At 37.0% G+C, this 72,089-nt stretch overlaps 1 protein-coding gene across 2 annotated transcripts; it reads left to right on the plus strand.

The window, feature by feature from the left end:
- Window positions 1-70,687: 70,687 nt before the first annotated feature.
- Window positions 70,688-71,962, plus strand: LOC131036400 (uncharacterized). Of its 2 annotated transcripts, none has more exons than XM_057968284.2 (2): window positions 70,688-70,938; window positions 71,041-71,962. In XM_057968284.2, the coding sequence occupies exons 1-2, from the start codon at window positions 70,847-70,849 to the stop codon at window positions 71,813-71,815; spliced, it is 867 nt and encodes a 288-aa protein (XP_057824267.1). In that variant the 5' UTR covers window positions 70,688-70,846; the 3' UTR covers window positions 71,816-71,962. The 2 variants fall into 2 exon arrangements, with proteins under 2 accessions (XP_057824267.1, XP_057824268.1); XM_057968285.2 differs by having other exon boundaries at window positions 71,080-71,962.
- The last annotated feature ends 127 nt before the right edge of the window (window positions 71,963-72,089 follow it).

The following is a 72,089-nucleotide window of genomic DNA, read 5'->3' on the forward strand; positions in this document are numbered from 1 at the left end:
GGGTTATATGAATGTAAAGAAACTGTTGATCGAGAAGATCATTTCAAGGGAGAGTTTGAATTGAATCTTGACAAATTTAAATAAATTGTACTAATTTCTTCTAATTGGTATAGCATTTAGTGATTGCATTGAAGTTTAATTTTTATTTTGCTTCCAATTTTATTAGTTTGGAAAGAAAGAGAAATTTGTTCAACATTAAGAGATTACAATTAGAGCATTATCCCTATGAAAATTACTGCTCTAAATGATAGATTTTCATTCTTAAGAAAAAAATAATAGAAAAGTAAGTCTATGCTCTAATTTTTATCTAATCATTAAAGACATTTTTTATCTCAAAAAAATTATAGAAAATTTTAAGAAGATTGACATTAGCTTATTAATTTCAGTCACTCACATCACTATCAACCCTTTCTTCCTCATCAACCATCACTTTTTTGGTCACATATTGTACATCAATTTACACCTGCCTAATTGTTGTTTACATGGATGTGCTGTCGCTGTAGGAACACTTCTCAATAAAAATAAGAATATAATTATATTTTGTTTTTTAATTTATTTAATAAATGAAAATAACATCTTCTCACATGCATTCAACTGGCTGCCTTCACCCTTAAATGCCTTTTGGTCGGGGTCGTTCCCACTCCCCTTGAAATGAACATCTAACGGGTGGTAGTAAGGGGAAATGATGTCGGAAACTAACACGTGTGCGACAAATATGACTTCCATTTTTTTTCCAAGTTAATTCTCAGTCGTCGATCTGGCAAGTTACCTTTGCCCCTCTCACTGTAGGGAATGCCTTACACGTAATTAATTTGATTGGTATAATAAATTCCGTTCCTTGCTATTGGTAACTATTAATAACATCTCTGTACTACAATGTGGTTGAAAGAAGTCTACTTCTATATTCCCTCTGTAATTGAAATGACATTTTATCCTATGGTTGGCTACATTAAGGGTATGTGGCTGCTTAGCTTATTTTAGGCTATGGTTGGCTACATTTAGGGTATGTTCCTATGTGGCTGCTTAGCTTATTTTAGGCCATGGTTGGCTACATTTAGGGTATGTTCCCATGTGGCTGCTTAGCTTATTTTTGCTAGCAGCAGCTGCTCAACTTTTTAAAGAAATATATGTGAAGCTAGTGGCCCCATGAGTATTTATTTTTCTGCTTTTTTTTTTAAGGGAAATCTTAAAATTGGTATTAATAATATTAGTAATAATTTGTGCACAATAAAAAATAGAAATAAAATGTTAGAAAAAAAGAGGGAAACAAATTTGTGGAGCCATGTGGCATTTTTAGCAATATGCAGTTGCTGCTTATTTTAAGCCTCCCATTTTCCCATAGCTTATTTTCGATTCCTAAATAATAGCTACTCCACTTAAATAGCAAAAGATTCTAAATTATCCTTTTCCAACAATTTTAAATTAAGCAGAAAATGGAGTTAAGCAGCCGCATGGGAGCATGAAGTTAGAGTTCTGCATCATACTAAATATCTGGAGGTAGTCGCGAGTAGTCAGGTGAGTTTTATTTATTATTTCCATGTCCTCCATTTCATCATTAGATAGATTACACCATGCCAATTTTTACCAGAGGAAGGATATGTAGCTCTGTACTATCTAGCATTCTAAGATTGAGTTTTGGCCATGTGAAAATGTCTGTTCACTACTTAGTTTTGCATTGTATAGAAGAGATCTAAAATAATGGCTGTTGATAGTCATCCATATTATAAAAAAATATCTATTTGATTATATGAATTTGATATGGTTAATGGGTTCATTTTATTTTTCATTTGAAAGAATTCCTGTTCTTGAAGGAGAGGTCACAAGTTCAATTCTACAGTGGGTAAGGTATGTAAGATATGTAGGTCTCATTTATAATATAGTTAGATGCCACTGGAAAGGAATAGGTCATAGGTTCAAAGCTTGAATGAGGTAAGGTATGTAGGCCTCAGTTATAGCATAGTTAAATTAGTTAGGTGCCTCTTCAAGAAATACAGAGCAATCCTTATTACTATAAGCCATCTGTAGGCCCATATATAGTATGTCAAGTTTCCCGAACTATACATTTTTTTCTTTCTTTCTTTGATAAAATGTATATCATAATATTTCCATGTCCGAAACATTAGATTGAAAATTCTGATTGGCCGAAGTTTGCAATTTGTAAGTGTTTCTCTCCATTTTGTTGGACTATAAGTAATGCCATTTCAAGAAAATAGAATTGTTTTTCTTAAGAGGGTCATTTGGGTGGATTGATGTCTAACACGGGATTTTTTACTCTAGAATCCTTTTGAAAATCTGAACAAATTTTTGCTTCTTATACAGTTTTCTTTTGTTGTTGGTGCACAATTTTCTCTAAGTTTTAGATTTATGAAGCGTGTTCTAAGATTGAACCACTTAAAATGTGGTGGTTATATCCGAATTACATTGATATATTTGTCCATTTACCACATTCTAGTTTCTTGACTGAATGGTTTGACCTGAGGGATATCTTTAAGAACCCCTCCCGGGCAACTGTGCAAAATCCTGGTGAATCAGACATTATTTTCGGGGAGAAATTTTCATATCAATGGCAAAATTTTTTTTTTAAATGAGGAAAAAATTATTTTGTATTGGCGATTTTTTTTCTAGGGTACAAAAATGCCATAAATTTCTGGTGAATAATACCTTGTTCTATGGGGAAAATATTTATTGTGGGAGGCGAATAATTTTTGTTAAAAGGAACAAATATATAATTGTATGAGCTAAAAATTTTACTTCGAAGGAAAAATTATTTAAATGTATTGGCGATTTTTATCAACCACTTGAAAATTATTTAAATGTATTGGCGATTTTTTTCCACCGCTTGAAAATTATTTAATTTGTTTTGGCGAATATTTTGTTATTTATGGTACAATATATAATTAATTGGCGATTTCATGAATTCATTGCCATTAATAGAGTGCCAGGCACATCACATCACATCACATCAGTACATCACATCACATAATACATTGAGTCCGGACTCTGCACGATGTATCAATAAGCGCGACCTCTTTGACACGTGAAGGGTGACACATACCTAAAATCTATCAATGATTTTAAACCGTTCGATGATCATAGATCAATGGCTGAAGTTTTATTTCGGCCCAATTTTCTGAAGAGAACATAGCTCACCAGAAAGTGCCCAGAATGGAATTGGATTCAATAGACACGTATCAAATGTCATGAATCACGATCGATAATTTCATTCATTTAATATATATCTATTCACTTATGACAATCCACTCTATCCCCATGACTTCCAATGTGATACTTGCCAATTTGGTATTGGTTCATAGCTGTTTCCATTTTCGCACAATAGTGCATTTATGGGAAAGATTTGCAGAGATACGAAAGATTTAAATTTTTTTATAGCAGTTAATACGGTTAAGGAAGTAATTATTACAATCAAGAGCTTCAACAATTTATATACGATCTCTGCTTCTTTCATCTTCAATTAGCATTTGCCATTTGGTAGATAAATCGTTGGAGCTCACAGTATTTTAGGTTTATAGGCTCAGGTTGTTTAATTTGTTAATCTATTTTCTCAAGATGGAGACTCCCATCCGCTTGAGAAGCATTTCTACAGAGGACCAGAGGGCCTTTCTAGGCTCTGTTAAAGACCTAACCCTCCAATCAATCTGCAAGGAGGTTGGGTCATTCACCAATGAGGCTGTGCGGATGGTGCTGGGCAGAGAATTTCTATGAAATGAAAATAGGTACCATGTTAACACGAACATTACATCCCGCTTCTTAGCGTCTCTTCTGGACCTGGGAGGAGACAAGGTGGATATGCTGATGCTGTTGAGGAAGGTTTTTAAGGAAGACTTCCTTGGAGACGACATTATTCTTGTTGTCCTTGTAGAAGTAGGGGTGGGGATCCCTTGGGTGAGTGAATTATCCAAGCTTCTCCTCCCTGACCAAACAGTGCTAGTGGCTAGGCAACCATTTCTCCTAAACCTAAATGCGGAGCAGTTGATGCATCACAAGAAATGGGTGCGAATTGGTAGGGACTTGCTCTGGAAATGGTTACTCCTGGATGACTTTCCAAACTACATGTGGATTGAAGAATTCTCTCAGCTTATGCTGTCTGAAGAATTCTACATGGAAGGAGGGCCAGATTCTTAGGGCAAAATTGTAAACAATTCCACTACCTGTGCCCTAGCCCCGTCCCCTTGTAGTTTTTTTTTCCTATATCCTCAAACCCTAACAGGCTCAGTGCTAGTGGCTCACTCATTTTGGCTTTAAGTTTTTGGGGGACTCAAGTCTCAGACGAAAAAATTGTAAATTTCAAAAGCATAAATATTAATGATGATTTTTCAAATTCCAGTTTGTTTCAGTTTGCCTCTTACAGTCTTATGGATATAAAAATGCTTTCTATAATTCTATTTCATTTTTATTAATTAATTTCTTTCAAATGCTTTTTGTATATGAGCTACGTTATTTCAATTATTTGTTAAACAATAAAAATAAATTTAATACTGTGATCTTTTTTATGTAATGCTATAAAAAAAAAATTCAGTTCGTTCCATTAATTATTTGTACATTGATTATGGTTGATTATAATTTTATAAATATATATTATATAGTCATTCAAAATACAAAATTTCAAAAGTTTCAAGATACATAAGTTTATCGGTAAAGGTTTTTTCATTCTATTAATTCAAAAGTTTCAAGATACAAAATTTGCAGTCATTCATGCATAAACACAGATAGAGAGAAAACCATACTGCCCACAACTTATAGAAAGTAGACAAAAAAACCAGTTCATTGCCGATAGGCCGCTCACTCAATCTCACTATCCCCCTAGGTCACCTCTTCCCAGTCCCTTCCCTCCTCGGAGGTGGATGCTTTGGCTTTCCCTTTTACCGCTTCAGCTTTCATTTTTGGAATGTAGTTTAGGCACCTGAAGTCGGGGTCGCCCTCCAAGCTTGCCAGTAGCTGTATGGCCCTTCCTTCTTTAGCCCTATCTCTCAATTCCCTACCAACCTCCATCCTTGCCACCACATGCAAAGCTTTCAAGACTTCATCCACCCTTGTTAATTTCACAAAGAGTTTCATCGCTTCCCACCACACTTGGGCTCGTTCATGGCACTGGTATTTGATTTCATCCTCTGGGCCACGAATAAAAGGAAGTAATTCCTCCTGGTCATCCCCTTCCTTAATTTGAATGCCAACTCTCGACACCACCCACTCCAAGATTGAATCTAGGTTAATCAAAAAATCCCCATCAATCAATTTGACCAATGTGAGTTTTACTTTTTCCACCTCCGGTTCGAATTCATAGGCCCACGCCAGAATCAGAGAGTAAACCTCCATGTTAGTTTGATACCGATGACTGATATGTGCCACCTCCTCCGCAAGAATCAGTCAAGCTGCCACCCACCACTTCTCCTCCTTAAACCTGAAAAGTCCTTGCATTCGTTTATCAAATACTTTGCCCAAAAAGGGCACCAACTTCTTGTTTGTTCGAAGTGTGAAATTGGCCTCCATGGTCACCGACAATTTCAAAAGCACTTCTTGCAAAAAATGTCTTACAGAAGCTACGATTCTATGAACTACAGATTTGTTCTACTTCAAAGCAAAAACTGGTACACAGATCAAAAGGTAATACATTCTGCCTCCGTCTTATAGGCCGGGTAATGAATGTGCACGATAAGGCATTAATGCCATGAGATCAAGAAAAAGATTTCTTCCCATCCTCCCCTTCCTTCGTTCGTGCGACATGCCGCAGATAACTCCTTCTGCAACAATTAATCGCTACCTTGGCATTTGTACTTTCCAAATTTGCTCGCCTTAACAGGTTGAGGACTGCACATTTTTTATAATTAATACACTAAATTTATGTTGAACTTTTATATACATTTTAAAACTATTTTTTAAAATTATATATCGTAAACATATTTTCAAAGAATTTTGTTAAACTTTAAATTAATATTTTAGATTTAATATTGAATGTTTTCTTTTTTATATTAAAATTTTATCTTCCAAATTGTATATCACAATTTATATTTTTATTTAGTTATTTGTTTTATTCTAGAAACTAAGTTTCATGTTTTATACTATTTTTGAATTTCAAATTTCTACAAATAATATTAACATTATATTTAATAGTTATCCCAAACAATTGCACATCTTTAATTAGAAATAATATTAACATTATATTTAATAGTTATCTCAAACTATTGCACATCTTTAAAATTTAAATGTCTCTTATTATGAGACTGATGACATCTGACAACGCTCAAGTTCTCAACAGGTATCATCGTCTGTCGAATGAGCAAAGATCAACGGCCTAGGGTGGATTTTGTCCCAAATGCGGGTAGTGAACACATTTGTGAGAACTTCACCCGGAATTGAACATTTTAAATTAAATTAAATATAATTAAGTCTGTAGTCTATAGACTATAAATCTCTTTTTTGGGCAGAATTTTAAAATGATTAAATAGACTTTAAAAACAGACCTGAAAAGTGACACGAGTATGGTGACGTGCCAAAAAAATGGCAGAAGACGTGGGACCCACTTCATCTGAAAATAGGTACCATCGAAGTGATTTCCTATTGTTGTGTATCAACTGAGTCTCGGTCAGAGCATTTGTATTCAATTCCTGTTCCCTATAATATTTCTTGTATTAATTCCAGTACACTTTTAGAAAACATCCTAAAGTGTATAACTCAGCATCAACTCCCAAAAGATATTAATTAGAGTCATCCGATTGATGCTTTCACCGAACTCGGTCAGTGAGTAGAAGATAGGGGTAGGACCCCTGCTTTCACCGAACTCGGTCAGTGAGTAGAAGATAGGGGTAGGACCCCTAATTTGCTTCTGAGATATTCAAAAGTGTCCTTTGGTAGTGGCTTGGTGAAGATATCTGCTATTTGCTCCTTTGTGCTAACATATTCCAACACCACTTTCTTCTCTTGAGCTTCTTCTCTAAGATAATGATATTTGATAGATATGTGCTTTGTCTTAGAGTGCATAACAGGATTCTTTGAAATATTAATGGCACTAGTATTGTCATAGAATATAGTTACTGGCTCGGTAACTTTCTCATTTATACCTTCCAACAGTTGTTTGATCCATGCAATGTTGGTACAATTCAATGCTGCAACAACGTATTCAGCTTCTGCTGTTGACTGTGAAACACATCCTTGTTTCTTGCTAAGCCAACTCACTAGTCTTTCTCCTAAAAAGAAAGCTCCTCCACTTGTGCTTTTTCTATCATCAATGTTGCCTGCCCAATCAGCATCAGTATAAACTTTTAAATCAAAATCATTTCCTTTCTGATATACTAAGCCATAATCCTTTGTGCCTTTCAAGTATCTAAAAATTCTTTTGATTGCTGTCATGTGTGTTTCCTTAGGATCTGCAGAGAATCTTGCAACTATACCTACTGCATGTGCTATGTCTGGTCTGCTGTGAACAACATATTGTAGTTTTCCAATCATGGATCGGTAGAGTGTCTCATCAACAAATGAAGATTCATCATTCTTAGATAATTTACAGTTGGTAGTCATAGGAGTACTTACTGGTTTTGAATCATCCATTCCAAATTTCTTCAAGATTTCCTTTATGTACTTGGATTGAGTAATGAAAATCTCATTTTTCATTTGCAGTATCTATAAACCTATAAAATACTTTATCTCACCGATTAATGACATCTCAAATTATTTGTTCATTTCATTTCCAAAGTTCTTGCATAAAGAGTCATTTCCACAAAATATAATATCATCAACAAATATGGCTGAGATCCGTATTCCATTTTCATCTTTCTTCATGTACATGTTGCTGTTCTCACTTGTCCTTATAAAACCAATCTTAATCAAATAAGAGTGCAATCTTTCATACCATGCTCTTGGTGCTTGTTTCAAACCATATAAAGCTTTGTTCAATTTACATACCTGAATTTTATTATTGTCTTCAACAAATCCTCCAGGTTGTTCAATGAAAACTTCTTCTAATATTCCATTCAGAAATGCAGATTTGACATCCATTTGATATACCTTGAAGTTCTTGAAAGCAGCATAGGCCAACAATGTTCTTACTCCTTCAAGTCTAGCAATAGGTGCAAAAGTTTCACCATAATCAATTCCTTCTTCTTGAGCATAACCTTTGCAAACTAATCTTGCTTTGTTTTGAATGACTTCTCCTTTTTCATTTAGCTTGTTTCTGAAAATCCACTTTGTACCGATTACATTTTTGTCCTTCGGTCTTGGGATTAGTGTCCATGTGTCATTTTTCTTGATTTGATAAATCTCTTCTGTCATAGCATTTACCCAATCTTCACTGTTAAATGCCTCTTTCACTATTCTCGGTTCAAATTCAGATATCAAACATGTGTTCTGTCTTAGTTTGTTCCTTGTCATCACTAGATCATCTTTATCTCCTATAATCTGACTTGGTGCATGATGCCTTCTGACATACTTGGCTAATATAGGCTTGGTAGGCTCTGTATGATCTTCTTCGTCACTCGGTAACTGGATATTCTCTTCATTTTCTTCAACAGTCTTCTCGGTAGGACTTCTCGGTTGAACATAGACAAATTCATCATAGTCTTCTGGTTCGTTGGAATTTCCTTCATCATTTCTTTCTACAAATTCAACAATTCTCACATTTGCACTTTCTACTATTTTGTTAGATGATTTGATCAGACATTTAAATGCTTTGCTTCTGGAAGAATAACCTAGAAATGTTCCTTCTTCACTTTTCTAATCAAACTTGCCATTTCTATCATCTTTATGAACATAGCATCTACTTTCAAAGATTTTAAAATAACTAACATTAGGTTTCTTATCATACCAGATTTTATATGGTGTCTTCAAAGTACCTTTCTTCAATTGAACTCGGTTCAAGATGTAAACAACTGTGCTTATTGCTTCTCTCCAAAGTGTTTTTGGCACCTTCTTTTCAATCATTAGTGTTCTAGCACAATCCACAATAGATCTATTTCTTCTTTCAGCTATTCCATTTTGCTGTGGAGTTCTCGGTGTAGAGACCTGTCTTTTAATACCATGATCATTGTAGAATAAGTTGAATTCATTAGATGTGAACTCTCCTCCTCTATCTGATCTAAGGCATTTCAGTTGTCTTCCTATTTCATTTTCAACTCTTGCCTTGTACCATTTAAACATTTGAAAAGCTTCTGATTTTTCCTTTAAAAACATTACTGACATCATCCTTGAATAGTCATCCACAAATAATATGAAATACTTATCACCATAATAACTTTGAACTTTCATAGGACCGCAAAGATCAGTGTGCACTAGATCTAAAATTCCCTTAGAAGTGTAATACTTACTTGTAAAGCTTGATCTTGTCATCTTACCCATCTGGCATCCTCGACACATAGAATTCTCAGGTTTTTCAAGACTCGGTAGACCTCTTACTTTGTGCTTCTTACTTATTTTGATCAGATTATCAAAATTTACATGACTAAACCTTTTATGCCATAACCAGGTATCATCAATCTTTGCATGCAAACACTTATTCCGAGTTGAGTCAAGGTGAAATGTATTACCTTTTGTTTGTGTCTCAGTAGCAACTAACTTTCAATTCTTGTCATGAACTTTGACAATTCCTTTCTGAAATTCTAGTTGCTAACCTATGTTGTTTAGCTGTGCTACACTCAACAAATTGTATTTCAAACCTTCAACCCAATAAACATCATTGCATCTTGCATTATCAAGAAGTGTTATAGATCCTTTACCTCTTACCGGACATGGTGCATCATTACCAAATCTAACATAACCTCCATCATAATCTTCTAACATAACAAACTTGTGTTTGTCTCTTGTCATATGATGTGAGCATCGACTATCTATAATCCAAGAATCATTAGTGTTTATGTGAGATATTAGGGCATTTTCTTCATACCTTTCTTCATTTGAGCCATCCTTGATAGCCACATAAACTACTTCCTCTGTATCAGTCTCATCTGATTTATCATCATTAGATTCCTCATCAGCTATTAAGCATGTCTTTCTATCTCTTCTTCTGAAGTCTCGGTGTCCTCTGTAATGGTTATCTTTCTGTCTGTCATCTCGGTAATCTCTCTTTTCAGTAAAATCTTTGTCAGGACAGCTAGAACCCATATGTCCTATCTTATCACAATTGAAACATTTCAAAGGTAGTTTTCCTTTATACTTACCTTTGCCTCTCGGTAACCTTTTGGCTAATAGTGATTCAAACTCTTCTTGCTTTCTGATTTCTTCATATAGTTTGTGTACTTCTTCCATGTTCTTCCGAAATCTTTCACTTGCTCCACTGTGATCTCCTTCAGAGTACTTATACTTTCTTTCATTGTAATCATTAGATTCATCAAGATGAAAAGAACTAAATGCAGATTCAACTTTATTTACTGAAGATCCACTGTTATCAAAATTACTTAACTCAAATGCATGTAGCTTACCAATAGTAGCATCCAAAGAAATTGGCATATTAGGTACAGACCTCAATTCATTGATTGCAGAGACTCGGATTGCATAAGTTGGTAGAAGGGTTCTCAACAACTTACTTGTTATATTCTTTTCTTCAATAGTTCCACCTGCTCCTTTGATTTGATTAACAATCTCCTTTAGTCTTGTACTGTACTGAGTTATGTTCTTACCTTCATTCATCCTCATAGATTCAAGTTGTCCTCTCAGACTATCTACTTTTTCTCTTTGAACATGTTCATCTCCTCCATATACTAATATGAGCTTATCCCACATTGCCTTTGCATCATTGCAGCCTTCTAGATCATTAAACTCTGAATCGGTCAATGCAGATGTTATTTCAATCATTGCTTGAATATGTTCTTGCTTCGCCTTTATCTCTTCCATAGTCAATGGATAGGTGCTCGGTGTAACAAAATCATTCTCCAGATAGTATACAACATATTCTCCAACTCCTGATAGATGTAGCTTAATCCTTTTCTGCCATGTAGAGAAACTTGACTTGTTCAGTTTCGGTGCATCCCTCTTATACATCTTTGGATCTTTAACTCAAGTGCCTTTAAACTTTCCTTCCAGAGTCCAAAGCTCTGATACCAATTGATAGTTTTGATACTTAATATAAGTACAGATCCAATAGCCAACAAGATGAGAGGGGGGGGGGGGTGGGGGTGAATCATACAAACTTATTCATCCATAAAAACATCAGATTCAACCTCGGTAACATATGTATCAGTAATATAACCAAAACTGTTAAACATGCAAACTCAAAAGCATATGAACAATATAAACCTCATAACACCAGATTTAACGTGGAAACTCAAATAGGGAAAAACCACTATGGGATTTCGGACCCACTAAGAAATATACTCTTCTAGAGTATGCTCGGTTAAAAGCAAATCCTGTTAAAGATTATAAACACATTGCTAGATGTGACCCGGTTAAGGGATTTCCCTCAGATATGTTAGAATCTTCACTTTGTTAGAAGTGACCTTGTTAAAGGATTTCAAACATTCAATCGGAATGTCACCTTGCTAGAGGGTTTACATATAAGACTGTTAAGTCCACTCAGTTAAGAGATTTTCTGTCACTTTCACAAAATAACAGTAATAAAAATTTATCTGCAACTTCACATCTAAAATGCTAAAGCAGATTCCTATTTGTTCAATACAATCTAGACATAGAACTAATCTTATCTATCTGCTGAGCTTCTATGCTCTGTTATTCTAACAAGTCTTCAAGCTTCTATGCTCGGTAATCACTATGTAGCATCCTTGTGCATACACTTGCCCGCATACATTGTTTATCAACAGTTTCCTATTTATAAACAATTAGGTAACCGCTTAATCTCCTTGATCACATTTCCCATGATCAATCATAGCCATCAGATCTTCAATCTTGTCCAGGTTCAATGCATCTTTTGATCTGATAATGTTTTACCCCGCCTTGGAACTTGCATAATAGTCTTGGAACTTGTGCCAGGGTATTGCGGTTCAATCTGAGCTATAGATCTTCATGCTGACTTTCCATTGCCTTAGATTTGTTAACAAACTTCTTCCACGACTTACCAATCATTTAATCTGCTCTAACTCATCAACTTCCTTCATTAAATACCGCATGTAAACATTTAATGCATTCTGTTATAGCTCGGTTACAACTCGGTAACAACTCGGTGAATACTAAACTCCACTCGGTAGACATTCCGCCTTCATTAACCGATAGCGATAACCTTAGGGTTTACCGACTAGGTTCCTTAGGGTTTACTGACTAGGTTCTTTGCTTGATAACATAGTATAGTATTAACCTTTACAATTTACAACATATGTATGATGTTAGAACAATCTAAAACATCATGATCTCATCATTGTCTGACTCGGTAGTAGTTGCCCATTGAATACCTTATTCATCATATTCTTTCCTGTGTCTTTTACCGACATCTTTATAATCTTCATATCATACTTCTCAAGATATGGCAACATCATACTGAATTAGAAAATCAATTTCTTGTCATCAATGACAAAATAATAATATCAAGATAGTAAAACATCTTTAATCAGTTATATCCATAATCATCAACAAACTTCTCAATATCCTTAAGAAATGCCAACAATCTTTCATTGTCTGTTATAATGCAATATTGCCAACACAAAGATCAACGACTTAGAGTGGATTTCGGCCTGAATGTGGGAAGTGAACACCTTTTTGAGAAATTCTCCCAGAATTGGACATTTTAAATTTAATTAAAAATAATTAAGTCTATAAACATTTTTTTCGGGCGGAGGTTTAAAATGATTAAATAGACTTAAAAATCAAACCCGAAAAGTGACACGAGTATGGTGACGTGCCAGAAAAATGGTAGAAGTCGTGGGACCCACTACATTTGAAAACATGTACCATCGACCGTTGGATGAACAAAGATCAACGACTTAGGGTGGATTTCGGGGTGAATGTAGGAAGTGAACAACTTTCTGAGAACTTTGCCTGGAAAAGTGACACGAGTATGGTGACGTGCCCGAAAACTGGCAAAAGTCATGGGACCCACGACAACTGACAATAGGTACCATCATCTGTTGGATGAGCAAAGATCAACGACTTAGGGTGGAATTCGGCCCGAATGTGGGAAGTGAACACATTTGGTAGAACTTTGCCCGGAATTGAAACGTTTTAAATTTAATTAAATATAATTAAGTCTATAAAGCACTTTTTCGGATGGAAGTTTAAAATTATTAAACAGACTTAAAAAATAGACCCGTAAAGTCACAACAGGTACCTTGGCCCGTCGTCCGTTGGATGAGAAAAGATCAATGACTTAGGGTGGATTTTGGCCCGAATGTGGGAAGTGAACACATTTGGGAGAACTTCGCCTGGAATTGAAACCTTTTAAATTTAATTAAATATAATTAAGTCTATAAAACACTTTTTCAGGCGGATTTTTAAATTATTAAATAGACTTAAAAAATAGACTCGTAAAGTCACAACAGGTACCTTGGTCCCTCGTCCATTGGATGAGCAAAGATCAATGACTTAGGGTGGATTTCAACCTAAATGTGGGAAGTGAACACATTTGGGAAAGCTTCGGTATTACATTTAATGTCCTCAAAATTTACACTGAAGTAGTGAATGTTTTGTCCTTCGGCATCGAATAGTTTTTAATAATAATTAATAAAATTACAACATGAATCTTAATGTCCTCGGAATTTATATTGAAGTAATGAATGTTTTGTCCTTTGGCATCGAATAGTTATTAATAGTAATTAATAAAATTACAAAATGATTCTAGATATTTTTCCCTTTAGGTTTTACTTTTCTACTTTTTAGAGTTTTCAAAATAAGAGACTCGTAAATCATAATCGTCTTTCATTTCTTGGACAAACCTACAAATCAAGGGAGATTCAAAAACGACTACTAGATTGAGGAATGCAAGTTGCAACAGAGACTGTCTGCGCCAATCTAGTGAAATAGAAATTCCAATTTCCGGGTAAAATCTAGAACACCTACATCCCGCCTCTTTTGCTTTTGGTAATCTTGTGGTCCAATTTGAGGGTTAGCATTTTCAGGTTTTTATCTAGCATTATTTTGAATTATTAACAATAATAGTGATGGGGAAAACGGGAAGCAGTAGTTCAACAAGAAGCCAAGTGAAAAACAAAATGTACCTAACTGAATTGGTTAAAAAACCAGGTTTCACTGATGAATACCATGATATTTATGACCCTGCTATCCATGGTGAAAAGTGTATCATATATATTAGATATACATTTTCTAGTAAGGCGACATATGCATCCAGGGTAAAATTTACTGTTTTCAACCCAATGTTAAAACAAAAAACAAATAAAATTGCATTGTGGGATGTTGGATTGGGAAGCATGGTGTTACCTGAAGTATTCCCTTGCCCTGATTTTGTCATGGTCTGCACCGAAAATTATGATGAAGATAAAAAAGCAATTGTCAATAAAAATACAAAAGAGGAAATTCTATCCATAAACAAGGGAGAATTTGCTCATTTGTTGAACCTAGGATTTGAAGCCCAAAACTCAAACACCCAAATTGACCTTGAAAAGCTGGTAGGGAATTATGAGAGTCTCAATCCAAGTTGCAAAGGTTCATTTATCAAAGCTCTAATAAAGAGTGGTACTGGTATTGTGTTGGATCAGAATCATAAGCCTCCTTATGATTCTAACATTTTTGTTCCATGGGTTGGGGATACTATTTCCTTGCTGTCATTTTGCCTGGGATTGGAAAATGATAGGGAAGTGGGTGCAAGCCTTCTTGAAATGATTTATAATATCCATTGTGAAGGTCAGCTAGTAAGATATAATTTTATTGAGCACATTGTAAAATCCATGCAAAAACAATTACTAATGATCAAAAAAGGTTCCTGTAAGACATTTAGGTTCTCATCCTACTTGTGCTATCTCCTTCTATCCAAGTATCATGAAATATTCGAGACCAACAAGCTTCAAATTGTGAGCTATAAGATTGATGAGAAGATTGGGAAGAGAACAAAGTGTTCAATATATGATTGGACACCAAAGATAAGGATGCATGATAACAAAAAGAACTACAACCATTTTGTAGACTTCTTTTTGGCACCAATGTATAATGAAATTACAAGCACTCCAATGCCTAGGTTGCCTGTGTGTTGTAGAGATTGCATTCAACTCGGAAGTCAAATAGAATTGGTTGGCTGGTTCTTCATGGAAGAATTCACTGTGTTAAGGTTTTACGGATCGACAGTAAAACCATACAAACTTCCAATACATGTGACAAAGAGGGTATTTGCATTAGAGTATGTACATCAATTGGAGAGCACAAATAGGCACTTCCATGGTCCACAAAAGAAGAGCATATTTCCTTTCTTGCCTTTCTCATGTGGAGGGTTCACATTTGAGAGAAAAGCATTCAATGTGGCACATGGTTTTTTGATAGTTTTTAACTTTGGTGATGAGGGTCTCTGGCAGTATGATCCAATCAGTGTAGTTCAAGCAAGGCTTAAGAAAAATGGGAACTCTTCAACGTTATGTCAACATGAAAGTAAACCATTGCTAGAAAAGCTTAGAAACATGGACTCCTGGGATGAGGTTAAAAAAGAGATGGAGAAAATTGCAGCTGACAATAACATTTCAACAGAAGAAATTTCATCACAAATTATGGCATTGCAAATGCACACAGAGAGGACAATAGAGGAGGGCCAGGGCATCCAAAATAGAAGGTCCTACAATTTCTACCTAAAATCTACTAATCCATCTAACAAATCTACTCCCAAATCAATTCTGCACGAATGTAAAGAGAATTATTTCACTCAAACCAAAATAAATCTTTTTTGGACTATGAGGAGGAATCTCGGTGAACCAAAAACAAGTGCAGAATTTGAGAGCATCGACGAGGATGCAGAGTTTAGAAAATTGTGGGATATGGAGCACGGCACGACTGAAGATGATGATGAGCATGAGGTTGCCATTGAGCCCCCTCCAACAACTACTACGATCTCGAAAATATTAGGTGGAGTCAGTGCGTCCATGAAAGAAAAATATAGCAAAGGGGCAAACCTTGTGGAAAAAATGGGTTTCAAAGGTGGTGGTCTAAGTGCCAGAGGAGAGGGCATTTGGTATCCACTTCAGGTACAACTTCCATCACAGTCAAAATCAAAAGGTCCTTATAAACCAGTCATTGGACTTGATTCTTTAGGTTCATCACGGATAGGTACTACTCATTACCCTCAAGGTCCACCTACATTTGTTTCAGGTTCAAATCCACAACCACCACCACATCATGGTATTCTCATTGGTGGTGAATCAAGTGCCATGCCACTGGTGGGGAATCTGGGGATAGTATTCCTATTATTGTTCAGTCAAGTGTCGCTGTGACTGGTGGGGTTGGCATGGATACTACTGATACTAGTTGTCTTGGTGTTGGACAAGGGCAACAACAAAATATCTCTCGCAAGAGGCCACTAGAGGTAGATAATCAATCTCATACTATTGAGAATCCTATATCAAGTGCCACTGACACTACAAATCAATCATTTGCAGCTTCAGATCACACACCTCAAAAGACTATGAAAATTACACATGAAAGTGTTAGTGGGAGTGGGACAACATCAGGAACTGTTGTTGGTAATCCTAGTCAAGCATTAGTTAAAACCACAGGAATAAGTGAAACTGGAGCCTATGGTATTCCTATGTCACCTTTCAAACATTCAATTGCTTCAACAAGCCCAAATTTTCAATTTTGTGATTACTATGAAAAATATGAACACACAACAAAAGCAAATAAAGAAAAAAAGAAAGCATTTCATAGGGTTTCCGTGTCTAAAGTTGTAAATGAACAACCTACAAGGAATAGGGTATTTCCAACATATGACCCACAGAAAGATATGATGGAGTTCATGGTTGTTATGTCCTCGGCCCCCGCCCCATCTAAAGATAAAAATCCACCACACAGTCAGATAGATACCTCTCAATTTCAAGTTAGCACCCTCCAAATGGATTTTTCCAAAGTACATAATGTGGACAAAATTAATGTGTCAAAAAGGACTAACGAAGTGGTCTATACTTCACTGCTAAAGGTGTAGAGAGAAAAAAATAAACTGGAGAAACAAATAGAAAATTTATAGGCATACCTGGAAAATGAAAAAATCAAGGAGTAAAGAAGCAGATAGCAAGTACAATGATTTACAGAAAAGGATAACAAATTTGGGCTCTGCAGTAGAAATTGTAGAGCAGGAGAAGAAGGATGCAGAATTGAAGGATCTAACATAAAAACTGGCTAAAACAAGTAAAAAAATTGTTGAGGAAAAAACTAGTTTTCAAAAATTATACAAAAGTTATGAGTCTACTGCCACTGAAATGAAAAAATTACAGGACCTATTGGATCATGGGAAGGAAAAAGAAAAACATTTGCAAGAGGAAGTAGAGGAAGAAAGAAAAAAATGTGCACAAATGAAAGAAGATCTGCACAATGCAAATGATAAAATAAAAACTTTGGAGGATAGATTGAAAGATAATATGAAAAATACAACGACGTATATACAAGAAAACATTTGGCGGCAAATAATGTAGAGGAGTGAGAAGTTGTGTGAATGGTTTCAATTGACTGAAAGTATGAGACTAATTTTTATAAAAATCAAAGGGCACTATGAGAAGAGCACACATGTTTATTCAAAAGAGGAAATGGCAAAAAAGATTCTAAAAGTAGTCTACAGTTCTAGTGACAACTACTTGGCATCCAAGGGAATTAAGAGTCGCATTGATGCCACAGTTAAGACATCATCTATTATTCAAAAATGCGAGAAGCTAAGGGAAACAACAAAAGTTATGGAAAGTTGTGGAAAAAAGATATTGAAGCTGCAAGAAAAGAAATGTTTTTTGATTAAACTTGGTTTGCCTAAGCCTGTTGACACATCAAATAAATTCATTGGAGAAGAAGCTTACAAAAAAAGCATGGAGATAAAAATGAAGTCTGATTTAGACTTGCTTCCAAAGGACACAACTCCCAAAAGCTTTCTGGAATTCATCCAACCATTTACAACTCTAAATTTGGTATTAGATGAAATAGTGATGTGAAGTAAATCTTCTAAATATGGAATGTTGACAAAGTTGGAGTTGACTTTCCATAGTTTACAGAATATTGACCTTCCATCAGATGAAGAGTGGAGCACCCTACAAAAACTAGCACAAAATTCTTAAGAATCATAGTATGTATTGCACAATTTTCTTCTTTTATTCTTAATTTCAAGGTTTTATGTTTTTTTTGTTTGCTATTTTGCTAATCTAGCCTATGAATCTATGATGCACTCGCTATTGCTATTTTTCTAATCCAGCCTATGAATCTTTTTTATGAATAGGAAAAAAACAGCACTCACTATTGCTATTTTGCTAATCAGCCTATGAATCTATGATGCACAGTGCAAAACTTCAGCCAGTAAATTTGTATTCTCAAATTCTCCCTTGCTTTAACATTTATGCATTTCTCTATTTCTGATTAGTAGGTTTTAGGCACTTCTATTATCTATGTTTAATTTGTCATGGCGTGAATTAATATTTAATTTTGAACTCTGTTTTTTGAACAGGAGACATCAAACATGTAGCAGATGTTAAATTGCTAATACGACCTATGATGGCCATATAAATCTGTGCTGAGTTTGTGATTTTGATGTCCAGTCTTCACATGTTGCAAACTTGCAATTTGACCTGAAGCTGTTGTTGCTCCCTTGTTTCTATAAAAGGGAATTCAGGGTCATTTGCAAAGGGTTCTGAAACTTTGTATTCACTTTTGCAATTGGCATGGAGAATCACACAGATTGGTATATTACTATTGAATGAATTGTATCGTATGGCTATATTTTGAAAGAATTAATAGAAATCTAAGTTCTTGACATATGTATTTCTATTGAATGAATTGTATCATATGGTTCTGAAATGTATCACACAGATTTGAGACTCAAACATGTATAAATAAACAATAAACATCTCTGTATCAATAAACACATTATGGTTTTTTTTTTATTATGCTATTTTAAATCTGGAAATAGAAAGTTGAAAAATACAATTAAAAATCAATATTAAATTCTAATTGCAAAAAGTAATATGCTTTTGTAATATAAATGATGAGATACAGTAATAAGATTAATAAATACCAATCTCTTATAGTTGTCATTCATCCTCATCAAATTCAACGCTTTCTTGATTCTTGTCTGTGGTTTCTTCACTCTAAGTCTGCATACCTTCGTTGAACTGCATCTCAATGCTACCAGTAGGTCCAGTACATGAGTCAATAGTCCCACTAGCACTTTGGTTTGAAGTGTTGCCCAAACCTCTTTTTTCACATTTGGACCTCCAGATTTGCAGTGCCCTATCGTAAGGAAAAATGTGGACATCATACCTAGATGTATAGAGCCTCAAGCAATTTTCTAAATTTTTGTCTAGTTTGTTTCTTAGCTTTGATTTTAGGAACCCCAAAGCACTGAAAACTCTCTCATCTTCCACAGAACCTAATATCATGGTAAGACATAAATCAGCAAGGTTCACATATTCTGGCATTGAATCATGCAACGTTGAGTTCTCAGCTATAGAATTTTAAAGCCTTGTTACTGATCCCTCTTCGCAGGGGTTCTCCATTTTGGCATATTGTTCTTTCATAGTGTATGCAAAACGAGATGATTGCTCTCGAAGATGATTTTCATCTAATATTCCATTTATAGTTACTCCATTCAATTCTCAGGATATGCAAAATTGTTTTATCGAAGTCAGTAGCTTACTTCAAAAATTAGCTGCATTATTGAAGATCCAATAATAAGGAAACACAATAGACATGGCTTCGAGTAGGTTGTCAGGAGGGAATCTGCTTCTAATTTGTGAGGAAAGATCATATGCAATTTTCTTCACAGAAGTAGTTACAGTCACAACAATCTTGTCGAAATCTTCCCTTGTAACTCCTGCTTTTTGCTTCCTGGGTGCTTTCCTGGTTCCTCGGGGTCGACCGTGGCATAGAAGTGCATTGGTATCTCAACTCCCCGTATATTGGCACATACCTCCCCGTCTGCACCAATTTGTAAAAAGTTATCAGGATTGTTCAAATCTCTGAGTGTCCGCCACTTAACAAATTTTTCATTAGATAGTGTTGGTTGATTTCGATAGAGATTGTTGAGGGTCATGCATGTCATCTTACACAGCGTAGCATATTCTGCAATATACAAAGCCCTTTTTTGGGCAGCCTTCATAATATTCCTCATTTCCTCTAGCATGGGCAGAAGAGATGCTAAAGTAAAGAGTGTCTCTAAATTACTTAACCTGCCAAGAAGTTCAGGAAATTTCGGTTGATCTGATTCGTCGCGAGTTGTGTGAAATAGTCCAATCAAGGATGGATATTCTGAAAACACTCGATGCACTGGACCATCCAAAGAGATCCATTTGGTATCATTATCCTTGAGAAGCTTGTTCCCATTAGTTAATCCATCAGCAAAGTGTTGAAATTCCATAAATCGCTTGGGACTTCGACAGAAGTGTGAGTAGAGCTCTTTGATTAAAATTTCAATTTTTTTAATCGAAGCAAACTTGCTCACAATTCCAAAAGCTAGATTCATTCTGTGAGCCATGCAGTGAATTGCAGTAATGTACGGTGCAAATGAAGTTTCAATCTTTGTACAAAGACCATTCCTGTGACCTTGGATTACTGAAGGTCCATCTGCTCCAACACAAACCAATTTTTTGGCTACCGTCATGTCATCCATAGCTCCATTTTCATTTAAACTTCTCTTTACTAGTTGAAATAAATTTTCCGCTGTCACACTCTCCTTCATTTTAGCAACAGATAGTAGATGAGGTTGGTGGGTATGATTCTCTATAGTATAAACATGCATGCATACCCATGAAGTATTGTCTACTGCCGTAACTTCGTCTAAAGAAAATGCAATGAAGTTTGACTCTCTTATTTTTTCCTATACATCTTCTTTTTCAACCTCAGCAAGACAACTTGCGCATTCCCATCCACTGTTTACTAACCAGTGTCTATTAAGATAGTTAGGAACTTTCAAAAGCTGTAATAGTTACTAATTGATGGGAAATCTATCATAGCACGCCCTCTGCTCAAAATATGAAAAACAATGCTTAACTGAACAACTTTTCCCAGTTGTTCTATTTGCATTGCTTTTCCAAAAACAACTTCAATAGAACCTTTAACTTCAGCAGGCTTCATCTATAATTTCTCATGAAAATAATACTCTTTGACATTCCTCACATGCTTACATTCCTCCTTTGTTTTCCATATTATCACTAATTTTTCAACCCCATTTATCATTTGTTTTTCATAAACTTTACCCATATGCTTTTCTATGGTGTCAAATTTTAGCTGCAACCTAATTTCCTTGTTATGTTTCCAAGTGCAAATCTTACACCTGCATTCTATTGGAAGCTCACCTTCAATTGGATTCTCCACTGGTTCAATGAATGGATACTTTGATGCCCAATTAATTTGAAAATTCCTCACTGACATATCCCACTCCCGATCCTTTTTTATTGTGGTTCACCCTTTTTTGATATGGCTTTCCTTTTCCCCTTCTGTGCATTATCATCAATGGCATTATCACCCCGGTCGATTATATCATTTCGGCTAACTTGGGTATCTACCAGATAATCTTCTTCAAGATCATCCTGATCTGAGATATTAGGTTTGCCACCGTCTTCAACATGCGGTGTAGGTGGCGAATTTTGTACTTGTACTTGTGATGATGTACCTTCCTGATTTTCACCACAATCATTTCCAATGCCAAAGTACGAAGACAACGTTTTGCTTTTTGTTGGCCTCTCCTGGCCTTCCCCACATTCAAGTTTCCTACCCCTCTTCTTGTTCGACATCTCCAACGAAATAAAGGCTGCCAAAAAAATATCAATTTGTTGAAGAAGCAATAATAGACTATAATGTATAATATACCACATCAAAAATATGACCGCTCACCTTTAGGCTTTAGGTCACTAACAGTCGCCAATGCAGTCAACAACAATGATTTTGCTTGGTCTGAAACTTCGCTATTGATCAAAATTCAGAGCCTAGAACCCACCAGATTGTGTTGAGATAGATCTGATCTTTGCATGTATTTATACCAATCCTTATATGGCGAATTGTGCGGGAATTTTATATGGTATACAAATATTTGGCGAATCTTGCGTAACTATAACACGACTTATGTAATTTTCGAGGCGATAATTGGTCATCCAAATACGACTTATGTAATTTTTGAGGTGATTATAGGTCATCCAAATAATAGGTGAATATAATATAGTTGGCGAAAGTTGGGGTGAATGGAGACACGCATCGACAAGATGTCAGGCGAATTGGGTCCCCCTGGCTAACAAATATTCACACGCCTATAGGAAAATTAAGGTCATCTATTAAGGCAACCTTGGAGAGTGTAGGTGAAACAATTAAATTTACAGTGTGTCTACTATATATTTTATTGGCGAAATCATCACATAGAAACATTTAATTGCATAAAACATATGGCGATCGAGCCGTGACTTTGACAGAAATTGATAATGTTCTGGCGACATGGCCACCCCCAGTCGGTACAAAATATTCACCATTGGTGAATATTTGCCACTAAAGTAATCTCTGTTTGACCCACAACTTACAGGCTTGGGATTTGAGGGATCGTTCAGTGTTTAAGGCTGGTGAGAGTTGTCATCTTCCCTACTTATCTTTGTTACCGCTTTCTTCTCAGATGAGTTCTCCAGATTAATTTCTCTATTTGCCACAGATTGAAGATGTTTCGAGGGTTCTTTTTCAGAAGGGAGACCTCCAATGCTGTGATTTCGGCAAGGGAGAAGAGGGAGTCAATGATGAGTCTAGCACAAAGGTGATGTGAACTTGATTCAAGGTCTTTCTCTTTCACATGTTTCTTGTTTCAGAAAAGAAACTAAGATATTAATAACTTTTTATTTTTACAGAGATGGTGAAGGAAGAAATGTGTCTTTGGCTAAAGATGTCTTTCTCTATCACAGTGGCAAATAGAAATTTCCTGTTCGGCAGCTACACAAGGAGCTGACAAATAAAGGTGTATCCTTCTTTTTTGATGATGATCCTCAAAGCTTGCCACTAGCTGAGAAGTTCCCTGCTCGTATTTTTGAAGCCGCTAAGAAATGTAGAATAGCAGTACTAATTATGTCCAAGGCTTTTATCCACTCAAAGTGGCCAATGCAGGAACTTTCTGCTTTTTTCAAAGCCAAAAGTTCTGGTAAAAATCCCCACAAGAAGAGGAAGTTATTGAAGAGGATCTTAAAGCAGACATGAAGGAGAATATCAAGCCATTCTTATTAGAGGGAGAGATTTCTCCTTCTTCAGATCCTCCCCTTCCCAATCAACATTTTAACCTCTCGGCGGAAATTCCCTTCCCCTTTCTCTTCTCCCCGCCATTTGAGTCAAATAGCTTGGACTTGTCTAATGAACACAATGCTCATAATCTTCTGTAGAATCTCATGATAGGAGAGGAAGACCAGGACGCAATATTGGACACTCCCCTTGTCGTTATCTACTCATAGATTAAGGAAAAAAGGAAGTTAGGGCATCATTAGAATTAGGAGGGCTTGGAGAAGCTGGATTTTGGTTCTTCCCCTCCCAAAAAGGGCCGCAAGTCATTCGTAGAGGCTAGATCCTAGGATGGAGTGGAGGAGAATCAGTCTAAACTATTGGATCTATGGAAAGTAGGGAAGGAGAATCCCCTTCCCAAACAACAATGAAAATCCTTTCATGGAATGTTAGGGGTCTCAATGCCCCTAACAAACTGAGGGTGATCAAAAGACGGATTCTTTTGGTCAGTGCAGACTTAATCCTATTGCAAGAAACTAAATTGGAGGACAAGCTAGCAGTCGCCTTTGGAAATGGAATTAGCTCTTTGTTCCAAGCTTCTCTTCAAATGACAGTAGCATCAAAAGGTGCCTCTAGAGGACTAATGATAATCTGGAAGTCTTCTCAAATTAAAGCTGAAGGCATTGCATCTAGTAGGGATTGGATGCTTGCCAAAATCACCCATCTTCAGTCAAACACCTCTTTCTTCATTATCAATATCTATGGCCCAGTGTCCCCACACAAAAAGAGACTCACATGGTCTTATTTAGATGGAGTTTTGTCCACTTTATCTGAGGAACAAGTCTTTATTGGGGGTGATTTTAATGCTATCAAGAGTGCTTCAGATAAGAGGGGAGGAATCAATCGTTTAGGGGGTACTTAGCAGGATTTCAATAATTGGATTGAAAGGAATGGCCTCTTGGAAATAGATTTAGGAGACACCTTCACATGGACAAACATAAGGAAAGGCTTCAGTAATATAGCAGAAAAAATAGACAGATTTTTCTGGCAAGGGGACTTGACTCTTTTTCCTTTTACTCCCTCTTGCAATGTCCTTCCTTGCTCAGGCTCAGATCACTACCCCATTTTTCTCTCCTTTCAAGACACTTAGGGATCGTCTAGGACTCCATTCAGGTTTGAAAATATGTGGATGAAAGACCAAAATTTCCTTACATTGATAGAAAATTGGTGGACGGAAGGATCTTTTGAGGGTTCAAAACTTTTGTGCTTCATTGCAAAGCTAAAATTAGTTAAATGGAAACTGCTCCAATGGAACTCTCAACACTTCAAAAAAAATTTCTCTAAAAAAAGATTACTAGAAGAGAAATTAGCAGCTCTTAATGACATGGTTATCTCGGTTGGAATGGATCAAGAATCTTTTCAACAGGAAAGGTCCCTCTTATTGGAGTATGAAGACATTCTCTCTAAAGAAGAATATTTTGGAAGCAAAAATCTAGAGAGAATTGGCTCAGAATAGGGGACACAAACACAAAGTTTTTCCATAATGTAACAAAGATTAGAAGAAACAAGAATTGGATATCTAAACTACAAACTAAGAATAACCAAACCTCAGAGGAGCCGGAGGAAATTAAGGAAGAGATTATATCCTTTTATTCTAATCTTCTAAACAACAATGAACGATCTCATCTGCTGGATCAAAAAAAGTTGCTGGCTGGGATCCCTAAGATTATATCAGATGAACAAAATCAGATGCAAAATGAGAAAATAAAAATGGAAGAAGTATTCCAAGCTCTAAACCAGCTCCCCTCTGGTAAGGCCCCTGGTCCGGATGGCTTTCTTGCGGATTTTTACAAGAAATGTTGGCATATCTTAGGTCAGGAACTTTTAGAAGCCCTAGAGTGTTCAAGAAGATCAAGGAAAATTCTCAAAGAAGTAAATAACACCTTCATAGCTCTCATTCCAAAGAAGGAGAAGGCATAAAATATTGGAGATTATAGGCCCATCTCCCTATGCAACACAGTCTATAAAATCCTCTCAAAAGTGATGACTAACAGATTGGAGCCTCTTATGGACAACATCATCTTAGAAGAACATACTAGATTTGTTCCTGGTCGCTCAATCTTTGATGGGGTGATCATAGCGCAAGAAGCAATCCACACCCTTCAAAGTACAAATAGGCCAAGTATGATAATAAAATTAGATATAACAAAAGCTTATGATAGTGTAGATTGGCGTTTTCTTTGCAAAATCATGCAAGCATTTGGCTTTGACAACCAATGGATAAATTGGGTATTTGAATGCATCTTAACGCCCAAATTTTCAATTCTGGTTAATGGTAAACCAACAAGCTTCTTTTCTTGTTCAAGGGGTATCAGGCAAGGAGATCCTCTATCTCCTTTTCTTTACATTATAATGGGGGAGGCTTTGGGAAGGGCAATCAAAGCTAGTCATGCCAATCATCTGTTAGAGGGAATCAAAATAACAAAAGATTTTGTAGTTATTGACCAGCAGTTTGCATATGACAATCTTCTCTTGGGGGCAACAAATGAAAGGAAGCCTCCCATCTCAATCAGACTTTAGAAATGTATGAAAGGGCATCAGGCCAATTTAGAAATTAGGATAAAACTAAAGTTTACTTCTTCACAACTCCAATCTTATTACAGACCAAAATTCTAAAAATTCTAAACTGCAAAGAAGGATGCCTTCCATGTACTCACTTGGGCATTCCAATAGACCGAGGTCTAAGGAACTCTAAATTCTAGGATCCCTTAAAACTTAAAGTTGAACAAAGTGCAAATTCCTGGAAGGGCAAATGGCTCTCTTGGGCGAGAAGGCTAGTGATGATCCAAGCAGTGATCTCGGCCCTTCCAATTTATCTCTTATCTATATTATCCTTAACATCTAGTGCCAATTCCTTCATAATTAAGAAGATGAGAAATTTCTTCTAGCAAAACACTGAAGAGAAGCATAAAATTGCTTTAATAGCTTGGGACAAAATCATCAAGCCTGGATCAATGGGTGGACTAGGCATCAAGGATTTCAAATTGCAAAATATAGCCCTACAGGCTAAACTAGTCTGGAAGCTCATAAAAAACCCCAATGCATCATGGGTTAGAATGCTGGCAACAAAGTATCTTCCAAATCAGAATCACCTTAACATCCTTAGATCAGGCAATTTTCCCAAGGGGTCCAGAATCTGGAACTTTATCATCTCCTGTAGAAATCTGGTTTCAAATTTGATTTCTTGGGATATACATGATGGCTCATCTAGTCTATTATGGCAGGACTCTTGGGGTGGTTATCCACCTCTGGAAAATTTAATCCATATCCCTGTTACAAAACACTGGTTCAAACAAAATTGGGGTTCCCGAGTTAGAGACTACTTGGAAATGGTCGACATGTCAAACCCACATTGATGGAGATGGAAATCAATGGAGGGCTTGCCAATTCCAAGGGAGGATCTAGATGAACTCCTAGGACATCTAGAAGAAAGAAACATCAACCCCAGAAGAGGTGAAGACTCTCCTATCTGGGCGCCTTCCAAAACAGGGCAGAATAATTCAAAAGATGGATAGAGAATTCTAGTTAGCCCTACAAATTAGAGCAACCAAGATATCCCTTTGAAGATGTTTTGGAGCTCCAAAGTCATTTTGAAAGCGGGTATCTTTGCATGGCTGGCATTCCAAAAAAAGATTCTAACTGCAGATAAGTTTACAAGAATGGGCTACGAAGGACCATCAAGATGCATTTTGTGTAAAACCCAATCAGAGTCAGTGGACCACCTCCTCTTGAATTGCCTCTTTGTTTCAAATTGTTGGAGATGGCTTTGTGCCAAGTTGGGTCTGATTATAGCCTTGCCGAATGATATCTGTATGTGGGAAAAGCGGGTCGATAGAACTTAAAATGTGAAAAATGAAGCCTAAGGAGCCTTGCTCACACACCCACAGGACTTCTTGGTGCAAGCTATGGAGTCATGAAGTATGGCTCAGCTTCCCAAGGTTGGTACCATGGTTGTCTATCTCACAAGGTCCCCTCAAACCAATTTCTTTGCTCTCAGATCACTGAGCAAAGTGGTTTAGGGATGACAAATGCAAGAATGAGGGATGATTTGGTTGATTTTAAGATGAAATGCATCCTAAGCTATGCATGATCCTATAAATGCAATAAACCAGTTTATAAGATGACAAGATTAGTAACAAGACTATCCTAGCATGCTATATTAGTCTATGATTAAGCTAAATGATAAGGAAAATACTCTAAACATGCATATTTAGATTAATTCCTATGTAAAAGAGAGGCTAAATGATGAGCATAAAATGATATATTTAAGTTTGCATAGATTTGAGTATAAGTGTGATGCTAAAGACTTGGATGATTAAAATGGAGGAATGAAAGCTCTATTTATAGCAAAATTAATAGGGCAATGAATGGCCAGGATTGAAAGAGGTAATCAAGGGTTGAGTTTGAAAGTTGGGAATCCATGTTTGCAATTGGCACCAATAAAATGGTGACAATTGGCAACATAGGGTTGGTTGAGAGGAGATGTAAGAAGCATTAAATGCTTGAGAAGACCTCATGGTTATCTTAGGGGGTAAGGGTTATGGTTAAGTTAGGATTACCCATTGGATAAAACTTTTACCCAAAGGACAAACTCTTATGCAAAGGATTAAGGATAACCATGGTCAAAACAATAAATGCTTGATGAGACCCTTGGGTTACATGGAGGTTGAGTTTAGGGAAATTCTTTAATCATGCTAGAGGGTTGAGTTAACCATTAATGGTTTGGGAGACTTTCAAAGTTAAGTGGTTGAAGCTTTTAAGGGTTTTCAAAGACTTTGAGGGTTTGAGAAGTGACTTCCCCTTGCTTAGGGATGTGACAAAGTTTAGGAGATGGGTTAGGCTAATTTAGAAGTGATTAGAAGAGTCTAGAAGGGGTTAGGAATAGGGTTTAGGAAGCAAGTGGGAGGTGTAGGATTTTGCAAGTGGATGAAGGGATAATAGGATTTAATTGAATAAAATGAATTTAATTCAATTTGGTTGTAATTGGGGAAATTAAATAAATTAGATTTATTTAATTTAGGATAAACTCTTTAATTAAATTTGAATTTAATTAAAAGGTGGATAGGGGATTTAATTGAATAAAATGATTTATTCATTAAATGTCAAAAGAGGCCTAGTGAATTTAATTTAAATAAATTGAGTAATTTACTTAATTTAAATAGAGGAATGTGGGTGATTTAATTAAATTGGATTTAATTAAATAGAGAAATGAACATAAAATATTCATTTAGGAATATGGTCATTTTTATACGTCTACATTTTGCCCCTCTTTGAAGTGACGTGTGTGCACATGTTAATTCAAAGAAAATGATGTGTTATCGTGATTTATGATCAAATAAATTTTTTATGTCGTTTTGAGATATGCCATGCCCCAGTTTTGATAATTGATGTTGATAATACCCCCTCACGAGATGAATAAAAAATTTGGAAATATTTGATGTGATTTGATAATCGTGTTTGCATTGTAAAATGTTGGCTATGTGGAATTGCTTAAATTGATTCATCTCCCGATAATTGATGTGTGCGAGGGTACGAGGAAGAACACGAGCGATTTACATGCTCTATCCCCTAACCCTAATTTTATTTCACCCTATAAAAGGGGAAAAGTGCATTATTTTGTCTCATTTGTGCTTGTTGATTTTGGAGAGAAAGTCTTTTGGAGAGAAGACAAAATGTCTATCTCGTATTCTACACATCAATTTGAGTGCGTTCGAAGGTATCGGAGGCCTGCCGCGTATGGACCACCGGTAAGTCAACATTTTTGACCCCTTTTTGATTTTTGATTTTGTTGTTTTTGGTACTTTTTTGGAATTTTTCACGCGGATTTCACGTTTTAGAGCATCTAGGTCATCGGTTAGCGCATACGAAAAATTTCGTAGCGCATAATGTTTCAGATTTTAGGTTGCATTCGAAAAATTAGGGTAGCGCATATGTTTGCTAGGTTAGCGCATAGGTTTGTTAGGCTAGCGCATAGCTGCAGATTAGCGCATCAGGGGCACATGGTAGTGCTTAGGGTTAAAAGGGTAGCACATCGGGTAAACCTAGCGCATAGGGTGTACATGGGGTTGCATGGGCAGGGGTAAGTAGCGCGTAGGTTAGACCTAGCGCATAGGGTTAGATAGGTAGCGCAAACGCGGGATAGGTTAGCGCGTGGGGTGGGTTTAGCACGTAGGGTAGATTAGTTGGTGGATGGAGAAAAAAAGGTAGTGCGTAGAGTTAGTCTAGCGCGTAGGGTAGATAGGATACCGTGTGGGTAAGATTTCAGCGCATAGACAAGTCAGTTTAGCGCATCGGGGAAAATTTTGTGAGATAGGATGATTCGTGAATGAGGAAAATTTATAGGATAAGGTCAGTCTTGCCAGGATAGGTGTAATTTGTTCGTTTCTGTGTCTGCTGTCATGGTGTTGCTAGTTTGTCCAATATGAGTTCCAAGATAACTTGGTTTGATTTGTGATTTTTTCAAGTTATGTATAGATATTGATGTGGAATTGATATAAACTTGATTTGATTTGCATTGTTTCAAGTTGATATATGTGGAGCTTGATTTGTGTTACAAGCTGATATGATTTTGGAACTTGAGTTGTTTTACAAGTTGATATGGGTTGGAAACTTGAGTTGTGTTACAAGCTGATGTGATGTGGGGACTTGAGTTGTGTTACAAGTTTGATATGGTTTTTGAAAACTTGAGTTATGTTACAAGTTGATATGGATAGATATGATGTGATTTTGATTTTGATATCTATGTTTTGATGAGGAAACTGATATTGGACTTGTTTTGCTGTTTGACAAGAGTGATTGGGAGTGGTTCAGTCATGCAAGTGGTTCCCGAGACCATGGACATTGATACCACGGTTGTCACAGGCTGATCTAGACATTATTGAGAGATGTGGTCTGTCTTCCTTATTGGATATGCGTCAGTTTACTATGAACCAGGGTTTACTTATAGTTCTTGCAGAGAGATGGCACAGTGACACGAACACCTTCCACTTTGTGATAGGGGAGATGATAGTGACCCCTGAGGATTGTTACCAGATCTTGCGCATACCTGTAGTAGGTGCACTACTACCTTATGAGAAGTCAGAGGAGGGCGGGACAGAGGCACTTCGTCGGTTTTTTCACGATGATACAGTGTGCGGATATGAGATTCTGTGGCAGGAGTTTCTAGATTTGGACTATGCGCCTCTTCCATCAGTACTGACAGGGCTTGTAGGTGGTTTCCTATGTCTCAACCGCAGGTCGAAGGGACTTTCTGTGGGATGGGGACTGGTGTTGGAGGAGATGGTGACACAGGGTCGCAGGTTCGCATCGGGATCGGCTATGCTAGCCCATTTATGCAGGGACTTGCATGAGGTAGTATACCTGGGTTATGGCAGTTCGTCAGCTGGCGTTACACTTCTACAGGTATGGTGCTGGGAGCACATTCTCGCAACTAGGCCATTGGTGGATAGAGATCGACCAGTTGGACGTGCTTATGCATATGGATATAGGGGGTATTGGATGATATTGATACGGTCGTATGGTGACTGTACACAGGTTGTGAGGTTTGGGCTGAGGATGGGTTGGAGATGCCATATGTCTTCATGACCCGATTTTTGATAGGGCGGACCCCTTTTGTGATTGAGAGATTTTTGGTTACGAGAGTTTTGTGGCAGTTTGGTCGGAAACAGGGGATACCACAAGGGACCTATTTGTATGTGCGCTGGAGGCAGGATATACCAGATTGGGGTCCGACTATTGATAGTGTGGCGGCCGTAGAGGAGTTTGTGCAGCTAGCGAGCCAGATATGGGACTATGCCCCAGAGATTTTGGATGCTGGGATGATGGATGAGTTTGCCAGATTGTTTGCAGCTCGTGCCGTGGCGACTATATTGGATCCAGTGGAAATGTGGCCCGCTTTTGATGATGATGAGGATGAGGGAGGGGGAGATGGGGATGAGGGAGGAGGTCAGGGTAGGAGAGGAGATAGAGGTAGAGATAGGGGTGATAGAGGAGTGGAGAGAGAAGTTCGATGAGCTGTGATGGATAGAGGTAGAGGAGGTTTGGCTATTGGAGCAGGGGGTGAGGGAATGGTAGGAGAGGTGATAGCAGCAGTGGGAGGGACTTATGAGGTGAGACGGCCAGCTCAGAGGAGGAGGACTGATGTACTACCTCCACCAACACTGAGGACTGGTAGAGGGATAGGGGTACCCCTTCACAGGTACCCCTACAGATCCTGATTTTGACTCATGTGGAGGACGCCCAGTTTAGGACCCTAAAGCTGACAGTGTAGCAGCTATAGGCACAACTATTAGTGCATCAATGTCAGATTACACAGCTGACCACCGAGCATGACACTAAGATAGAGTGGTGGGGTCGAGTAGAGGAGCTCATAGCGAGTGTGCAAAGAGTAGTAGCAGGTTGTCCGATGAGGGACGCCTTGAGAGAGCTGGCTTTGAGAGCCTAAGAGGCGGAGTACTATCATCGACATTATGAGGCTGTGGTGTCCGGGGAGCGTCGAGTGCAAAGTTTGACGCAGTCGAGATCGATTCGATCTCGAGAGACTGGATCACGGTCAGAGAGCAGAGGCGTGACGGGGCCACCGAGACATGATCCACCTGGAGATCCAAGGGCTGGGACTTCTGCGGCGAGACCGTCTCCTTCAGGAGATAGTCATACTTGAGAGACGTTGTCTCCATTGTATTTTTGATCATTGTATTTGGCCGAGACATGACATATTTTGTATATTGATCATTTGATATATATATGACACCATTTTCTTTGATCATGCGATGTGTTATGGATTATGCTTTCTACATGCTTTTGCTTTATTCTATGGTGATGCAATGTTTAGATAGATGTATGTGATGAACATGATCCATGATGCAAATGCATGATGTTTATGAGATGTAGGATGTATCTTAAAAATGAGATGTATGATTTGATATGCTGTGAGATGTATCTTGAAAATGAGATGTTTGATTTGATATGCAACGAATTGTAAAATGATATGCAACTACTTGTAAAATGATATGCAACTAATTGTAAAAATGAGATGCAAATAATTGTAAAAATGAGATGCAACTAATTGTTTTTGAGCATCCTCATTCTGCATTTTGTCATCCCTGTATAACCACATGTTTATTTGCTTTCGATATATGTATCATCATTGAACATTTATTGATCTTTGGATATGTTGAAAATTTATACAAGCATAATAGTATAATTGAACCATGATAACCTGAGAAAAATTTACATGATGTTTGATTTTGCAAGATAGCACAAGTGTCAAGGTATAATTGAACCAGGACGACCAGAGTGCGGATTGCGTATAAACAGACAAGATTAAACCATTTGTATGCGTAAAGTGGAATCATGTCTTCAGTGATATTCGTTGAATCACGTCTCGAGACAAGTATCTACACAGTACAAATGATCACCTCATAGATAGAAGACTAAGAAAACATTGGAGTTTCTTGATGTTCTCTAGCTTGGAAGCATTGTTGAGAAAAGTTAGAGAATCCAATAATTTAGAAAGTTAAATGCAAAAATAGTCAAGACTTTATGCAAAATGCAACAGTTGGTACTTCAGAAAATCATCTATCGTATTTCTCTTGTGAGTCTGTTATCGATCGATGTTGTGATTTGGGTTTGTGTAAGTTTTTTCTTTGTTGGACATGATGCTCTGAGTTTTGCAAATAGTCTTGACGGTTTGAACGTGCTTGTAAGTTTTGACGATTATTGTCTCTAGCTAAGTGTACCTCTCGATGAGGGTATGTACAATGATTACCAAGCCATGGTAAAGTGTGGTGAAAGGATAGATGGATAAATTAGGATAGTGACTACGCTAAGTATGTCCTGAACAGATATTTGCTAAGTGTTGGGCGATGGACGATAGTGTTTTACTGCGGAGATAAGGATGTGGGCATAGATAAAGGAGCTGTCCTTTCACAATAGCTCCTGTTACCAGGTTTTCACCAGTTGCTTTTATTGTACCTTTTTATTTGCTTTTCCTTGATTTTTTGATTGTTTTTGATTGTTTTTGACCTTTTCCGTGCATAAGACTACTCAAGTGTAGTATTTCTTCAGATGAATGTTGTTAGTTGGTTTGTCGAGCACATCTCCTTCTGAAGTTGTTAGCTAATAAGCACCTGGTCCATAGACTGATATGATGACATAGGGACCTAACCAGTTACGTTCAAATTTCCCTTTCTTTTCTCGATCTTGGTGTTTTCTTGGATTTTCTTTGAGGACTAGGTCACCAACTTTGAAATTTTGAGGAATGACCTTGTGATTGTAGCTTCTGCACATGCGTTGCTGATATGCTTTGAGATGATTGTAAGCATGCTGGCGTCTTTCATCTAATAGTTCCAATTCTTGTAGTCGGTTGATTCGATACTCTTCATCTGGGATTAAGCTTGTTAGAGAGACTTTGAGAGATGAAATTTCTACCTCTAGTGGTAAAATAGCTTCTGATCCATAGACCAATGAGAAAGGTGTTGCTCCTATAGGTGTGCGGATGCTAGTTCTGTATGCCCAAAGTGCTGGATTGAGTTGTACATGCCAATCTTTGCCTGCATCATTCACTGTTTTCTTTAGGATTTTCAGTATTGTCTTGTTGGATGCTTCTGCTTGACCATTCCCCTGTGGGTAGTATGGTGTAGAGAACCGAAGTTGTATTTTGAATTGTTCACATAGTTCTTGGACATCTTGGTTTTTTAAAGGTCATCCATTATCGGTGATGATGGAGCTTGGAATACCATATCTGCAGATTACATAGTTTAGGATAAAAGAGGCAATTTGTTTTCTAGTCACTGTGGTCATGGGGACTGCTTCTATCCACTTTGTAAAGTATTCTGTTGCAGTTATAATGAACTTGTGTCCATGTGAAGATGAAGGATGAATTTTGCTGACCAAGTCGAGTCCCCACTGACAAAAGGGCCAGGATGCTGTAAATGGCTACAGTTCCTATGTTGGTGCATGTATCAAATTGCCATGGATCTGGCATTTAGGACACTTCTTGGCGAAGTGGTAAGAATCTTTTTCCATTGTCCGCCAGTAATATCCCATTCTTAGAAGATTTTTAGCAAGAGTAGTCCCACTTGAATGTGTGCCACAAATACCTTTGTGAAGCTCGTGTAAAGTGAAATCAGATTCATTATGATCAAGGCAACGAAGAAGAGTACCATCTAGACCTTGACAGTACAAAGTATCAGCAGTAATGGTATAACGGGCAGCTTGTCGGATAAAGTTACATTTTTGGTTTTGGGATAAGTCAATGGGTAGGATATTGTTCTTAAGATAATCATATATCGGTCCATACAAAGGGGAATCCGAACCAGTCAATGCATAGATAACATGAGATTCAGAGTGGTCATAGGTTGGGGAGAACAGTTTCTCTACCAGAAACTCGTAACGAATCTGTTGCTTTGGAATCTGTAGTAATGAAGTGATAGTAGCCATTGCATCGGCTACTTTCTTGTTCAACCTTGGTATTTGCTCGAAGGTGATGTGTACAAAATACTGTTTGAAGTCATCCACCATTCGCTTGTAGGGTAGCAACTTGTCATCTTTTGTCTGATAGTCATTGTTGATTTGATTGACAACTAGTTGTGAATCTCCGTAGACCTTTAACTCTGTGATTTTCCATTCTACGACCATTTTGATGCCTATAACCAATGCCTCATATTTAGCCACATTATTTGTGCATGGAAACATCAGTCTATATGATCTTGGTATAGTGTGTCCTTCAGGAGTGATGAATAGAATGCCAGCACCTAAACCATGTTGTGTGTAGGATCCGTCAAAGTATAGGGTCCATTGTTTGGTAGAAATAGAAAGAACGTCTCTGTCTGGGAATTCAATCTCCATAGTTTGTTTTCTTGGTAGTGGTGCTTCAGCTAGTTGATCTGCAATTGCTTGTCCTTTGATAGCTCTTTATTCTGTGTATTGGATATCAAATTCACTAAGAATCATGACCCATTTAGCCAATCGGCTTGTAAGAGCCACCTTGCTGAGTAGATATTTGAGAGGATCAATTTTTGCCACTAGCTTAATTGTGTGTGCTAGCATATAATGTTGGAATTTTTGGGAAGTGAAGACTATTGTTAGACAAGCCTTCTCAATGAATGTATAGTTGAGTTCATATCCATTCAATGTCCTGCTGATGTAGTATATGGCTCATTCCTTTCCTTGTTGATCTTCTTGTGCTAACAGTGCCCCCAGTGATACATCTATTGTTGAAATGTAAAGAATAAGTGGCTTCCCTTCTATTGGTGGTACTAGAACTAGTGGGTTCATCAGATATTGCTTGATTTGATAGAAGGATTCAACACATTTGGCTTCCCATCTGAATGGCACATTCTTATGTAGCAAATGATTGAATGGTAGGCTTTTGTCTGTGAGTTGAGCGATGAATCGCCTGATTGATTGAAGTCATCCTTGTAGAGATCTGAGTTGGCTGATGTTCTTTGGTGGTGGCATCTCCATAATGGCTTGTACCTTTGCTGGATCTACTTCAATACCTTTAGCTGAGACTATGTAGCCTAGTAGCTTGCCTGATGTAACCCCGAAGACACACTTCTTAGGGTTAAGCCGGACTTGGAATTTTTCCAATCGATCAAAGATCTTTTCTAAGATGCTTAGATGTTCTGCTCTGGTGAAGGATTTAGCTAGTAAATCATCCACATAGTCTTTCATGAAGGTATGCATCATGTCATGAAAGATTGTTGTCATTGCTTGTTGATAAGTAGCTCTTGTATTCTTTAAGCCAAAAGGCATAACATTCCAACAGTATGTTCCCCAAGGATAGGTAAATGCTGTTCTATCTTGATCTTCTGGGGCTATTTTTATTTGATTATAGCCTGAAAAACTGTCCATTAGTGAGAGCATTGCATGGCCCACTGTGAGGTCTAAAATTATGTCGATATTGGGCAAAGGAAAGTCGTCCTTTAGATAGGCTTTGTTGACATTTCTGAAATCATTGCAGATTCTGATACTGTCGTCTAGTTTTGATACTGGTACTATGTTGGAAATCCATTATGCATAATCGATGGGTCGAATGAATCCAACATCTAATAGTTTCTTTAGTTCAGCCTTGACCATGAGTGCCACCTGTGGATTCATCTTTCGTAGTTTTTGCTCGACTGGCTTAACTCCTGGAGAGATGGACAAGTGATGCATGATTAAATGTGGATCAATTCCGGGCATATCTGCATATGACCAAGCAAATTTAATTTTCTTTTCTTTAAAAAAAATGATAAATGCTGATCTTTCCTCCTCTGTCAGAGATTTTGCCAGGTGTATGTTTTTGGCTGCTTCTGTAGTACCAATGTTGATTGATTGAGTGGGCTCAATCAATATGGGTGATCGCTCATGAAAATGTTCAGGAAGAGTATCAAGTCTCCCATCTTTAGGTGCCTTAAAAAGGTTTTCACCCTCAGATGCGTCCTTTATTTTTACTTTTTTGTGATCTAGAGTTGCCATTGACTAGTTTTCAGCATTGGATCTTTTATTTGGTTCATTTTTGTGACTGAGAGACTTGGCACTTCCTTGGTTGTAGACATCGTTATCGTGTTCACTGGTAGAGCTTGTTTCCAGGTTAACGGTACATAGGTAGTGGATAATAGATTCATTGTCTGGGAAAATTGGTATATCATGTATTTCGGGTTCATCCCAGTCAATGAGGTCAGGAAAGATAAGTGGTAAGGAATCATTTGGTGAATCAAGTTCTGCTACTATAAGTGTCAAGATAGAGGTTTCATCGTGATTGATTCGGGTGCTAAAGAAGTTCAGGATTCCATCGAGGTCTTCTATGGTATCATCCTCCGTATAGACTTGTTCATAACGTTTCTGCTCACTTTCCTTAGCGTCATAGATATTCTGTGGTCCAAATTCAGGTAGTCTAATTTCTGCGTTATGCTCTTCTTGAGAAAGGGATATGGAACTAGTATTGTTAGTGGTATCTCCAGTAGCATTTGAGCAGCTACCCCATTCATATTCATTGGAATCAGTCTCAGAGTTATTATCCCAGATCTTTTTAGTGTTGTAAACAGGTATGTTGTATGGTGAAAATAGATCTTTGATAATTGATACTAGTTTGATAGTTTTCGCTGATTCTGTGTTGGATCCTGCTTCTACCTTTTGTATTTGCTCATATACTATTCCTCCTTGGGGAGGAATAATGATATCAGGAGGTAGTTCTATTTTTTTAGATATTGGTGCTTGAATATGAGCTACTGCAGCAGATATGGCCTTCTTGTGATTGAGGAGTTTCTCCTGATGTTGCTTCTATTCTTTACGTTCACAATCCTTGCGGATTGTTTCGGCTGACTCAAATAGTGCTTCCTGCAAGGATTCTTCTTTGTACTTCTTCTTTGCTTTCCATTGAGGTTTTGGAGTTATGCGTGGTATCTTTCTTAGTAGGAAAGTGAGTTTACAACCCAATCCTGTTTTGTCTCTACTGAGCTGTGAAGGAAGGTCTATTGGTTCAGTGACTCCTTCTTTGCATTTTCCAATAGGTCCTTTACCATTATATCCCATTTGTTGCATGATTAAGTAGCCCTTTCCATATAGGTGTGTTGGTAGAACTATGTCCAGAGTAGCTGCTCTGTTATCTTCTTCCTCATCTTTGTATAACCAGCTAAGGATGTCCTTTTCCTCTGATTCATGTGCTAGAGTGCCGAGTTGGATGAACGTACCATCAAATTTGGTGATGGGTTGAGTTACCTGATGTGTTGATGTTCTAGGTAATCCATGAGATCTGGGTGATGTTGCTAAGTTGGCCAAACACATGGGTTCCAAAGAGTATTCCCCCATGCCTTGTTCTCTGATTTGCATTTTATGCTTGAAATCTCCAGGTAATGATTCAAACTTTGCCTTTTGTAGATCTAATGTTGAGGATTTCTGTTTTTCCCTATTATGGGGAACCAAATTGTCTTGGGCTGCCCCCATTGCGTTGCAATGTTGAAATGGATTGTGATCAGCTGATATAGAAATTTCTTGTCTGTTGTAAGGAAATTTTACACACTGGTGATACGTAGAAGGCACTGCTTGCATTTCATGTATCCAGGGTCGACCTAATAAAATATTGTACGTGAGGTCTATGTCTAAGACTTGACACATAGTATCCTTTTGTACTGGTCCAACTTGAATGGGTAACATCATGGTTCCTTTAGATGACCTTTCTTCATCATCATATGCTTTTATGGTAATCTTTTTACGTGGATCAATAGACTCCTCAGAGAAGCCTAATGCATGAATAAGTTTTAAGGTACATATATTAAGTCCAGCTCCTCCATCTATCAAGACTCGTTTTACTTGGTGTTTATAAACTATGACTTCAATATGGAGAGGAGTGTTAGGTGGATGGCTTAGTGAGATATTATCATGCTCCGAAAAAGTGAGATTAGTAGGCCCTGTCATATGAGTGACCATGGCTTGGAATTTGTCAGCATCCAGATCTTGAGGCACATTCGTTTGTAATAAGGCTTGTTCCAATATGTCTTTGTGTTTTGGCGAAAGTTTTAGCAACTCCAGAATAGATATTTGAGTAGGAGTTTTGTGTAGTTGGCTAACTAGATCATATTGAACCTTGGGTACTGTGTTTGTTGTTGTTGTGTGGCCCTTCAAGACATATTTCTGCGCTCTAGTTGTTACATTGATAGATTCATGATCATGCTGGTCTCGGATTGTGATGACGTTTACATGATTGTCTCTAGCTGATATGTGATTGATGGTGTTATTGTAGATGTGATTGATACGAGCTCCATGTGTATCGTTCGAGGTTGAAGCTCCATCTTTTTTGTAGTTTGGAAGAGGATTTTTAAAGGCTCCATGGTCACCATTTGTTTTGAGACCATCCATTGTTAAAGCACCTCTATCAATCATGTTTTGAACAATGTTTTTCAATCTCATGCAATCGTTCGTTTGATGCCCTTTGTTGCGATGGAAATCACAAAAGTGTGAGTCATTCCACCAAGGTGGTTTGATTTGGGGTTCATAGTTGCTGATTGCGGGCAAAGAGATAATCTTGTTTGCCAGGAGTTCTCTAAATGCTGACTCCAGTGATTGTCCTAGTGGTGTGAAGACACATTTTTGGAAATTGTTGGTGCCGTCTCGTGAATTGTTATTAGGTCCTCGATTTGTGGTTTTGTTTTGAGTATCGTTGGTGTTGTTTGTGTTGGGTTGACCTTGATTGGTATTCGGTGCGTATGTGTTAACGTCCGGGTTAGTACCTTTGGGGTTCTTTGTAGCTTGAGGATTTCCTGATAATGCGAGCACTGGTTGTTTAGATTTTGGATCATGTGATTCATTGCCGCCTTCGTTTTCATTGTTTTTGTTTCGAGTCCAGAATCTAGATTTGTCTAAGTTGGTGTTATTTTGGTTATTGTAGTTTGATGAACTTGTTCCTTCTTTGAAGAATTTGATCGTTCCTTTCTTGACACATGCTTCTTCTACTTGAATGTCGTTTTCAATCAGTTTAGTGAAAGATGGTATGCATTGGAGTTTGAGCCTATAACTCATCTCACCATTCAAGTTGTCGATTAAAATTTCCATTTTCTCTTTTTCAGGAATATCTTGAGGATATCGTGAAACCATACATTGCCAACGTTGAAGGAATACCATGAATGTTTCATTGTTTTTCTGTTTGGTGTTATAGACGTTTAGCATGGTGATAGCATGTTGAATGTTATAGGAATACTGAGTGATAAATTTGTTGACTAGTTCGTCAAATGATCTGACATGAGGTGTGATTTTGGATAACCATTCCATTGTTTGTCCTCCCAAGCTTTTTGGGAACAACCTCATCAGATAGGTGTCATCATGAGCAAATTCAAGACTCATGGTACAGAATTCTCTGTCATGATCACGGGGATCGCTTTTTCCATTGTACTTGTCAAATTTAGGAACATCTGAGTTTGGAGGAAAAAGGATCATGTGCAATCTTCTGTCAAAGGGATAAGGACAAATTTCGTTTAATGAGTATTGTACTGTTGTCCCTTGTTTCATATCTTGCATTTGTCTTTGTAACATTTGCATTTGTTGAGTAATGGCAACCAAAGGCACATTGTTTTGCCGAGGGAAGAGTTCTTCCCTTGCATTAATTCTAGGTTGAAATGGTGTATGGAACGGTATGTTTTGCTTGGGGACGTGTTGCTTAGGGATGTTTTGCCCTGGTGTATGTTGTTCTGGTATGTTTTGTTAAGGAATATCTTGTTCAGGGTCGTGTGCTTCCCCTTCTCGTTGTCGTTCTTGATATTCGTAATGTTGAGATCTTGTTCTAAGCATGTCTGTGTCAAAGTCTTCAGAGAGTTTAACCCCTTTGCTTGTGAGCATGAGCAAGTATTTTTCCTTGTCATTTTCCATGAGTCTTTCCACAAGTTTTTGGAATGAAGCACTTTCTTGGCATTCCTGAAGAAGTTCTTCAGAAATTTCAGTATCTTCTAGATGTGGACCTTCAAAAGGATTTGATAACCTCCGATTCATACTGGATTCTGCTTGTACCTCGCTCCGTTTGTTTTGTTGAGAGCGGGTAACAAGCATTTTAATAGAAACTTTCTGTGACAAAGGGGACAAAATCTTCTTCGATATGTTGCTCCGGGGTTGGTGGTTCAAATCAGGGTGTGTTGTAAGTGATGCACTCATCGGGAAAGAATGTCGGATTGATCTTTCCTCCATGGTTTATGATTTGATTGAATGCAGATTTTTGACAATATGCCCTAGTCTTCAAAGGCTCTTTGTCAAATTCGTTGGATTTTTTCTGGATATAAAATTTGACGCGATGAAGGAATGTTTGATGAGATTTGAAGAGTTGATGATTGATGTATAAAAAATTATTTCTTTTGACAAATTTGGAAAAACTTGGCTGTTGTTTCTTCAATGTGGTGTTACGATAAATATTCTTTCTTCTCAGAATATGAGGATTAGTCATGCATAAGTGATTCAATGGTTTCCTTTGAATTGTTTTGGGTTTATTTGATCTTGTTTTGAAAACTCAAGTTTTACTTTATCAAAGTGAAGGTTTAGATGCCCCCTCACGACAAAGCGTGCCAAATGATATGGATAAAGTCTCCTGATATGAAAACTTGATTTGACAACCTGAGATTTTGAACAAGTGTTTTTGAGATATAATCCGTAAGATGATAAATGACCTATTCGTCACGTGTGATGATGTTTCCCGATTTTGATAGGATAGATATGTTTATCATGCAATCAGTTTTGGATTCCGGACAGCTTTTGTTTTGACACGAAATTTGTTCAAGAAATAGTTTTTAATGCTTTATTTTTGATACTCTGGTTTGATGAAGATGAAGTTGATGAAAGGATGCTCTCAAAATGCTTTCTAAATTTTCAAAATTTCCACTGTTTTGCCCCCTATTTTTTTGGGTTTGATCACGCGCTAAGACAAAGACTGAATGCGCTACAAAAATTTCTTGATGCGCTAGGGAAAAGACCCACGCGCTAGGCTACCCCGGTCTACGCGCTAATTGGTTGAGACTGTTAAAATTTGTTTTCTATTTTTGCTTAAAAGATCATGCGCTAGTATGGGCCTTCCATGCGCTAACTGATAAACTTGATCCGCTAGAGATTGACTTCCACGCGCTAAGCTGATGCTTTGACGCTCTAGACTGTTTTTCGGACATGCTAACTGTTTTTGACTATTTCTAAATTTTGATGAAGCGCTACTGTAAATACTTTACGTGCTAAAGATAGGCTTTGATGTGCTAAAGGATGGTTCCTAAGTGCTAAGAAGTTGCTCTTATGCGCTAAACTGCCTTGTTTTGACTGTTTTATGTGATTTTGGTGTTTTGCCTTAGGTTTTCAATGTTTGATGGATGATTTTCTTAAGTAACAAATGCAAACACAACACAAAATATATAACCATTTTTGCCTAATCTAAACAGTAAGTGTATATTCTGCGAGGATGTGTTCAAATCCCCAATGTTTTAACAAGTTTGGTTACAATGAATACACTTCCAAAAAGACTCTTTATTCAAGGGTCATAAGTAATACCATAGCCCACTAGTCTCGATACTCCGTCAGCTCAAACAACCGTGTCACCCCCTAGAGGGCGCCCGTTTTTTTTGTCTTTTGCCAGAAATTGACTCAAAGTGAATTGTTTCACAATTGAGTAGTTATCTTGGGAGATATATGGTGAGCGATCTTGGGGGCGGATTCTTCTCCACCTTTGCACTATGATATTACAAATGTCTAGTTACTGACTTGGCTCAAGGTTTCTATTTCTAAGGTTCGTAATCAGACTTCTTGTTCGGCCGTTAGTGATAAAATTCCTCAGGAGGCTTCCCAACCTTTAGAACAAAGGCTTTACGTATCTCGAGGATATTGGGGGAAGGCTAATCGCTGTGCGCAACCGTTGAAAAGGACTTTCATCACTTTCTACTTTTGATTATAGTGGATTGGAACACTTGGTGTCAAAGTCGTTTCCCACTTAGGTCATTCCCTTCACATCGGCCATAAATGGCTTTAAGAGTTGATTTCAACCCCTCGGGAAGGCAGACCTGCTAAAGGGTTTTATTTACTTGAAATACTGAAAGCATAAGAGTAGTCTGATTTTTTTGATCACCCAGTTAAGGGGAGATCATGTACCTTCTACTTTCGAGACAAGGCAATCAAGTTGTTCTTTTTACCTTTCCAATTAGTGATTTTCTAAGATCTATATGGAGATGTTGCTCCACAAAAACATGGTGTTTATTTTATTTCCTCAAATCAGTGATTATCTAATCTAGGAAAAGAACCTGGTCAACAAAGCAAAACTTTGATTTGGTCAACAAAACAAAAGTGGTGTGTGGTCAACAAAATAAAACGATCAAAAGTGGAAGAACTTCCCTCTTTGATTGCAACTGACTTTTTGTGACTTAGGGTGATTCTTTACTTTGTCCAAATTAAAATGAATCCTTTTATGCACCAAAGGATGGTGAAGTTCCTTTTAAGCCCTTTGCAAGAATGAGAATTTGCTTTGTTCTTTTTAGAGCCCAAATTGAGAAATTTTCTCTTAGAAAAGCAAGAAATTTTTTGATTTGTTGTTCGTTTTACTTGCCCAAAATAAAAGTGAGTTCAGTTTTATTTAAACAAGAAAAGAAAGAAATTTGAATTTTGCCTAACTTAGAAAAGTTAGTAAAAATTTAAACTACTTTAATTCTAGCCTAAATCTAGATTCAAAACCTACAATCAAATGTTAGTAACCTGCAAAAAACTAGTCAATTAGTTAGCAAAAAGGTGAATTCCGTGGACTTCTACAAGTCTAAATTTTAATTTCTGTTACAAATTAGCTCTCTGTTTTTTGTCTGCGATGCGCTACAAAACAGATTGTACGCGCTACAAGATGACTGTGATGCGCTACTTTGTTTCTCTAATGCGATGCTCTGTATTTCTGATGTGCTACTCCGTTTTCTAGATGCGCTACTCTGTTTTCCTCCCGCGCCGAGACCTATAGGAAAATGTTAGTGAGGACGATGCGCTAAGCTAAGGATGTCACGCGCTAGATGATGAACCCCACGCGCTGAATAGAAAGCGGGATGCGCTAGACTGTTAATCGGATGCGTTAGGAAATGTTTCCCACATGCTGATTCTTGTTTTCCGCAGACTTGCAAAAGTGGTTAAATTCAAAAACCGATTTGATATATGGGGTCAGGCCCCACGGTGGGCGCTAGAAATGTATGCGGGAAAAGTGAGACGATAGAACTTAAAATGTGAAAAATGAAGCCTAAGGAGCCTTTCTCAAACACCCACAGGACTTCTTGGTGCAAGCTATGGAGTCATGAAGTATGACTCAGCTTCCCAAGGTTGGTTCCATGGTTCTCTATCTCACAAGGTCCCTCAAACCAATTTCTCTGCTCTCAAATCACTGAGCAAAGTGGTTTAGGGATGACAAATGCAAGAACGAGGGATGCTTTGGTTGATTTTAAGATGAAATGCATCCTAAGCTATGCATGATCCTATAAATGCAATAAACTAGTTTATAAGATGACAAGATTAGTAACAAGACTATCCTAGCATGCTATATTAGTCTATGATTAAGCTAAATGATAAGGAAAATACTCTAAACATGCATATTTAGATTAATCTCTATTTAAAAGAGAGGCTAAATGATGAGCATAAAATGAGATATTTAAGCTTGCATAGATTTGAGTATAAGTGTGATGCTAAAGACTTGGATGATTAAAATGGAGGAATGAGAGCTCTATTTATAGCAAAATTAATAGGGCAATGAATGGCCAGGATTGAAAGAGGTAATCAAGGGTTGAGTTTTAAAGTTGGGAATCCATGTTTGCAATTAACACCAATGAAATGGTGACAATTGGCAACATAGGGTTGGTTGAGAGGAGATGTAAGAAGCATTAAATTCTTGAGAAGACCTCATGGTTATCTTAGGGGGTAAGGGTTATGGTTAAGTTAGGATTACCCATTGGATAAACTTCTACCCAAAGGATAAACTCTTGTGCAAAGGATTAAAGATAACCATGGTCAAAGCAATAAATGCTTGATGAGACCCTTGGGTTACATGGAGGTTGAGTTTAGGGAAATTCTTTAATCATGCTAGAGGGTTGAGTTAACCATTAATGGTTTGGGAGACTTTCAAAGTTAAGTGGTAGAAGCCTTTAAGGGTTTTCAAAGACTTTGAGGGTTTGAGAAGTGACTTTCCCTTGCTTAGGGATGTGACAAAGTTTAGGAGATGGGTTAGGCTAATTTAGAAGTGATTAGAAGAGTCTAGAAGGGGTTAGGAATAGGGTTTAGGAAGCAAGTGGGAGGTGTAGGATTTTGCAAGTGGATGAAGGGATAATAGGATTTAATTGAATAAAATGAATTTAATTCAATTTGGTTGTAATTGGGGAAATTAAATAAATTAGATTTATTTAATTTAGGGTAAACTCTTTAATTAAATTTGAATTTAATTAAAAGGTGGATAGGGGATTTAATTGAATAAAATGATTTATTCATTAAATGTCAAAAGAGGCCTAGTGAATTTAATTTAAATAAATTGAGTGATTTACTTAATTTAAATAGAGGAATGTGTGTGATTTAATTAAATTGGATTTAATTAAATAGAGAAATGAACATAAAATATTCATTTAGGAATATGGTCATTTTTATACGTCTACATTTTGCCCCTCTTTGAAGTGACGTGTGTGCACATGTTAATTCAAAGAAAATGATGTGTTATCGTGATTTATGATCAAATAAAATTTTTATGTTGTTTTGAGATATGCCATGCCCCAGTTTTGATAATTGATGTTGATAATGCCCCCTCGGGAGATGAATAAAAAATTTGGAAATATTTGATGTGATTTGATAATCGTGTTTGCATTGTAAAATGTTGACTATGTGGAATGCTTAAATTGATTCATGTCCCGATAATTGATGTGTGCGAGGGTACGAGGAAGAACACGAGCAATTTACATGCTCTATCCCCTAACCCTAATTTTATTTCACCCTATAAAAGGGGAAAAGTGCATTGTTTTGTCTCATTTGTGCTTGTTGACTTTGGAGAGAAAGACTTTTGGAGAGAAGACAAAATGCCTATCCCGTATTCTACACATCGAATTGAGCGCGTTCGGAGGTATCAGAGGCCTACCGCGTATGGACCACCGGTAAGTCAACCTTTTTGACCCCTTTTTGATTTTTGATTTTGTCATTTTTGGTACTTTTTTGGAGTTTTTCATGCGGGTTTCACGTTTTAGCGCATCTAGGTCGTCGGTCAGCGCATACGAAAAGTTTCGTAGCGCATAAGGTTTCAGATTTTAGGTTGCGTTCAAAAAATTAGGGTAGCGCATAGGTTTGCTAGGTTAGCGCTTAGGTTTGTTAGGCTAGCGCATAGCTGCAGATTAGCACATCAGGGGCACATGGTAGCGCTTAGGGTTAAAAGGGTAGCGCATCGAGTAAACCTAGCGCATAGGGTGTACAGGGGGTCGCATGGGCAGGGGTAAGTAGCGCGTAGGTTAGACCTAACACATAGGGTTAGATAGGTAGCGTAGACGCGGGATAGGTTGGTGTATGGGGTGGGTTTAGCGCGTAGGGTAGATTAGTTGGTGCATAGAGAAAAAAGGGTAGCACGTAGAGTTAGTCTAGCATGTAGGGTAGATAGGATAGCGCGTGGGTAAGATTTCATTGCGTAGACAAGTCAGTTTAGCGCATCGGGGAAAATGTTGTGAGATAGGATGATTCGTGAATGAGAAAAATTTATAGGATAAGGTCAGTCTTGCCAGGATAGGTGTAATTTGTTCGTTTCTATATTTGCTGTCATGGTGTTGCTAGTTTGTCCAATATGAGTTCCAAGATAACTTGGTTTGATTTGTGTTTTTTTCAATTATGTATAGATATTGATGTGGAATTGATATAAACTTGATTTGATTTGCATTGTTTCAAGTTGATATATGTGGAGCTTGATTTGTGTTACAAGCTGATATGATTGTGAAACTTGAGTTGTTTTACAAGTTGATATGGGTTGGAAACTTGAGTTGTGTTACAAGTTGATGTGATGTGGGGACTTGAGTTGTGTTACAAGTTTGATATGATTTTTGAAAACTTGAGTTATGTTACAAGTTGATATGGATAGATATGATGTGATTTTGATTTTGATATCTATGTTTTGATGAGGAAACTGATATTGGACTTGTTTTGCTGTTTGACAAGAGCGATTGGGAGTGGTTCAATCACGCGAGCGGTTCCCAAGACCATGGACATTGTTACCACAGTTGTCACAGGCTGATCTAGACATTATTGAGAGATGTGGCCTGTCTTCCCTATTGGATATGCTCGGTTTACTGTGAACCGGGGTTTACTTACGATGCTTGCAGAGAGATGGCACAGTGACACGAACACCTTGCACTTTGCGACAGGGGAGATGACAGTGATCCCCGAGGATTGTTACTGGATCCTGCGCATATCTGTAGTAGGTGCACTACTACCTTATGAGCAGTCAAAGGAGGGCAGGACAAAGGCACTTCGTTGGATTTTTCACGATGATACAATGTGCAGATATGAGATTCTGTGGCAGGAGTTTCTGGATTTGGACTATGCGCCTCTTCCATCAACACCGACAGGGTTTGTAGGTGGTTTCCTATGTCCCGACCGTAGGTCGAAGGGACTTTCTGTGGGATGGGGACTGGTGCTGGAGGAGATGGTGACACAGGGTCACAGGTTCACATGGGGATCGACTATGCTAGCCCATTTATGCAGGTACTTGCATGAGGTAGTATAACTGGGTTATGGTAGTTTGTCAGCTGGCGTTACACTTCTACAGGTATGGTGCTGGGAGCACATTCCTGCAACTAGGTCATTGGTGGATAGAGATCGACTAGTTGGACGTGCTTATGCATATGGATATAGGGGGTATTGGATGATATTGATACGGTCGTATGGTGATCGTACACAGGTTGTGAGGTTTGGGTTGAGGATGGGTTGGAGATGCCATATGTCTTCATGACCCGATTTTTGATAGGGCGGACCCCTTTTGTGATTGAGAGATTTTTGGTTTCGAGAGTTTTGGGACAATTTGGTCAGCAGCAGGGGATACCATAGGGGACCTATTTGTATGCGCGCCGGAGGCAGGACATACCAGATTGGGGTCTGACTATTGACAATGCGGTGATCGTAGAGGTGTTTGTGCAGCTAGCGAGCCAGATATGGGACTATGCCCCGGAGATTTTGGATGCTGGGATGACGGATGAGTTTGCCAGATTGTTTGCAGCTCGTGTCGTGGCGAGGATATCGGATCCAGCAGAGATGTGGCCCACTTTTGATGATGATGAGGATGAGGGAGGGGGAGATGGGGATGAGGATGAGGGAGGAGGTCAGGGTAGGAGAGGAGATAGAGGTAGAGATAGGGGTGATAGAGGAGTGGAGAGAGCAGTTCGACGAGCTGTGATGGATAGAGGTAGAGGAGGTTTGGCTATTGGAGCAGGGGGTGAGGGGATGGTAGGAGAGGTGATAGCAATAGTGGGAGGGACTCATGAGCATCTACCCGAGGCCTGCCTCATGCTTCGACGCAGACACTCCTATCTCCCTCAACGCCTCTACTCACCAGGTCTCTTTCAGAAGGATCACGGATTTGAGATTGAAGCGTCTCCTCATCCACGTGGACCTTCCAGTTCTGCTTGCAGTCAAAATGATCCTGGGTAGTGCCCATTTGAGCAGGGATGAATACCCACAAGATAACGCCAACATCTCCTCTAGGTTTGTGGCTTCTCTGTTGGACCAGAAACTACCCAAGCAATCTGTTTGGAGTCTTACCAAGGAGCTTTTTCCTGAGGAAATTCTCCAGGAATTCCAAGAAATCTTGAACAAGGCCCTCCATGATTCTGGCGCACCTCAGCCAAGCGACCAGATTTTTTCCAATTCTCATGGAGAGCTCATCAAATATTACCCATTCTTCCTTGATCTGAAGGGAAAAGATTTGGATAGACACAGAGTCTTTGCTGGAGTAGGTTTGAGCTGTCTTAAATGGAGATTTTTGGGAGATGATCCAGAGGCCCAAGGAAAAGAGGAGGACCTCTTTCAGTTTTCAAAGTTGAACAGAATCCTGCCTATGAAAGTTGCAGAGACAGAACCAAGACCTGAACAGAGTTGCAGAGGAGGTTCGAGCAGAGGTCGTAGGAGTGCGGGTCGTGGCCGGGGTCGTCCAGGAGGTAGAGGCCGCGGTAGAGCAAGAATGGAGCTGCCCCAACCTGATCCTCCCACTGCAAGCTAGGCCCTCTTTTGTTGTTATGTCAATTTCCCCTCTCAATACTTAAGCATATAATTGTATATATTTTATTTTGGTTTCTTACCATGCTTAAATACTCTGGTTCTGGCCAGTTGGGAATCTTCCAAAATCGTCTATAGTCCCATTTTCTTTAGACTGCTTAATTTTGACGGCTCTGTTAAAATGGTTAAACCATAAGTTTAATGGTTTCTTGCCTTTTAAGGGAATCATGTTTTGCTGGGATCACTGAGAGTAGGTTTTTAAATGTTATGAATTTCAGCTAAGAAATCTCTGTATTTAACCTAAATTAATATAAATCTTGACTCTGCCTTTACCAATTAAAAAAAATAAAAATCCCCACATGAAAATATTGCCCTTGTTCTTCATGATATCCCCAAAGTCCCTTTCTGAAATTACAGAAGACAACCAAGCATGGAAAGACTTGGGGGTGTCTGCGAAGGTTCGGGCTGAATGGCATGGTGCTTTGAAAAAAGTAATGTTAATTAAGGGTTTGGTGTTCAAAGAAGTTGAGGATTTGGCGGGTTTTATAGATAAAGTTGTAAAAGCCATCTGCTCCATGCTACTTCCCCACATACCCAGTTCCATGCAAGGCCATGCGCGTCAAGACCAGGTAACTCCACCATTTAACCTTACTTCTGAACAATTTTGTTTTCAAATAAGTGCCAGGTTTTTTAACATTTCCATGGTGATTAAGTTTTGCATGGATTTGCCAGCATCCCTTCAACACCTTTTTCAAGCTCATCTTCCTTCAACAATTTGTTATGGACGTTGTTCTAGAGTATATTGCATTCTCCATTATTTTCCATGGCCCAGTTAAGACTCCAATGGAGGACCTCCAATTAGTTTGATGTGCTGCTCTACCCTGAGCTACTACCCCTATTCTAGCGAAAGTGGGGATTTTTCTTACAAGAGAGTTATGGGTCTTGATAAATTGTGGTAAGTTCATTTGCCTCAAGGAGGGGTGCTGTTTAATTCTGCTTTTCTTCTCAAATCCTATTTTTTGCTCAATTCTGCATCAATAAAAGAATAGTGAGCAATTTTATTGTGTTTAGAATTTCAACTCTTCCTTTCTGTCTTCAATTATAATGTCAATATTTTCTTTTTATGCATTATTTGAAAAAAAATTGCAATTTTGGTTTACTAGTGAAATTAAATATTTCTAAATGAGCTCACCAAGAATCAAGTCTTGCTGAATGCAAAACTTTGATATCATAAGGGATGAGGCGGGGATTGTGCCCCATTTGACTGAACAGATACCCCTCAGTCTTTTGACTCTTAGCTGAAGAGGTTTCAGCCTATTGACTCGAGGTGTCTTGTATCAGATAACTAAAACTACTTAAGATAGACTTGTTTTATAAAATGATCCAAAACATATGGTAAAGTTAGTACATATGTTGTCACAAAGTTGGAGAATGAGAGAATAATTTCATTGGCTTCAACTGAACTGCTGTTTCTCAATACCGAAATCTGCAAGAACAGAAAAAAGGTGAGCAATTTCGTTTGAGCTTCGAGATTACAATTCTTCCTTTCTGTTTCGAATTGAACATATCACTATGCTTCTTGATTCACTTTCATTTGATAGGTAATTTCAATACTCTAGACCTGTATTATTTCTGAAAAATACTATAACTAAAAACTAGGGTGGAATTTTTTTGTGAAATCATATGTGGCATATTAAACTTCACATAGTTGTACTTTTTTTAATTCTTATTTTCTTCCAGAATTGATCTATCTTAGAGAGCAGGAAAGCTGTGTTGTTCAAGTCAAGGATGGATGGTCAAAATAGAGAAGATAGATAATTTATTAGCTATTCAATGCTGTTACAGGTATACTCCGGATATCTTTGAGCAAGGAAACTATTGAAAATTTGGTGGTGGAATCGTATTAAAAAGAGTAACTTAAAATCATGTAGATTGAGTTCTCTAAATTTAGTCATTGATTTGTAGAGGAATCGGTGAAAAGTGAATATAAATCTCCTACCAGTAGCCATATAAATCTTATCTCATATTTCCGTGTACGTTTTCAGTGCTACTTTGACAGAGCATCTTTACCAGACGCTGGATGTGGTTGAGCCCTATATGGCTTGATTGCACGTTAAAATATGTATTTTTAAATTAGCCTAAATCTCATTGGAAGTCTCTCTTGGAGAAAAAACATATGATGCTCAAATATATAATCTTAGAAACAGTTTTTAATTTTTTCTCAAACACAATGACCATTTAATCTACGAGTAAGAAAATGGTGTAGGTATTCATATTGATGAGTTAATCTTTTGAGTTAAACACATATTTAGTTTTGTTTTCAGCTTTGGTGGTTTAAGTTTAATTGTCTTTGGCAATTAAGCAACTAATTATGTGACATCATTCTGTCCTGCATTTCATTCTTGGCCTGACTGTGATATCAGAGTCCACACATAATTGTTAATTAATTTTACTAGAGGGAGAAAGCATTCTACACTGAAAACTCTACCGCGAAAGTCTGCTACTTCATTAAAGATTTCTTTTTAAATTTGATAGCTTTCCAAATGAATTAAGAGATCTCAGTACAGAGATATGTAATGAACTTGTATTAAATTTGCAGTTTATTCACGCTACAGTCCAGAAATCTGGACAGGACAGAGACGTGAGTTGTGTATTGGAAGTGAATTTTTCGATTTAAGAAGCAGATATCCCATACAAAGCCATACGGCCAGCCTTAAACAGCACACACTAAGCCTTTGACCGCTTAGGTGGCTGTGGGCCCATTCCTTTCAATTGACATTCCATTACAGTCCCGTTCCGTCCAAATAAAACTCGCCGTTAACTTTCAAATTCGAAGTCTTCCCACGTTAAAGTTTCACCGTACCCACGAACAGATTCTCATCGAGATCCGTTTTTATTTGTAGCATACTCCCCGCCTGTGTCAAAATGTGGGTAGACATCCATCAAAGCATAATAGAAGGGCATATTACAGTAGTAAATGCTCTGGTAGACGTGAATGCAAAAATGTGGAAGAATAGACAAGGCACGGGAACTGTTTGACCCGAGGCTTCAAATAAATGTGGTCTCATGAAATGCTCTGATTGCAGGATATGCAGAAAATGCGTTTGATGAAGCGTTCAGATACTTTCAATGGAATCTGATTAGCATATACAAAGGTTTGCCAACATCCCCCCAGCCTACGCGAAAATGGGAGCTTTGGAATACGGTATGGGCATCCATGGATAAACAATGGAGTAATTTTATCAGGTGGTGTAGCTACAATTGACCTGGTAGAGATATGCAAAATGTGTAAGCTTAAACAAGGCACGTGAACTATTTCACGGAATGTTTCTAGGAGAATTATCTAGGCTTGCATTAGGGATAATAGGAGAAGTATAGACGTGTTTCATAGGAGAATTTTTTGACGTAATTTGTAAGGGGATGACAATAGATTAATACTTTTAAAATATAGAATATTTTGAAATACAAGAAAATTTTAAATATTTATATTATAACATGATTAAGCTATTCATCATAGATATTATATAATTTAATTAAAAAACATTAGAATTGAATTGGTATTTTATAGGAGATTTGACAAATAAATTAAAAAATGTTATTATTATTGTTATTAATATGCATATATTATATAAAAACTATAATAAATGTATAAAGGCTACAAATTTTAACTACAAATGATAAAATATAGAAATTATGCAGTTATCCATAACCAACATCTAGTTGGTTTGAATTAAAATTTGAGTTTAATTTTGAGTCACTCCTACTATGAGAAGTTTCTTCTTCCATTAGAATGCCAACCAATAATTTTTTGTGCTTTCTCAACAACCTATATGCTATTTGAAGAAGTAGCAGAGTCTAGAATTACTTAAAACTCTGGATTTTGTAGTTGTGGGACATTGTGAGTGATCACCAACTCCTTCGATCATTAAGAGGTAAAGGTTGTTCCTCTTGATTCATTGAATGAATTTACATGTGGACCAATTCTTCTTTGCAAAAAAATATTTGGCAACCTATAAAAGGAGGCTAAAGGCAAGCACCCTTAGCTCAAGTGCATCCTACCCATTTGAAATTCACCATTTAATAGTGTCAACTTAAGCTAATGCACGACTTTATCCATCATTACTTTAGTTTGTTTAAGGTTGGATTACGAAGAATGAGGAAGGCTAGCCAATGTGTTAAAAGAGTTGACTCCTCATTAGTATACTTTTTTCATAGGGAATTCATTAGCCTTTCTTTCACTTCTTCCCAATGAGATGGATGCACTTTCCCAATCCTTCCTACATATTATTTGAGAGTTAGATCATAGGTTGTCATATGAAGTGTGGTGTTCAGAATGTTCCATCATTGTATCACAATGGGCCTAATATTCTCATCAAATCTCAAAGTAGGACCACTTCTATGAATGCCTTTCTTTTTTGTCTGAGCATGCTATCAAGTATCTTATAAATCTCTCAAATGCTTGAAGAGTTTATTTTAACATATCTTATGGTTCATGCAATAGGTGATATAAAGGAGAAATCCTATTTACAAGTGCAAAAAAGTTACAAAAATATAATTTAAAATAAGGATTAAGGCTCAAATGTTAAAGAGTGAGTTCTATTACAAATTTAAGGAAACTAAATTTACGATTTGAAGTTGTAGACGTATAAATCTGACCACTTTATTAAATAAATATTTACTATTATTTAAACCGCATCCCCCTATTAATTAAATTGTATTTAATTAATTCATCCATTTTTCATCTATTTGATTAAATAAATTATTCAATTTATTTAATTAAATTCATCTAACCCCTTTCTAGCATTTAAATAAATAAATCACTTTATTTAATTAAATGCCCTTTCTCCATTTTCATTAAATTTACATTTAATTAAATTGATCCTTGCATATAAATAAATCAAATTTATTTATAAAATCCTCTCACTTGCATTTATGCAAGTTGCATCTATTTTGGTTGAAATAAAACATTTTTAGTTCAATTAAAATCCTATTTCTCCCACTTGCCCCCTTCCTACATTTCCCACTTGCCTCCTAATAATTATTTTAGAACCTCTCTAATCTCAATCAATTAGCCTTATTTCATCCAATCATATCATTTCCTTAAATTTGAGGAGGTCACTTCTCAAGTTTGGAAGAAAGTCTTCTAAATGCAATAAAGACTTTATTTCTTCAACAAGTTAACTTGTTGAGTTCCCCAAATGTCCCCAAAGTCCTATTAACCATTAATGGATAATCCAACCTTCCCTCATGGTTAGAGACGACTTTCTTTGTAACTTAACTCTCATCTAACTCAGTGGTCTCATCAAAGCACTATTAACTTTAACCCTGATTATCCCATCTAACCCTTGCACAAGAGTTTATCCCTTGGGTAAAAGCTTTATCCAATGGATAACCCTAACCTAACCCTCACCCAATCTCTTAAGGTGACCTTCATGTCTTCTCAGGCATGTAGTACCTCTTGTATCTCCTCTCAAGCCACTGCTTGTTGACAATTGTCACCATTTTATTGGTAAAATTGTAAACATGGATTGAGCTACTTTCAATCCTAGCCATTGTTAAGATTATTCAATCTTAACCATTTATTGCCTTATTTCCTCTATAAATATAGCCCACATTATTCATTCGTCATATCCATGTTAGTTATCATGTTAGGATAGTTTGTTAATATCTTTATCATATCATTATCTTCATCCTAGCTTAAATATCATAGTTTGAACATATCATATAGATCTTAGAATGCATGCATGTGCATATAGATCACAATATCACTCATTCTTGGAGTCATCATTCCTGAAGTCATTTTCTCAATGATATGAAAGAAAAAAAATTGGCTTTAGGAATCCTATGAGATAGAGAACAATGAGACATATCTTGAGAAGTTAAACTAGTTTAAGTTAGTTAATCCTTGTATTCAAAAGTTTCATTGGTATGTTAGTCCTTTGATCTCAATGCTGATATTCTGATCACCACAAATTCCAGCACACAAAAGCATTAATAAATTCACTTTTTAAATTATTAATAAAATTAATAATTTCTTATTTCATTGTAGAAATTTGCAATCATCATCAAAAATATTTTTTTTACACTTATTCGTCATGGTGTGCCAACCTCTAGCTATCAACCCCAATTTTAATTGACCACTATAAATTAAAGAGGCTCTTCCACCTCATCTAAATAGTATGCCCATATATTTACATTTGACAATTTTTCTAGAACACACAAGAATGTGTTGGCAAAAGAAACATAAATTGATAGTGGAAATTTGGATGGTGTAAGGACAATCCTACATCACCAAAAATATTTTAATATAATTTTTCTAAGGTTTTGTTTAATAAAGTTGTAGGATGAATATATTTCTATTGAAAGGCCAATATTCAGTTAAAATTGTGGCCATAGTTTGAGGGCAAGTTTGAATAGGTGATTCAAATTTGAATATGGCATATTCTACTTCAAACCTAGAATATTCCTTTTTGGGTGTAATATTATAGGAGATATCATTTGTTACCACTCATAATTTCCATCCTAAATGATAGCTATTCAAATTGGTGCCAACAATGATTTTTGGGTCTCTTTCTGTTGTGGAGGTCCTAGTGAGTGGAGGAGAAGGCCTTGTTGATAGATATTATCAATTGTAGGTTTAGAGGTGGAGTTGGCAAGACATCTAATGACATTAAATTCAATATTTAAAGTGAGAATATATTATCCTCTTGGTTTTGGAAGCAACAAATCATTTAAAATATCCTATTGTTGATTTTACAGAAGGCCATTTAAAGAACTAGAGGAGGAGAATCAAGTTTCTAGGGAAGAAGACCAATTTCCAGGAGAGATTTTGTGGTAGCTCTTATTGGTCTTTGTTTTCTATTTAAGATCAAATTATTATTAGTTTTGTAATGGTTTTGATTGGCCCATATGGGTGCAAATAAATTCAACAATTTTTGAATTAGAAATATGAGAAATTTCTTATAGATTTTTAGTTAAATTCTAGTAGAACCATTCTCTCAAAATGGCTCTACTAGTGGCAGCTAGAGGCTATGTAGGTGTGAAATATTGCCTAGGGCTTCAACACATGCATTGTACAGTTGTAGAAAGGCTTTGGATTCATTGACCATGTGAAGAATAAAATACATGTGTGCATATTATACATTGAATGTCTCCATTACTATTTGTATTTCCCTTACCACACTCGCTAGCATGAATGTGAACATTTGATAATATGATAATGTTCTAAAGAACTTCAAGATTTTTAATTCTCACTTGTTTGATGCATATTTATTTGTACAATTAAATTTAGATAACTAAGCATGACAATTGTGTGGATAACTAAGATTTTTTAACTTCTTTATTGTGGTGTTAGACAGTTATGTCCTATTATTCGATACTTCTCATTTGATGCATTTTATGGTTAAATCAATCCTTGTATGCTTTAATTTCATTGTTATTCCTCTAATAAATTGTGACTTTGTTTCCCATTGGATACACATTGATCCTCAAAGAAAGTGATGCAATCACACTCCTTAAATAAAAAAAAATTAAATAGAAAAACACAACTAACAAACCTTATTAGTTTGTTTGTAATAGTGAATAACGTATATACTTACCTTTATCTCTTACCCTTATTAGCCATATTAAATATTTTATGTAGTTGGTTAGCTTTCATCCTAGTGACAATCTTTCTGGTCAAACTTACTTTGGGTACAATTGCAATTTTTGCACCTTGTACTACTCTAGCACCATTTATCTTGTTAAGGATGCCTTTAGGAACACTTTTTTTGGTTTAAGTCGATCCCAAAGTGAAAGAGAGGTTATCCACTCTTGTTAATGGGCCTTTGACCCTCTTTAGTTTTTTTATGAACACTACATTTTTTTACCTCTTGATGACAAGCCTTATACTTGAAGGTTAGAAGAGTTCTAGGATTATGGAGTAGTAGTTTTAGGACACAACAATGTAGAAGAGAATCATAGCTAACATTGTCAATGTCTTAAAGGCTAATTAGGAATTACTATTTGTTTCTTGTATGTTCAAACTAAAAATAAGGAATGAGTTATTGTGGGTGTGCTCTTAACTTCTTAGTGGTGGCCCAATTGCTATGAAATTAAAATAAAGAACATCTCTTAACATATAGCATGATAGGTAGCATTATCAATGTCTTATAGAGGTATTGTGAATTATTGTCTGTTGATTATAGAGTAAATTGCAAATAAGGAAGGAATGAATTGTTGCAGATGTATTCTTAAGTTCTTAATGGTGATCCCAATTGCTATGAAATTAAATGTAAGAATGTCTTTTAATGTGGGTTCAATCCAAGACATATAATTGTGTTAGTTTCTTGGGAAATATTTATTCAACATCAACAAAATTTATGGACTGATGGAATCTCATGATCTTATCCTTTGTGGAGTTGATAGCTATCTCCACAACTCCAAGAAACCATCTACAACCAAAACACCTATTACATATGAAGAGAAAAAGTTACGTTTGATGATGTGCAACCTTGAGAGAGATTGATCCAATGGGAATGTGATATTAAGATTAATCTGTAAATGAATTGGATAGATTACAATGTAAACAATGAATGCTTTGAAAAGCATAAAGAAACACTCTAGATGAAAACCCTAAGAGAGGATTAAATTAGAGCATAACAAGTGTCTTAGTCACATAGCTTGAGACAACTTGACCTATAACTAACTCGATCTAATTATTAAAAAAACACTCCTAAGTTTGGCTTAAGTGTAAGAAAATAATAATGGACCTAAGGAATTAATGATTGATTAATCAACTACTAAGGTGTTTTCCTAATTACTCCAACAATCTTGTCAAATTCTTATCTATCTTGTGGAAAGAACTTCACTTTCTTTTCCAATTTTAATATTGGATACTATTAGATTATTGATACCTCTATAGATCATCAACTGCAACTCATTTAATAATACATGGAACCTTTTTGTCTATATGCTTATTATGCCTTTACTTTCTTTTTAATTTATATTTCAAATAAACCAATTGATTATTATATATGTTTTCAAATATCCAAATGTGTATCTACATGTGTATATATCCAATTGTGAATAGTTTGTGTTGGATTATTAATATCAGCTAAAAAGTGCACAACAATAACTTTTTTGTGTGTATGGTTATTATGGCTTTATTTTATTTTTAAATTAGACTTGCAAGAAAACAATTCATTATTGCCATATCTTTGTAAATGTGTAGATGCATATGTACATGCACATATATCCATTGTCAATAGTTTATTATGCCGGGAGGCATCTACAATGATATCAAAATGTCAGTAAACAAAAATTCATTTTTAAAACAATTCGACATGCAAATGACGGGTAACTGCATGAAATATGCCATGTTTGAGTTTTTGTGGAGGTGTTCTTATATTACTCCAAATAAAATAGAACCCTCGCCACTTGCCTCCAACTAGATTCATATGCAGCAGTTGAATGGATTTTTATTCTTGGTGTTCAGTATTTTAAAAGAACATTTATTTTACAGATGATTCTCTTTTATTATAAGATATCTCTTGACATATTATATATATATATATATATTTTAAATATAGGTATACTAGTATATACACATTTGTACATTACCCAAATAAAACATAAGTGATCATATATGTCCAGTGGTCTACATGGTCTACATATGCACACATGCATAAAAAATTATTTGAGAATATACATAGAAAAAACATATCCAATATATACATGCAATACCAATACACACTTAGGGGATCATACATGTATGGGTATACATGGAATTTATAGATCTTGATACATACACAACATATTTATAAACAAATTATAGACATCTTGTTGTTATATTATTTATATTTTGTAGGTTTGTGGTTCACATTGTAAGCTAATATGTGGAAGATGGGCAGTGGCAGAAAACAAAACTAGGCATCTTCTAGATTTTAAGACCACAAGGGGAAGAAGTTCTAAATGACAGAAAATGAATCGTGGTTTGAAAGCTGAAACCATATACTTTGTATGATTAAAGTAATTGCTGATATATTATACAATGGAAAGAATATTTTATGAGAGCCAAAGTAAGGGTATTGGAAATCAAAGTAAGCATACAACCTGGAGCCTCCAGGCTTCACTATAGAAAATACTATTATCACTTTCAAGCCAAATCAAACTTTAATTTATTGGACTATGTTTTTTCATTGCTAGGATTTTTATACAGTCGCAAGCATTCTTTCAAAAAATTCTTAGTTCGGCACATATATCCTTTGGCTGGGGCTCCATGCTCCTCATGAAATGATGTGCTATGAAAACCTAATATTCTGTTGCAAATAACTTAGTAAAGAAGTGACTTCTTTCATGCCTTCTTTGAAACCAACATGTGGAAGTAGAGATATAAAAAATTCTTTTCTTTATCTAAACCCTGTTCTAAAGCTCTCATTTTGGCATAGGCAAAGGGGATGCTAGTAAAGAGTGGAGAGTTTGGCAAAATCCTTTTCAACTGATGCATTTTCTGCATATCCTACAAACACGCCATTCAACAAGACTACATTTGTTTGAGGCATCCTGTTAAACATCTCACATGCCTTGCCTATGCTTCCACACTTTACATGCATGTCTTTCAGAGCATTTCCAACAGTTACGACGAACATCCCTACCCAGTTTGATAGCTCCCATTTTGGCACAAGCGGTGTGAAAATGAGATCTGTTGAGGTCAAAAACCTATCTGTTGCGGTTGTAGAACTTATGGGCGGGAGAAAAGAGTTTAAAAAATTAAAATTTGGGCGGGATTGATGGGGACAGAAATGAAAGGTAAGGGAAAAAGATGGATTAGAGGGGCCCACAGGAGCAACGGAAGTTAATGGTGATTATTTCTCCAACAAAAACAGATGGGAAAGAACGTTAGAGGAAAGAATGGGCCCACAACACACCTAAGCAATCAAAGCTTAGTGTGTGCTGTTTAAGCCATCCCAAGCCATACATCTACAATTTGCAGATTGTAGAGGTGTAGTGAGGATGAGAATTTATAGCCTACTGGCTCAATTGTGGCAGTCCATTATTGGAACAATTATTTTATAGTTATTTATTTATTTTAGAGCTATTTTAGAATTATAGTATTATATTTAATAAATAATTATCTTATAATTTATTTTTAAAATATATGTTTTGTTTTTATGTATACAATAACATTTTCGCATTAATGTCCTTATATAATAGTCCCTTTATGTAACAACACCAAATATTGATAAAGGGAAGGAAGCATCATAGTATGAACAATTAATAAAGCTCTGGTTTTGATAAGGAATTTAATTAATGGAGATGTATTCCAACACATACAAGAGTACAAATTGGCTTGGGATGCCCTTAATAATTATAAGATCTATATGATTCCCATTCATACTAGGAGTTAACTTAGTTGTAGTTGAAATTATTCAACCCCGAATAGAAGAATGGTGATGTAATGAGTTTTACTTTTAAATTCAAACCATAAAACAAGATGTCGATGTTTGTACTGAAGTTGATTTTTATTTAATAGCTTTTATAAGGAACTTCTTAAAACTCTTTCAACTCATTCAATTTATTTATATACTCATGATTTCTATTTTGAAAATGATTTTGGGAGAAAAACTCATAGCATCAACGAAAATATGTCTTGGTCAACCAAATGCAAGCTTAAGCCTACTAATAAAAAATATTCTTCTAGAGGTAATCATATTGATTGATGAAAAAGTAGAGGCCAATCAAAGAATAAAGGAATAAGAGTATATATGGTAGAGGACACTTTCAATGTGACAAACAAAATGATAGACAACATAGTTTGTAGTGTAAATAATTTAGTTAAGATGAAGCCCATGAATGTAAAATATCATGGGCTAAAATAGAAAATTATTCCAAACAAAAGGATACAACCTTCTATAATGATAAAGCATTAAGAGTAGCCTAATTTGCATGTGATAATGATATGATGATTTGGTAATTTTTCTATTAGAAATTATACCTTATATACTTTAATGAATGCAACATAGAATGATGCTTGGGTGTTAGACATTGAAGCCACATGGTTTATGTCATTTGAGTATTGATTAGTTTCAAGATTTTTCGTGAAGGTGTTTGCAATCTTATCTATTGGTAGATAATATAAATTTGAATCATGTTGGAGAAAGAGACAATCAACTCAAGTTGTCCATGTTAGAGCATATTTAGCTATTAGTTGTTTTTTACAACTAGTTATGCTTTTTTGCTTTTTTGTTAAGTTTACTTAGGAGTGCTTGCTTCTGATTTAGCTTTGTTGGCATTTTGATGATGTTGTGATTGTCATTGATGGACACACACTTGTTTTATGATCACTTCCTTATGTATGCGTTATGCTCAACCGGTAATTGTTCCAACCGGTATTATGTATTATAGTCTTTAGACTATCGGTGTTTTGTAAAAGGTGTTAACCGGTCACAAACTGACTGAAGACCCAAAGCGGTATGAAGACCTCAAGCGGTTCGAGGATCTCAAAGCGGATCGAAGGAACAAAGTGGTAGTTAACACTTTTCCCAGTCTTCATTTTGACAACCGGTAATTGGTAAAATGTATGAACCGGTATTATTCTGTGATGAGTTACCAACCGGTATTTTTGTGATGAGTTATCATCCACTAACACTTTGGCAGTGATCTTGCGCCGCGTTACCAAATGTGTCTAGATGCACTGAACCTAGGAACTTGCAATGTAATCCTATTGGAGCGACATGAAATCAGATTCCTTTATAAGGACATCATGTCTAGGGTTTTAGGAGTTGATAGGGTATTTTAGTAATTGATGAGGTTTTTGTATGTGCGATAATAGAAGAGAAGATTAGGTCTATGTGCAGAAGCAAAGTGTGGAGATATTGAAGACTAAAGTAATGCCAAATGTGCATTAACAATGACCTATCATGGATCTAACCAAGAATACTGTGCTAGTATCTAGATCACTCACTTGTTGATTACTCACATCTTCGACAGGTCTGAAACCCTTAACCGGGTAGGCCTGGCAAAGCCTTTGTAAATCCTCTAACAAGGTGGTTCACAACTGTGAATCTAAAATCCTCTCACAAGGTAGTCTTTAACAGGACTTATCTCCGAATAGAGATCTAGATTCCTAACAGGATCTGTTCTGGTGAAGAACATTGTATGACCTTAACTGGTCTGGTTTCTATTTTGCAGATACTTACTTGTTGGTTTCTGCTCATTGTGGTTTTTCCCATTTGAGTTTCCACGTCAAAACCTCTTGTGTTATGGTGATTGTGCTTTTGTGGGTGAATGCTTTACTTGCTATTTGGTTTGCATTTGTCTTAACTGGTTTGTTGGTAAATCTGTTATACCGGTTAACTGCTAAACTGTTTAAGAGCTTAAGTTCAATATTTTTTGGTATACTAATTCACCCCCCCTCTTAGTATTCATCAATTGGTATCAGAGCCAACCTTTCTATAAGTTTAACCACTTGGAAGGAGATATGGGGGAATCCACTGTGAGGGAACTTACTCAACGTCTCACTTAGATTGAGAAAGCCTTTGATGAACTCAAAGTCAAATATAAAGCCTCTCTGGCGAAAAGAAGAGAGCATGCTGAGAAGCTGATGGAGCTTACTGAAAATAGTTCTTCTGATGAAACAAACATGGAAGCCCTAGTTGAAGAAGTTGAAAAACTAAATGAATCTAATGCCAACCTGAGAAGGGAACTGGAAGGACTGACTATCAGAATGTGTCAAGAGCTTGAGAACCGGAGGAAAGCTGAAGATCTGGTAAAAGACAAAGATCATGAGATCTCCAAGTTGAAGCAAGAAATCAGTACCCTTACTGCTCATCTCTAAGAGAGTAAAGTGGAAAAAGAAGAAATGCAAGGTGAACTAAACATGGCTATTTCTGAGAATGCAACCTTGAAAGAATCCAATGCTGCTATTTCCAAGGAACTCACTGAGTCAAAGGAAATACTTGCCAAATTCAATAAGAGTACTGTTAAGCTAGAACGAAAGCTCGAATCAGCAAAACCAGTAAAGAATACCACTGGACTTTGTTTTTTTGGTTATAAGGAAGGTGAGACCTCTAGAAAAAAAGATGGAGCATAAGAGAAGCAACCGACATCAAAGATAAAGGTAAGCAAAAGTTTAAACCTGTTTGCTTTAATTGTCTCAAGGAAGGACATACTGCTAATGTGTGTAGAAATAAGACCTACAATAATTTTCCTTATTTTCTAAACGATAAGCCTAGATCCAATAGATTCAATGGAAACTGTTATGCATGCAACAAGTTTGGGCATAACGCATTTGAATGTAGGTCTATTATGCACAACACTGGGAGATATCCTCAAAGTACTCAAGGAGTTTTTCCTGAATCATCTGTGAACCAGAATCCAAACCAGTATAATGCCTATAACCATTAGTCAGGTGGTGGTGGCTATCAAGCGACAATCGGTTGGAGAGCAACCTGTTTGATCTGCCATGGTAGCGGTCACACTGCTGCAACATGCAGGAGGAAGAATGGTAGAATGAACAATGGACCATGGAGAACACCTGGAATGGTATGCTATCATTGCAACAAACCTAGACACCCTGCCGGAACCTGCAGAATGAGAAAGAACCTATCAGATGATATACCAGTCACTCCAGAAGGGAAGATTGATGTTGAAACCATTCAAGTAGGAATGAATAAAACATGGAAAAAGAAACCTGAAGAAGTGTGACAAGATGAACCGGTTTCTGCACCTAGTGTGGAAGTCTTTGATCCGACAAACTAAGCTTCAGAAAAGCTTAGGGGGGAACAAATCGGTGAAATGTTTCAAACTCCTGGTTTATATCGGTAAAAGACCTTAATCGGTATACATTACTCATCAATAGGAAGAAGATTGTGAAGCGGTAAAAGGCAAAATTAGGGTTTATGCCCTAGCAGTGGAGCATTTATTATGGTAGGTGAAGAATTCGTTTGAAAGGAATTTTCAAAGTTATTCTCACTTATCAGTTTTTGAGTGAAGATTTTTCAAGAGCAGAGCGACAAAAGATGATTCGACTTGCGATTCAGAGAGATTTCAAATCTTGCAGAAGAATCGGGAGAGATTTACAATCAATCAAGTGAAGAACACCAAGCGGTATTCAAGCAACCGAAGTGGTGTAGTGTGAGCTGCATTTGTCAAGTCCAAAATTTTGAAATTCTGAAGGTATTCCTCAAAATTTTTGTTTATCAGTCAAATCATGGCTTCTGCATTGCACTCTAGCTCTAGTGTACCTATGGACTCAGTTGATTTCATTCAAAGAAAAATGAAATACAATGCCCTATCCCAAATACCTGCCGGAGTCATTGTCGAAGGAAATATTTCAAGGTACATCGACTACAAATTAGAAGACCTAGGATCCTTAGCAATTCATTCCCAGCTAAGTTTGTTTTGTGGGGATGACAAGAAGATCAAACCGGAATACAACATTCTGGAGAAGAAGAAACTTCACAATGCGGTTTACTTTCTTGAAGAGTTCACGGAAGACCACATCCGCATCATCTTGAGCAGAGTGCATGGCAACAAGATGTATCTCGAAAGGATGCATGACATCACACCTGAAGCAATTCATGCCATCACTGGTTTGTGCAACGTTGGTGAGGTGCCAACCCTAAGGAAGGTCATCAAGAATGAAATGACTAAGCTCACCGGTTCTCTGAGCGATCAACAAGGAATGACCATCAACTCCATCAAAGATGATTTGGTCAAATATGCTTGCATGGTGATTGGATATCGGACGTTTTATGCCAGCAGATTAAACTCTGTCTCTGCTGCTGTGGTTAATGCTGCCTACATAATGATCATGGAGGACGCCTCATTTGATCTATGCACCTGTTTGCAGAAGCAATTTCTTTTAAACTTAAAGTCCATCAAACAGGACAGTGCCCTAAGATTCAAATTTGGACAACTTTTGGTGGGTCTGTTTTTCTACTTTCTAGGTTATTTCCTGGGAGTTGGTGACATTCAATGGTCTGCTGACCAACCGGTCACCAAACAAATTAGGGAAAGTCTCCAAGCGGTGGGAACCGGATATCCTGAAGTCCTAAATAAATATTTTGATGAATTCAAGCGGAAGATGAGCTAGAGGATGAGGATATCTGGCGATATTGTTAAGAAGTATGAAGAGGACATCTGCTTTACCATTAGAATAGATGAGTGCATAATGGAGGCGGTTGAGCCTAGACAGGAAGAAGTAGAACCTATGGGATATGAGGTGATGTATGACATGTTGGATGGGTATGCCTCTACCCTAATTGCCTCTCCTTTAAATGCAAAGAAAAAGAGAACCGACACCTACTTGGAAAGGGTAACACTGGTTGAAGAACCTTCTATGAAAAAGGGAAAGGCAGTGCCAGCGACATCAACACCGGTTACCTCAGCTAGCCCAAAAGTGACCAAGCGGTCACTTGCCAAGAAGAAACTAGAAGTTGCACCCGCCAAAGTATTTGAAAGGAAGCAAAAGACCAAAAGCAACTCACCTGGGTCTGAGGATTCAAAATCAGATGTATAGCCTAGGAAGATCAGGCAAACAAGGAAGAAGGCTAAAACTACCGGCAATACACCTGCATCATCCGCATCGGTAAATATTGACATCTCTTCTTATAAGCCAATGACACATTGTCAAAAGACTATCAATAATATAAGAAGAAAATTGCTTAGTGATCTGAAGGAGTGTTTTGATGATATTACTGATAGTGGGAAAGAGGAAACAGAGCAGGAAGTCATTAATTATTTATGTATGAATGAACGATCGCCATCAGAAATTAGATTAGAGGCACTTGATTCTTTATACAATTCTTTGGACAACAAATGGTGCATTGCCATAGAAAAAGAACAGGAAATAAGGGAGAAAGTATTTGCTTAGTACTTTCCTGAAGCCTCCAATTCTGAATTATATGAGATTATGGCCACACATAAAGGTCTCTTCTTCATGAGAAGAAGAAGACTCAGGCTGCTAGAAGGAAAAACCTTTGAAGTAGAGGAGGACACTCATCTGCATGCCAAAGCTGTTGTCCGGTTGCATCAAGTGTCTAAGGCCAACAAGAAGGCTGAACAGGAACCGAAAACTGGAAAACCGGATGAGGTATATGACAGTGAAGGAGAACCAGTCACTGAATAGGTGGACACTATTGATGTTGATGCTTTGGATGGTGAAAATGTCACTCTAGATGCAGAAAAGGTAAAGGCTGATAAGGAAAAAGCAAACAAGGAGAAACAGGATAAAGAAAAAGTGGAAAAGCAGAAGCTGGACAAAGAAAAAGCTGACAAAGAGAAAGCGAAAAAAGAAGAAGAGAAAAAGAAAGAGGAAGAAAAGAGGAAACAAGTTGAAGAAAATAAGAAACAAGAGGAGGATTAGAGGAAATAAGAGGAAGAGAAGAGGAAACAAGAGGAAAAGAAGAGGAAACAAGAAGAGAAGAAGAAGAAAGAGGAGGAGAAAAGGAAATAAGAGGAGAAGAGGAAAGAAGAGGAGAACAGGAAAGAAGAGGAGAAGAGGAAAGAAGAGGAGAAGAGGAAAGCAGAGGAGGAAAACAAACAAGTAGAGGAGAAGCGGAAAGAAGAAGAAAGAAAGAAGGAGGAAGAGAAGAAAAAGGATGAAGCAGAGCAAAAGGAGAAAGAGGAGGAAAAGAAAAGAGCGGAAGAGAAGAAGGAAGTAGAAAAGAACAAGCAAGCGGAGACTTCAAAGGCAACCGGTGGTCAAGCCAAACTAGCAAACATCACCAGTCCTCTTGACTTCCAATCTGCAGATGAATCGGAGCTGCTGCAAGGTATAAAACTTGCATAGGAAAGACTAGAAGCATTGAGAAGGAAAAAGGAGCAGGATGTCATTTACACTGTAATTGACACCCTTACCAGTTTGATTCCAGGTACCAACCTTCCCGGTACCGATACCTCTCTGGCCAAACTAAAACTTCTATGTACAGTTGTAGAGGACTAGGTACAATGCCTGGAAGAAGTTGCTGAAGCTAATGCACAGAAGAAGCATCAAAAGGCACTTAACACTGCCTTAGTAAAGAAATTGAATGAGCTTCGGTCTCAAATTCAGAAAGAGCAGAAGGATATAAGAGATGCTATGGATGAGGGAAATCTACTACTGAGCAAAATAAGCCAACCCCATCTATTTTGTGATGATGTGCTTGCACAAAAGGATAAACTGCAATCCGATTTGCAGACATACATAAGCAACTTTAAGACCCCGTATGATTCTTTCACTACATATGGGCAAACTATTCATCGGTATCAGCTTCAGTCTGCCAGGATAGAGTTGGAGATTAGCAACATGACAAGAGATTTGTAGGAACTTCAACTGGTTTTATTACCCAGACTGCAAATTCTTCAGAAGTGCTTTCTCAATCTGGAAGCATTGATGGTAACTCAAGAAATGAGTACAATTGATGCCATGGAAGAGCAGGTATCACAGATGTAGATGGAAAGTGAGGTGGCTACCTCATTACTTGAGTCATGGTCATTATCCATGAAGACTTTTATGCAGGATTTTAAATCAGTTTTTGATAAGTTTCACTCATTATTGTCATAAACACTTGTTTATTTTAATGATAATGAGAAACAGAGGTTATTCTGCAGTACTTTGTCATTGTTGGCAAAGGGGGAGTGGTATCTAAAATTTTGATTAATGTTATGTATACTTGCATGCTATCTCTTTAAGGGAGTAGTATACATTGCATTTTCTGCAAAAAGGGATAGTGTATATGGTTAGGGGGAGTAATTTTGATTATGGCATTTTTTTTGTTGTAAAACACTTAGATGTCAAAATTTTCCTAAGTGTTGCCATCAATGCCAAAGGGGAAGATTGTTGGCATTTTGATGATGTTGTGATGGTCATTGATGGACACACAAATGTTTTATGATCACTTCCTTATGTATGAGTTATGCTCAACCGGTAATTGTTCCAACCAGTATTATGTATTATAGTCTTTAGACTATCAGTGTTTTGTAGAAGGTGTTAACCGGTCACAAATTGATTGAAGACCCAAAGCGGTATGAAGACCTCAAGCGGTTTGAGGATCTCAAAGTGGATCGAAGGAAGAAAGCGGTAGTTAACACTTTTCCTAGTCTTCATTTTGACAACCGGTAATTGGTAAAATGTATGAACCGGTATTATTCTGTGATGAGTTACCAACCGGTATTTTTGTGATGAGTTATCATCCACCGACACTTTGGCGGTGATCTTGTGTCGTGTTACCAAATGTGTCTAGATGCACTGAACCTAGGAACTTGCAATGTAATCCTATTGGACCGATATGAAATCAGATTCCTTTATAAGGACATCATGTCTAGGGTTTTAGGAATTGATAGGTTTTTTAGTAATTGATGAGGTTTTTGTATGTGCGATAATAGAAGAGAAGATTAGGTCTGTGTGCAGAAGCAGAGTGTGGAGATATTGAAGACTGAAGTAATGCCAAATGTGCATTAACAATGAGCTATCATGGATCTAACCAAGCATACTGTGCTAGTATCTAGATCACTCACTTGTTGATTACTCACATCTTCGACAAGTTTGAAGCCCTTAACTGGGTAGGACTGGCAAAGCCTTTGTAAATCCTCTAACAAGGTGGTTCACAACTGTGAATCTAAAATCCTCTCACAAGGTAGTCTTTAATAGGACTTATCTCCTAAAATAGATCTAGATTCCTAACAGGATCTGTTCTGGTGAAGAACATTGTATGACCTTAACCAGTCTGGTTTCTATTTTGCAGATAGTTACTTGTGGGTTTCTGCTCACCGTGGTTTTTCCCATTTGGGTTTCCACGTCAAAACCTCTTGTGTTATGGTGATTGTGCTTTTGTGGGTGAATGCTTTACTTGCTATTTGGTTTGCATTTGTCTTAACCGGTTTGTTGGTAAATCTGTTATACCGGTTAACTGCTAAACTGTTTAAGAGCTTAAGTTCAATATTTTTTGGTATACTAATTCACCTCCCCCTCTTAGTATTCATCAAGCTTTTGTGCATCTAGTTTAGCTAGAGTTGAGCTTTATTTAGCTCTTTATGCTTGCATTTTAGTTTTCCTAAATTTAGCTTAAGGTATCTTTTTGCTTTCTTTATAAGCACTTTATCGTACAATTGTAATTCATTATGTATTCTTTGCTTTTAAGCAATATAGCATTCATTTGTGCAACTCTTGTTTGTGGAAGTTGTTTTGTTTTTCGTTTGATTTTGCAGGTGTTTGTGTTGCAAAATTCAACTGGTATCAAAGCGTGAATTCGACAAGCCCCTTCTCAAGCTTCGAGGGTTTTTTTGCTCAAAAGCATTGTAGGGTTTCAAATTTGCTTTTTCATGGATTTGATGTTGTCATTTTTTATTATTATCAATTTTAGAGTTAAATGGACATCACCATGATCAACTATCGTTTTGTCAAAATATGAGCAACTAAAATTTGAGGTCAAATTGGTTGAGGGCTTGTTTTTGAAGTGTGTTTTGGAGGTCGGCAAAAAATCTAGTCAGTTTGGACATTGCCATCAGTCTTAGAAGGCCCAAAAAACTCTAAAATGTTTGTCAAATCATCAAAATCTAACGTTGGCAAATTTGTAGCAATTTTTTTAGGGGGTTTGTGCATGCTGTATGATCGAATAGTTCTTGCATCTCCTTGATTGTAGGTTTTAAGAAAAAAATTGTTCCAATGATTTTTCATTAATTTATGCAAATATGTTAAATTTTTTGTAAAAAAATATAAATTTGGAAGGGGTACATTAAAATTTAAAATGAAGGAAAAAAAATATTTTTGGTACATACTTAACATTGTGTAGACCAAGGCCAGGTGACATCAGCGTTTTTTGATGGGATTTTTGGTGATCCCAACTAAATTTAGCCCTCTATCAAATTTAACAGTTGATCACTAAAATTAGCAGAGGCACAAAAAATCTCAGCGGAATCTTGGAGAATATTTTGTTTTGGCAAGGGAAGGCCAATTTTTTATATAGGGAATATTCTCTCCATGTCAGCAAGGTGCCACATTAGCCTACCATCTCAATAGCTTGATCACCATCTGTGACTGGTTTGACCTCTTAAGCCATAAAAGGATGCTTTAAGTTTTTTTTGTTCATAACTTGATCATACAGACTCCGTTTTACTACTTCCGCATATCATAGAAAGATGGTTTTAACATCAATTTGTTCATGGTTTTAATTTTGTCAAATTTTGCTTTTGGAGATTGCTATAGGCTTCCAAAATTTAAATTTCTATATGAATAAGTATACTAGTAATATAGTACTAATTAATTATATTACTAGTTAAGCTTCCACATTTTGGACATCCATAAACGTTGGAAATTAAAAAAAATAAAATAAAAATCCTTCAAATCTTTCCAAAAGGTGGACGCTGGAACGGTAAATGCCAAAAAAAAAAAAAAAAAACCAAACCGGCAAACGCTACGAGAACGGGATGTTGTTCAGTTTTAAGGGAGCCCCACGACAAACCAGGTTGAAAACATGTACACGTTTTTGCCGCGTAGTTTTCCGGTACTACCCGAGCCAGGCTGTGAAGGTAATTCGAAATTTTGGAAGGATCGCATACCAAACGCGGTACAAACAAAAGAAAATAAATTTTTTTGTGGATGATCTTGGAATCGCCGACGTAAGCCTTGATGCAAGCAAAAGAAAATAATTTTTTTAATGTTTTTGTTTTTGTCTCTATTGCCCTCGAATCTACGAGGTACTTCACCATTAATATATAATTCGTGCATCCTTATCAGATTACAATCCATTGATATATTTGGGCTTTGTTGACATTCACATGATTACAGGCTCGAGAGTTTGAGGGGTCATTCAGTGTTAAAGGCTGGTAAGAGGAGTCACATTGCCTCCTTATCAGATTAATTCTCCAGCTCATAGCCTTATATGTCCGAGTTAGTAAGATGACACGAAGGTTTTTTTTCAGAAGGAAGTCATCCAATACCATGCTTTCAGCAAGGGAGGAGAAAGAATCAATGATGGGTTCAGCACAAAGGTGATGTGCACTTGCATTCATGGTTTTTCTCTTTCATCTGTTTTCTTTGTGTCAAAGAAGAAATAAGCTCAACATATTAATAATTTTTTTGCTATTATACAGAAATGGGTCTGTGCCTAAAGATGTATTTCTCTGTCACAGTGGGAAACAGAAAATCCCAGTTCGGGAGCTACACAAGGAGCTGGCAAATAAGGGTGTATCCTGCTTCTTTGATGAGGATCCTCAAAGCTTGCCACTAGCTGAAAAGTTCCCTGCTCGTATTTTTGAAGCGGCTGAGAAATGCAGAGTAGCAGTTTTGGTTATCTCCACGGATTTTATCGACTCAAAGTGGCCAATGCTTGAACTTTCCGCTTTGCTCAAAGCTAAAAGTTCTGGTAAAAATCCCCACATGAAAATACTACCCTTGTTCTTCATGTTATCGCCAAATTCCCTTTCTGATTTTACAGTAGACAATCAAGCATGGAAAGAGTTGGGGATATCTGATGAGGATCGGGTTGAATGGCATGCTACTTTAAGAGAAATAAAATCAATTAAGGGTTTGGTGTTCAAAGAAGTTGAGGATGTAGTAATTTTTAAAGATGAAGTTGTAAAAGCGATCTGCTCCCTGCTACTTCCTCACATACCCAGTTCTCTGGAAGGGCATGCACTTCAGGATCCTCTAACTCCACCATTTGACCTTACTTATGGACAGTTGTGTTTTAAAATTAGTGCCAAGTTTTTAAAAATTTCCATGGTGATTTGGATTTGCATATATTTGCCTGCATCCCTTCAACACCTTCTTCAGCCTCATCTTTCTTTAACAACTGTTGTGGACGTTGTTCCAGAGTATATTGTAGTCTCCATTATTTTATGTACACCAGTTGAGATCCCAATGTAGGACCTCCAATCAGCATCATGTGCTGCTCTACACCTTGCTACTCGCCCTTTTCCAGGGAAAGTGAGGATTATTCTTACAAAAGAGTTATGGATCTTGATAAATTTTGTAAGTTGATTTGCTTAAGCAAGACTTTGTTCAATAATTCGATTCTGGTTTTCTTCTCAAATCTCATTTGGTGTTCAAATCTGCATCAATAAAAGGAATGCTGGGCAGTTTTGAGAAATTACAATTCTTCCTTTCTGTCTTGAAATCTTACTTGCTGTTCAAATCTGCA

Source organism: Cryptomeria japonica, chromosome 5, assembly GCF_030272615.1.
Source record: "Cryptomeria japonica chromosome 5, Sugi_1.0, whole genome shotgun sequence".
NCBI classification, from domain to species: Eukaryota; Viridiplantae; Streptophyta; class Pinopsida; order Cupressales; family Cupressaceae; genus Cryptomeria; species Cryptomeria japonica.

What these genes read in the sequence shown, in the direction of transcription:
- LOC131036400 (XM_057968284.2), top strand. Translation starts at nt 70,847, where the DNA reads ATGACACGAAGGTTTTTTTTCAGAAGGAAGTCATCCAATACCATGCTT. An exon ending in ATGATGGGTTCAGCACAAAG is followed by an intron (nt 70,939 to 71,040) that starts GTGATGTGCACT and finishes GCTATTATACAG; the next exon opens with AAATGGGTCTGTGCCTAAAG.